The following is a 72,089-nucleotide window of genomic DNA, read 5'->3' as shown; positions in this document are numbered from 1 at the left end:
ACTTCTTAATATAACAAAGCCATCGCGTTTCATGCATATGTTGTTATTGTATCTCAACTATCTTGGTTACTCTAGTGATATATGTATTGTTTTCTCACGCATGAATGTATGGACTCTTTCTATATAAGTATGTATGAATCTTACTGAGATGTGTTGTTAGTTTAACCATCACCTTGGATTGTTAGCTAACTTTCTTTCTAGTTTGTGATGCATTTTTGCTCGTATGTTCCCTTCCAAGCCGCGTGATTTCACAGGTTTCCAAGGGGCGCACTCATCCCACTTTTTGTGTGTTAGAACCATTCATGCACCTTCCTTGGCTTGCTGCACATGTCACACCCTTTCTACCAACAAGGAAATATTACTTGCCTCTGCGTGCAACCGCGATCAAGGCGATATTGTATGACCCACTAGTGGGACTCCTACACTAAACGGTCTGAGGTCTAGTTGGGACTTCTTACCGGGGAGATCCCTTGACATGTTCCTGGGTCCAACACCGTCAACATTTCTAGCACTAGAAGGAGGGCCAAAAGACAAGTTGTGTCCTCTCGTCTTGTTTTGAACCTTTGCATATTTATCATGGATTCTGTCACACTCATCCCTTCGCAATGTTTTTCGCATGTTGAACCTCTCAACATCACAAGGGAGTCTTCCGATCTCTTGTATGAATTCATGTATGATGGTGAAGGCGAAGTAGCTTGGCCTGAGTACTTAGAAGACTTCTATGCATTCCTTGATGATGCAGAAATTTTTTATGCAGAAGAGGTAAGTCTACTTCTTTCATACACACTTCACGAATCCCCACCACGATGGTGCTGGAGTCTGCCTCCCGACAATGTATAGTCACTTGAGTAGTTATGTGATCTCATTGAATCTACCTTCCATCATTTTGATCTAGAACCTATTGACAAAAAATGGTTACAACAACGGAAGGCCCCACATGAATTGCCTATGGAATTTTGGGACCGCTTCTGTATGTTGCAGTTTCAAGCTCCAAAAATTCAGATGAAACTGCAGTATCTCATGGACAAATTTGAGTGTTGTCTTACCAAATATGTTAATCCTAAAAGTAATTTCAAGCCCAAGCCCCACTCAACATACTTCGGTGATGGAGCTGCACAATCGTAGACGGACACGGTCATTGTCACAAGTGACTGTTCATCATCCCCTCATCAAACAACCCCACCACTGCAGAGTGATGTGGGAGAACATCCACAAACATGCATTCAACTGTCACATCCTCCCAACATCACTTCTATCAATTTTTGCACAGATTTGGTTGTGAAGCCCATGGGTTGTCATATGTATGTCTTACCTCAACCTCCATCTTCGTGTTCTACTGGTCCTCCGAATTGCATTGTCTTGTGTTCTTCCATTCAAGACTCTACACTTGTTGTGATCGAGGAGCCATCTATCGATGGAGTTGATGTTTCACAACAAACCTGTGTTGTCATTCGTGAAGAGTATGACTGGGAGCTTGAACATCAACCCTCAGTGAAGGATGACACCCTTCTATCTGAGCCTCCTCCATTCTTTCCTGATATCTTTGGTGATTCTTCCATCCTTGATCTCGCATGTGTATCTCCGTCTACTGATGCACCCATTATTGATCATTCACATAACACTTTGGATGTCAGTACATCATCTAAAAACCGAGAGGACAAATTATTCATTGAAGATCCACTTGATTTTTCATCTGCTTTTTCCGAAAACATAGAGGGTGAACTTTTTCACTTCTCATCTACCCCTCTATCTGATTCATCAAATCATGAGGATGTCGATGAAATCATTGATTTTTTTATCATAGTTGTCGTGACCTATTTACCCCTATATTCAATCACGATGATGATTGTATCGCAATTGATTTTTCCAAGCCACATGTTTATGATGATCTATCTGTCGATGAAGTCGAAACCCCCCAAATTGTTGAGGTACTTCAACCCGAGCTGATGGTTATGTCAGGCCCTCGCTATCCTGAGGTCGGTTTCACTTCTGATCAAGAAATTGTTGAATCACCCGACGCTCCTCATCACTCATCTATATGCATTGAAGATCAATCTCACACACAGATTATGCTTCCTCCACTTGAACTACACGATCCCATTGCTCATGCATTGGAGGAATCTTACATAGCAAGAACACATGCACGACGCAATTTGTCTTTGTTTCTTTCGTTTGCTTGCATGTCACAGTCAAGAGTATGCGCATGCTTAATAACTACACGCAGTGTCACACAACACCATGGTAAGTCCATGGATTGCATGTCACGCACTTGCACTCACTTATGTTCTATGGATGCTTTTAAACTCAGAGTGTGTTTGTCTTCATTGTTATATCTTTCACGTTTGCTGGTTTGCATAGTTGTGTTGTTCACGAACCATGCCTTCACCAACATGGGTCGACCAATGTGTTGATGGCTACATTGGAAGTATCACTTCATGTGAGAAAATACATGCACTGTTAGCTTAGGAGTAGGAGTAGTGTTTTCTTGCATGAACATTTGCTTCTTACTTTGCATGTTTGTTTTTTTTCTTGCTTGTTTTCTTACTCATTCTGCTTACACATTTACTTCTTCTTTTGTTTTGTTTTGTTTTTTTTTCTTGTTTATGCTCGTAGGTTAGTTTCACATGGAACTGTGTGAGAGTCTTGAAACAAGTTGGGTAAAGTACAAGAGGACTTGTGCAGTTATAAATACTTGGTTATCTATCGTCTTGCCTTTGTATGAAGAACTTGTTATCTTTAGTCCATGATACACCAATGGAAAATACGTATTGTTCGAAGTGAACCTTGGTGAAAAAACAATGCTTGCACACTAACTAGTATCACCCACTCTAGTCGGTTGTTTTTGGGTTAACCATTGTCAGCTGAGTCAAGTAGAGTAAGGTGAGGCGGAAAACCTTAAAAAACACGTGAAAAGTACATATAAGTTACTTCTATGAAGGAACAAACTCTTCTGCTCTCAATAAGTCGAGATCCTTCTTCCCCCTGTGAAATGAATAAGTGTTATGCATAATTATGGAAATGAAAAATGAAAAAAGAAAATGTGAAAATTTCGCAAAAATGAAAAATCAATAAGGTGAAAGAAGAGAAAGGCTTCCTACTTAGAGAAGTGATGCAAGTAACTCCGCCGGGGTACTGAACAGGCTCACTGGCGGCAAAGCGATGCTTGTGTTCCTGCGTGACTCCATTGGGCTACTATCCAGGCCTGTTGGTAGTAGAGTGTTGTTGGGAAAAGTATTCAATACGGAATGCCCCTATCCCACTCTAAGAGGTGATAGTGCCTTAGCAACAAACAAGGAAAGCTATCTGAGTATTCTTCTTTATGAGATGCAAATAGAGAAAGAATGATGAAACTAACCGGTGTCTTCCGCTAGTTCGTCGATCCAATCGCTCTCTCTCTTTCGTTCGCTTCCCGCTGCCTGCTCTTTCACTGGTCCAACTTCACACGGTTCCTGCAAGATCACAAGAGTAGAAGACTACACAAAAGATATAGATTCACATTCATAACTAGTTTAGGATCAGATATAAACTAAATATGCAAATATAACAAAACACCATTGAAATACAAGCATATAGGAGAAACTCAAGCAACTTTATTGATATGATAAACAAGGTTCAAGAGGAGATACAACCAAGTGAGCCCCGATCCAGCATCTACCTCCCAGCAAAAGAATCCCTTCCTCTCCTCCAACAAAGCATAAATCACCCAATGTACTAATCCCAATCTCAAACCAACAACAATTCTCTGCAAATACAAAATTCCATCCCCCTGAACCTCTGGGTGAGAGATCCATATATAGATGTGAGCAGAGAGGATGAGTCAGCTCATGTTTTGACTTGTGGCTTCTCTCTGTCAGTTCTTGTTTCCACTTGGAGGTTGAGAACCTCTTACTCATCACTAGTCGAATTCATTGAGGCAAGTGTCATTGAGGAAGATTCTGGAAGCTTCCAGGGTTTTTACACCTCGTTGAATGAACTTGCCATTTGTCAATTCCCACTCAGCGCACCCTGGTAGTGCTTCTACCTGCGTTGCAGTGCAGGTAGCCAGTGTAGACTTTGCATTTCAGCGCAAACAGCTAGTGGAGCTATTGAATTGATCCTGATTTGACCATTTCTGAGTGGTTTTTGGTGGAGAACTTCTGGGAGAAGCTGTCATTGGTTGACCTTGTTCCTCTAGGGGTAGGAACAACTCATTTAGGGACTTTGGATCCCTTGAATTATTGACATTTCATGCTCAATGCTGTAAGGCACAAAAATGTCTATAACAGTTGCCCCCTAAAGTATGAGGCCGTTTATCGGGTGAAATGCTTTATTAGGAGGATCCGAAGTTCTTCTAATGCTGGGAGGAGACCTGTAATAAGATACAATACAATACATTATTTTTCATACTGCTTTCATGATCTAGCTGAGGCGGGCATTCCCATGCTCAGCTTTATAAATTCATTTTTCTGTACATAGAACAGACAATCATCTGATGGTAGACTGATGATTTTGATGAAATCATCATCCTTTTTGGTAGGATGATTATCTGCTGCAATGATGTACATGTCAATGTCTTTATCTTTCCTGAATATATATCGCAGCCCGGATGGATGAAACTAGATCCGGGGTCTTCAATCTCATTCGATCTTCACTCTAAGTACAAGTCGATCCATGTGAGAAATGTTTCGAAGTCGAACATAGAAAGACATCGCTTCATTACCAGTCAATGATGTAAACTGTTAACAAGCGCGAGAGGAATCACCGATAATGATAATGACCCTCAAGGTACTGCAGTACAATTCACGTGGTGTGAATAAAGGACTTGGCGTCTAACACCACGCAAAATCTTTCGATCGAAGGTCATTGAGGTATACCTGTCGCCGGAAGTGAGAAACTTGCCATTGAGGGATGCAAGCTTCAAAGTACTGAAGGGGGTGTTCCTAGATCAACTTCTTGGATAATGAGCTGATGTCGACAAGAAGCGATCTGTCAAAGGAGGGCCTTAATGTATCCCACATCAGTGACACGGAACGGAGAAAATGATTTTGATGGAGGTGAAAACGATCTGATGATATATGGTTCAGGGTGGCGGTCATGAAAGGATGAAGGATAATGTATGGTAGTGGATGGGACACGGTTGACTTCTCTGGATGACTTCTCTTGAACATATCGGTGACACTTGTGTGATGGATTGGTAGCATTTACCCCAAAGATGGATGGTATTGGCGAGACCATGGCGATGTGACCGGTGAATGAAACAACCCAACCTGACTCAGGCACGGAGTGGAAGTGTCATGTTCAAGAGCGACTTTCTACCAATAAAAGTTCCTTGAGTTTCTTCCCAATTTTTCCCCAGTCATTTCTGACCAGTACCTCTTTATTTTTGTCAAGCTTGAGGAGGATAATGTATGCTTGTTCTATAATTTGCCCTTCGGGCAAACCCATTGCTATGTTTTAACGAGCCTAGCGATAGTGAAACTCGTTCTCGTCTAAAGACAAGTTTGTCGCTATTAATGCTTTTTAACGAGTCTAACGACAAAGATAACTCGGTCCTTTTCAATTTTAGAGAGTCTGAAAAGGTACGTAAAGGTAACTCCAAAGTTCCTTTTTCGTCATCTAATCCCTTAAGTCCGAAAAAGTATAAAACAATACAGAAGGGATGAGTTTTCGATAGTTTTAACGAGCCGAACAAAACAAGCGCTCGATCTTTTTGTGCAATAATCCCTCAGGTCCAAAAAGATTAAAATCTAGAGGAGGGATAGCACTTCCGGTCGCTTTAACGAGCTGGAAGGCCAAAACTCGGCAATCTTTTCATATTTTACGAGTCAGATGAAAAGAGCTTAAAGAAGACTCGTCTTTTGAGGAACGAGTGATGAAACGGGTTAGCAGCTGATTCCAGGTAAGCTTTGGAATTTTCCAATCACGGCAGTGTCACAAGGATGGCTAGGTGAAATCACTCTTCGCAGCTGTTCCTCAAAATGGGTAAACAATCAAATGGAGGTGAATGATCGGCCAATGGAAAAGTGGAGGTGATGGTGCAAACACGACCAAGGCTTTAATGGCTGATAATTTACGTTCGCAGTGGCTATTTACGGGGTAGTTCATTTTTTAACAAGCTTAAACGCGGATTGAAACACTTGCTCGATCTTATGTTTATTTTTTAACGAGCATGAACTATGTGCTAAAACTGCTCGATTTTATGTTTATTTTTTAACGAGCATGAACTATACGATAAAACTGCTCGATGATAAGTTTGCATGCCCCCAGCATAATACCGCAAATCGAGGTGCATGCCCCCCAAGCTTCATTGCATTCAACTAGGTGGTTGGAATGAAGGCTTACCTTTGAGATTTGAAAAGGGGATTTGTTTCATTTTTTAATGAGGTTGACACAATAAAAGAACTATCCTCATGACTCCTTGTTTCATTTTTTAACGAGGTTGACACGAGATAAGAACCGTCCTCGGAGCCCACTGTATTTACAGTATTTGATAGAAAATCGAAAACTGAAGGATGATAAAGGTCATCTTGAGTATCTTCTCTACAATCTGGGAGAAGGGAACGATGGTGGGAATCATTCCATGGTGCCCCGTCAATTACTATTGATTGGACAATTCCTTCGTCGGTTCCATGCACTCGCGACCAAGGATCTGAAGGGGTACCGTATTCTCTAGACTTATCTATCCAAACGCTTGATGAGCGTTGATTTGGGGTTGCCCCCCAGGCCAAGAAAATTTATTGCTACAATATTTCTAAAATGGCGATGATCCATGTTGACAAAATGTTCAGGAATCTTTGGAATCCATTAGATATAGAAGATTTCGTATTGTAGGTTTCCACTGTGGCCACTTCCGCCGGATTACTCGGAGGCGGTAGGGCAAAAGTACCCATTAAGGCAGGGTCTTTTAGGAGACCTACTCCAATATTTTGAAGCGAATGATTGCTTCCATGGATCATTGGAATGCTTCCTATAACTTGTGAACTGTCGGGGAGGAAAGTTTGTTGGTCGACGACTGTAATTCCTCCTTGAAAGGGAAATGCAATCTTTCTAAAATAGGTCGACACAACAGCTGCCATGGCATATATCCACGGTCTTCCTAGCAAGATATTGTAATCAAGATTTCCATCGATGACTTCAACATCTATTTCTACTGTTTTTCCCCCTAGTTCAACCTTCAAGTTATTTAGGATACCATATGGGGTATATGTCCTCCCGTCGAATGCTTTTAATGTCGTCGAAGATCTCGACAAGGTTGGAGATCCTAAAGTTTTCCAGCAACTCATCGACATAATACATATAGATGCCCCCTCATCAATAATTGTTCGGTGAACAGTTTTGTTGAGGGCTTTCACTTGGATAAGGAAAGCTAGTTGAGCTGGTAACTGAGGATCGTATCCTTTGTGGTCGAAGGATACAAGATTGGAATCCTTAGGATCAACCCCACCAATGGCTGATAACAAAGCCTGCCTTTGGGATGGACAATTTTGTAGTACTTCAAGAGTCGACATAGCAGATGGCGATTGGGCCAAATCTTCCACTATGTTATAATGTTGCGCTGCTCTGGCGCGAGGATTAAATGTCGACTTGTGTACTACTCCCTTTGGCGGTTTTATTGTTAATTCAGGAATGATGGGTGGTACAACTTCTGTCGAAGTTGTTGTCGAACTACTTGGTTGATCTTTACCTTTGTCGTTCGACAGCTGCGGATTCCCGTAATCTTTGTTCCTTGTCGAAATCAAAGCATCATTTTGTTGCTTGGAAATCGACAACATTAGCACTTGCAACGGGGAAGCATTTCCACTATCAACCAGATTTGTACCTGGATTTGGAAACAGATCAGTTAACACAGCTGAGGTTTGCGAACTCTTAAAAAATCTTTTAAGCTCAGCTTTGTATGGACATTGCGAGGTCCAATGATCCTCATCACATATCTGACACCCTGAGGGGGGTGGTTTCCTATTTCCAGGAGGTTTTGAAGAAGTTTTGTCAGGAGACAACTCACCCTGTTTCTTCTTCTTCCCTTTGTTTTGCTTCTTCTTTCTTCCTGGTTGTTTGGTTTCTTTGCCTTTATCTGCTGATACGTCATTTACTTCTGAAGCAAGAATTTCGTCTTTTGCATTTTGATCTGAAATCTTACGGGCTTTCTTTGACGAAGCCTTTGTCGATTTCGCGTTTGTCGTTCCAATCACGCCATCGCCGGCATGAGAGTCATTATTTGATTTAGGAGGAGGAGGAATTGAGAATTCTGGTCTAGGGGCGTCAGGTATTTTGTCGTAGAGCGTACCAGACTGAGTATAGACCAAGTCTAGATATTGCGCACGAGCAATAACTTGCTCTTCCGTTACGACTCACCCCTTCGCCACATCTTCCGTTATGGCAGGAAGTAACGACTTTATAAACCATTCAGCTAATAGTTGATCGGGAACGTACATTTTCACCATCCTATGACGACGTCGCCACTCATGTATATGATCAGATATGTGAGTGACCGTTGTCTGTTTGAAGTTGGTTAAGATTTCCGTTCCCGTTTCATACCTTATCGGTAATTGAAAATGAGTTAAGAAAGTCATGGCTAAGGTGCTGAAATTGTCGAACGAAGCTCTAGGTAATTCAATATACCATTTTTCCGCTGGACACGTTAACGTCCTATGAAAAAGGCGAAGCCTTATCAAATCATCGTTTAGGGTGTTTGATGAACACCACAGATGAAATGTCATCACGTGATTCGATGGGTCTTCACCTGGATTTCCATTAAATTTAGGAATGTCCGATGGAAGTTTGTGAGGAATCGCTGGCCACCAAGGGGCGTAAGCAATTGGATCGTTTGTTAACCGGTGTAAATCGGGTAACTCTAAAGTTGCCACGAATGGTAACTGTTGATTCAGGTTAGGTGAAGCATACCCAGGGTACGATGGAATTGCCTGAGCAGTTGACCTTTGCATACCAGCATAATGTAATTGATGTTGGTATGACTGATACGGTTGGTGGACTTGACCACCGTAAAGTGGTTGATTTTGACTGTTTTGAATGTACGGTTGTCCACTGTTCGCAAAGATCTGCTGCTCAGAACCTTGGTACACCTGTTGGAATTGTGGTTGTTGGTATTGCACCAGCCACGGTTGTGAAGCCATGTTCTGTTGTGCTATACTAACCGTCGGACCAAGATGTGGGGTAATTGTACCCGTTTGGACCTGTGCCGCCCCACCAGTTGGCGATTGTGGTTGAGTCACAGGGTCAAGGGGCTGTTGCATTACAACCTGAGAAATTTGAGTTTGACATACAACAGGCATCGTTTGAACTTGTGACACTGTTATAATAGCTGGTGTTGTCGGGATGTTCGACATAGGTACACATTGTTGCATAGAATACACAACTCTTGGTTGTTGGGGTAGTACAGGTACCCAACCACTCGTCGTAACTCCAGTATAACCTGAATACTGTTGAGAACTCCCGGAGGGGGTAATGAAAGGGCATACTGCCCCCCATACGGTGGTAATCCGAAACTCAAGGGGATTGTTTGCCCTTGGGGACTGGATGGCCCAAATTGACCTCCAAATGGATCAATTTGTCGAGTCTCAACATAAGAGTTGCCGGATATTATTCCGGAGGAACAAACTGGAATGGACCACACTGTCGAAATAGTCCCTGGATGGACTCCTTCTAGCGGTTGTGAGCTAGTCGAGACAGATGGTATGCCGGCAAACATTGTCGGAGTGACGACAGGAAGTTCTGCTGTCGCTGTGTCATTCAACACAGTCCTAGATGTTGACGGTTGTTCAGACATTTTGAGTCTATCCAATAGATTGCCTAGCGATTCTACAGGAACTTCCACTGGTGGTAGACTAACTTCTGATGTCGAAGGAAATAGAGTGACCCCGACTCCAAAATGTGTTGGAGTACTTGCTTGCGGATCTTCTACAATTTCCTCTATCGCAATCAAACCAGGTGGAAGGGGAAGACCGTCAGGTCCGTAAAATATTTCTGGTGCCGAAGAAGGGGTTGAATCGACAGCGACAATTGTTTGAGGAGCAAGACTCTCTGAACCGGTTGCAGATGGAACTGGTTCAGTAACGCAAGTGTTTGCTCTCAGACTAGGATCAGTATCACTGTCCCTCTGTGGCTGTTGAACTTCTTCTATAGAGGCAGGGTTTCCAGAAATGTTTGGAGTAACCGGAATCTCGGATGTTGTTGGAACACTTGTTCTAACTTTGATAGGAGATTTCAAACTGGTTAAACGAGTTTGCTTTGTCCGTACTGCTTTCGATTTCGGAGACAAAGACGGTTGACTCGTAAGCCTCCGCGAACGACGGGGTTTCAATTGACTTTCTTCCACGATTGCGGATTACTCGATCAACCAAAATACAAAAGGGGAAAAATGTGTTTCCGAATTAAATGAATTTTTAGACGCTTTAGACACAACTTGCTTTTTCACTTTTAAAGAGTCGAGAAAAAGCTAAAGATGACTCTAGTCTCCTTCGATGTTTTAACGAGCCCGAAGTGACAAATGCTCGGATGGAATTTTTTTGTTATAGAGTCTGAAAAAGGCCAAAAGGAACTGCTATGGAGTTCTAGGCAGAGGGTGTGCCAAACTTTTCACAAAACCGCAGAATACTTTTTAGGGTACGTGCGGTCGATCTTCCTGAATGCTGTGAGTGCATTGCGATCAGTAGGGCGTCCGACACAGCTTCCTATGGATAAAGGTTATATTCCTATAGGGGTCTCCCAATATATACGCGACGGTACGTGGGAGCACAATCTGTACTGGTACTAATCGTCCCTCAGGAGGAATCACCCAACCATCAGCGAGGCGACCAGTGACCAGGTTTTACGACGCCGGAACACGTCTCTAGCCTAGACCTCTATGTTGTGCGTTATGTTGCAAAGCGTTGTTAAGTTCATTCAATTTATTTTAGGTTGATCTTTTTAGAAGTTTGCCTTTCTGGATCACCACGAGATGTATGATACAATTCCTAAATGCAGTCTAAAGATGATAAGCAAGCTTTATATCTTTTCAACAATGAAAATCCTAGCTACAAGAGGAAAAGAAAGACACCATCTTTTCTCAAAGAGCATAGAGCACACAGTAATGCACTTTTTCCTAAATCAACATACAAACTGTCAAATGCAAATGCACATATGCATGTATTTGTTTTCGCTTTCTTAATATTGATGCCTAAAAAGAAAGCTGCTATATAAATTTGAATTCGATTTCAAGTGAAAACACAAACAAGTTCCTTTTTAAAAATCAAAAAGACGATTACGACACTTTATGATTTACTTGTTTCGACACTTTGAAATGAATAAATTCAAACCAAAAGACAAAAGTAAAAGCTAAATCAACTGTGAACAACAAACAAACTCACTCCTAAGATCGAAACGACACTTACGACAGGTCTAGATCTAGGGGCGACAGTATGACTAGTTTACTTTCGTAATGGGAAACTGCAAATGATGTAACAAATACACAAAGAACAAATACAGTTTCTTTATATAACCGAGGCAGAATTGAGGCAAAGAAAAGGGGTTTGAGATAGGTACACTGACTGATAACAGGCTGCAAAAACAGAGATGAAAACTGAGCAAAAGGAAGCAGGGAACCACAGCTGCACAAGGCAAAGACTGATCAGTGCACTCCTAACACAGAGGTTTTGACATTCAGCGCAGGTAGCCTTCACGGGACCTGCGTTGAAATGCAGAACCTCTTCACAGAGTCTACGCTGAAGCAGAAACGAGAGTTGTTTCTGGGTTCTGGGTTACGGTTTGCAAGTTTTTCTACAGTTTTTGGCCAGATAAAAGCTATCAATTAGGTACAATTAGGAGGATGATTTATAGGAGGACTAAGATATATCACAAAGGGCTGTTAGAGCACTTGTGAATCAGCTTCTCAGATCATAAACAGGCCCAGTGAGAGGGCTAGAGTAGCTGATCTCTACTTTGCATTTGTAAATAGCAAATGCAGTTCGATTCGGCACTCTTGAGTTTATGGAATGAATAGAAATAGAAACACAAGTAAACCAACAAGATACTCTCCCCAGCGGAGTCGCCAATTTGTTTTTGGGAAAAGTTTCCAATACGGAATGCCCCTATCCCACTCTAAGAGGTGATAGTGCCTTAGCAACAAACAAGGAAAGCTATCTGAGTATTCTTCTTTATGAGATGCAAATAGAGAAAGAAGGATGAAACTAACCGGTGTCTTCCGCTAGTTCGTCAATCCAATCGCTCTCTCTCTTTCGTTCGCTTCCCGCTGCCTGCTCTTTCACTGGTCCAGCTTCACACGGTTCCTGCAAGATCACAAGAGCAGAAGACTACACAAAAGATATAGATTCACATTCATAACTAGTTTAGGATCAGATATAAACTAAATATGCAAATATAACAAAACACCATTGAAATACAAGCATATAGGAGAAACTCAAGCAGCTTTATTGATATGATAAACAAGGTTCAAGAGGAGATACAACCAAGTGAGTCCCGATCCAGCATCTACCTCCCAGCAAAAGAATCCCTTCCTCTCCTCCAACAAAGCATAAATCACCCAATGTACTAATCCCAATCTCAAACCAACAGCAATTCTCTGTAAATACAAAATTCCAGCCCCCTGAACCTCTGGGTGAGAGATCCATATATAGATGTGAGCAGAGAGGATGAGTCAGCTCATGTTTTGACTTGTGGCTTCTCTCTATCAGTTCTTGTTTCCACTTGGAGGTTGAGAACCTCTTACTCATCACTAGTCGAATTCATTGAGGCAAGTGTCATTGAGGAAGATTCTAGAAGCTTCCAGGGTTTTTACACCTCGTTGAATGAACTTGCCATTTGTCAATTCCCGCTCAGCGCACCCTGGTAGTGCTTCTACCTGCGTTGCAGTGCAGGTAGCCAGTGTAGACTTTGCATTTCAGCGCAGAAAGCTAGTGGAGCTATTGAATTGATCCTGATTTGACCATTTCTGAGTGGTTTTTGGTGGAGAACTTCTGGGAGAAGTTGTCATTGGTTGACCTTGTTCCTCTAGGGGTAGGAACAACTCATTTAGGGACTTTGGATCCCTTGAATTATTGACATTTCATGCTCAATGCTGTAAGGCACAAAAGTGTCTATAACACAGAGGAACATCAGAGATGAAACTAAAACTTTGACGACTATAAAGCTTGTGCACCAATATACTCCTCACCCCAATCAAAACAACTGTGTTGGCCTAGCTTGGAATGTGTGTCTACCGACTAAGAGCTTGGTAGATGCTACATCTTACAATCAAGCAAGTGTGGAAACCAATATGAATAGAGAATTGAATAATACTTCCGGAGGTGTTAGACTTGATTTTCACGAACAAGGTCCACTTAGAGAGATGGAGTTCTACCAGTGTGTCGCCAAGTGCTGTAGCAGCTACAACCACCCTCCAAATTTTTTCCTTAGCTCTGTTTTGGAGTATCCCTACCAACCATCCTAGGAGCATGTCTTGCATAGTCAAGTGCATAGGATTCATTGGTTTTTCAGCAGCTTTCTATCCTATGGATGATAGTTTGTTTCACTCCCCTCACAAGCTACCTTTCCAGACTTGGACCAGCTGCTGGCTGAGCAACTCCCTCAGAAAATTGTGCAATTCTGGAGGGGAACCAACCTTCCCTCCAGAAATTTCACAAATCTACTAGGCAGCTTGTTGGGCCTAGAAATTATGAAGTAGAGTCAAATAGCCTTCCTTAATAAAATTACGCAATTTTTCCCAGCAGTGTAGCTCAACCTGTAAATTACGCAATTCTAGGCAGCAATCAACTGCTCCTCCTAGAAATTACGCAATCCCTCTGGACAACCAACCCAGCTCCTACTAGAAATTATGCAAAAATTCCCATTAGTCAAGCAGGTTGTTGCATGTGCCTTCAGGTTGACCTATTCAACCCGGGACCCAACAACTTGACTTGCATGAATGGGTTGATTTTTACTGAAATAGAGAAAAGCAACATGCAAAAAGAATCCCTAGATTTTAGGGATCTATTTTTAGAAGCTAGAGGTTAGATGCAAATATCGTTTTAGAAACTTTCCTCTAAGTTTCTCTTTTTCCTAGATTTGTGGCATGCACGTCATGAGCCTCAAACTTATTTATTCGACTCTTCAGATCTCATTCTTCACATTGATATTGGAGATTTGGCATACCACAACACATCCAGGAGTCTTCGGCACATCTAGCTCGACTATTTCCTGTTAATTCCACTTTACTTGTATTTTGCAGCATTTCTGTCGCTTTTTTGTGTTTTATCTTGTGTGAGTGTTGTCTGTTTGAACTCTATGAATGCTTGTTGTCATTTGCATGCATGTTAGCCTGTACAAGCACCGTTTTAGTTTTCATTTTCATCTCACTGCGATCGCATGCATGACACTATTTTGCACGAACGGTCACCGATTTGGCGACTCATTTCACACACATGCATGTTGTTCCATTTTCTGAATCTTGCATTAACTGTATGCAAGCATGATCATTCACTCCTTCTTACACTCAGTATTTCCATGCATTCACATCTTCATATGCTTTCAGTTGCCCGTCGATGGGTCTAGGAAACCAAGGCCAAGACTCCGCCTTGCCTGGACAACATTGTGCCATTTTGAGAGGGAAGGCTCTACCTTCCTCCTAGAAGATGCACAAATTTGACCAGACAATGTCCTCCAGTATTTCTTTGCACAATTATGAGAGGTAGTGTCCATTGGCCAGAAAATTGTGCAATGCAGTCACCGGGCCTGCATCACTTGCCAACTGAAATTGTGCATTGCGCAATATAAACACCCATTAGGTCAGTCTGGAATGCACATTGTGAAATTCCAACAGTCAACCAACCTCCCAATAGTCTAGACTACCTTTTGCACAGTTACAGTAGTCAGTCCCCGGGCCTCCCAGTGAAAATTGTGCAATCCTTGCCAACAGTTCTCCTGGTATGTTGCATGTCAATCCTCAAGTTTGCTTTGGTTTTAACTGACAATTTTTTTTCCATGCATGTCACCATGTCTCCAGATATAGTAAGTGTTCGTTCATCTCTCAGCAGTTCAGGATCAATGGCCTCCAAGAGAGCAGGGTCAAAGGACATCGACGGAAGTGCAACTGGAGCAGTAGTTGAGTGAGTGTCTATGAGTTTGCAGAATTACGAAGACACCAAGCTAATCGTAGACAAAGACATCAAGATGAAATGGCAATAGGTCAATGATGCATTCTCAAGCACATTTGGGGAAGGTCTTGAAGACTGTTAAGTCTATGTGAACATTCACAAGTCCGGCTTGTACTGGATTTCATGCAGATACCCCGCGTTCCCATGTGCAGAAATGATATATTGGATCATCACGCACACTGATATCGAAACAATGGAATTGAGAAGTGTCGGCGGGACAAATATTTCTACCTTCAAGGAACATGATTGTCAGTAGATATACCACTTGTCGAAGCCAGTGATCACCATGGAGACACCTTTCAGCATACCTAGCAACAATACCAACTCTAGGGATATCTTGCAGAACTAGGTGAAGAAGCTAACCAAATTCAGGATGACAACCAACGAGGTTTACAAGATGAAGATACTATGGAAGGTGTATCAGTACTTGGTCATATTTGCATGTCGCTTGTATGGAAAAGAGAGCACGAAGACCTTCCCGTAGAGTTGGGTGGTCGCGTTGGACCAAAGGTCAGCAAGTAGAAATCTATTTGTCCGCTTACATTTTGGATGAAATGTATGCCTGACAACAGTTCTCGGGTTTGAAGTGGGCATGGACATCAGCAGAAACCTCTGTGAACACTTATTGTAACTGATTTCGAATGCAACTTTCGAGGGGTCATCACATAGTTGTCAGACCATTTTGTCACCCTGGTGTACAAGATGCTATTTGAGAAATATCCACCTTACATGTCGAAGGCAGCAATGGAGGCACTGATCGACATAGAGAATTGGTATGCCTCACCTCTTTGCACCTTCATACAAATGTACAGTGCGGAGAAACCTCCGCATGTTTTTCTGAAGTTTTCCATGAACAAGCTCATCATGCAAGAAGTGTCATACCACATCTAAGTAGGACTGTCAGCTAGGCTACACCAGAAGAAGAAGGCACCTTGGCCCACTCTTCCATTGCAAATCTGGTTGTACAAGATATAGAATCTCAAGCATGCGGGTGCTGAGACAAAATAGTTCAAGAAATTTAATTTCGGCACATGAAGCTTCAATCCGTATGACCCGCATTGTTTTGTGAAGGATCACTATGTGAGATTACAGTTTTTGTGGATCCATGAGGCATGTCATTAGGCTGAGGAAGACCCATGGTGTTTCCGGGAAAACTAGTGTCCATTTAGAGCTGCTAGTCCCACTAAGACGGGTAGCTATCTTAGAAACAAACAATTCAAAGTAACTTGTGTTTTCCTTTATGAGAGATAGATGAGAGAGAAGCAGAGAGTACCAACCTCAGCCTTTTGCTTGGCTCCTTGCTTGTTTCCTCTCTCCTTTGATAGAGCTTCGCCACTCCTTTCTCACTTGTCCCGCTTCAAAGAACACCTATAGAGTCAAAGAAGAAAAATACCATCAAAGCATAGAGATATATAACCATAAATAATGTAGAATCAGATGTACATTAACCATACAAATGCATACACAAATACAAGATTCAGAAATATTTAAATATATGGAGGAAAACTCAAATAGCTTTATTGATAGAAGTAGTAGAAGAGAGGATTACAACTGAGCTATCTGATCCAATGCCATCCTCCCAGCATGAAAGCCCTCTTCACCTCATGAAAATCTAGATCACCCAACAATACAATGTCTCAAAGAGAAACCAACAACGCTTCCTTACAAATTACAAAATTCCAGCCTCTGGATCTCTAGGATGAGGGATCCATATATAGATGTTTGCAGGGGAGTGAGTTAGCTTCTAGGATTTTGATTAGTGTCATTTCACTGATAGTTCTTGGTTCCACTTGGAGATTTCATGATCTCTTACTCATCCTTGGGCGAATTCAAAGAGGCAAGTGTCATATGAGCAGTTTCTAGAAGATTCTCTGAGTTTCCACCTAGCAAACTGCCTCTGCCATTTGTCTTCTCTCGCTCATCACACCCTACAGAAGGGATTTTTAGTATGCATCACACCCTTTGTGTGTAGCAAGTGAGATGCATCGCACCCTCAGCATGGAGCAGTCTGTATGGTCCAGTTTTGACCAGTTTTGAGCAGTTTTTCAAGGAGAACTTTTGGGAAATGATTAGTTGACCTTGATCCTTTAGGGTATGAAACAGAACTTTTAGGGGTTTGAGAGCCCTTGGTTTATTGACATATGTGATTCGGGTTGCAGTGCCCAAATATGTCTATAACAGTTGCCCCCTAAAGCATGAGGTCGTAAATCTTCTGATGTCGGGTGAAATGATTTATCATGAGGATATGAGGTTTTTAGAACTGGAATATGACCTATATAAAATACAATACAATACATTATCTTGATATTATTTTCATGATCTAGCTGAGGCGGGCATTCCCATGCTCAACTTTATAAATTCATTTTCATGTACATAGGACAGACAATCGTCTGTGTGGCAGACTGATGATTCTGGTAGAGCTATCATCCATTAGCTTAGATGATTATCTATGCAGCCATGGATTAAATTTGATGTTTTTATTTTCCCGAATGTATCGCAACCCGGATGGATGAAACTAGATTCGGGGTCTTCAAACTCATTCAATCTTCGCTTGATGTACAAGTTGATTATGTGAAAAGATGTTTTGGTGTCGAACATGGAAAGACATCTCCTGATTACCATCCAATGATGTAAGCTGTTAACAGGCGCGAGAGGAATCACTAATAATGATAATGACCCTCAAGGTACTGCAGTACAATTCACATGGTGTGAATACACGAGTCGATGTCAAACACCACGTAAAATCTTTCGGTCGAAGGCCATTGATGTAAACCTGTCATTGGAAGTGAGAAACTTACCATTAAGGCATGCAAGCTTCAAAGTACTGAAAGGGTTGTTCCTAAGTCGACTTCTTGGATAATGAGTTGATGTTGACAAGAAGTGACCCGTCATAGGAGGGCCTTAATGAATCCCACATCTACGACACGGAACGGAGAAAATTATTTTGTGTAGGTGAAAATGATTTGATGACACAAGGTTTAGGGTGGCAGTCATGAAAAATGGAGCGCGAAGGTATTGCAACGGACGAGGTGTTAGCTGGGTTGGTGAATTCTCTGAGCGGCTTCTCTTGAACATATCGGTGACACTGGAATGGATTGGTAGCGTTAACCCCAAAATGGATGGCATGGAAGACCAATGGTGATATGACCGGTGAACGGAATAACCCAACCCGACTCAATCATGGTGATGGAGTGAAAGTGTCATGTTCAAGAGCGACCTACTACCAATGAAGTTTTTCAAGTTTTCTTCCCTTTTTCCCAGTCATTGCTGACCAGTACCTCTTTATTTTTGTCAAGCTTGAGGAGGATAACATATGCTTGTTCTATAATTTTCCCTTTGGGCAAGCCTGATACTATGTTTTAGCGAGCCTAGCGACAGTGAAACTCGCTCTTGTCCATATGGACAAGTTTGTCGCTACTGTTTTAACAAGTTTAACGACAAAGATAGCTCAGTCCTTTTCAGTTTTAGAGAGTCTGAAAAGAGACGGAATGGAAACTCCAGTAGTCCTCTTTCGTAGTATAATCCCTTAAGTCTGAAAAAGTATAAAATAATACGAAATGGATGACTTTTCCGATCACTTTAGTGAGCTGAAAAAGACAAGCACTCGATATTTTTGCGCAATGATCCCTCAGGTCCAAAAAGATTAAAATATAGAGGAGGGATGGCACTTCCAATCACTTTAACAAGCTGGAGAGGCCAATTGCTTGGCAATATTTTCATATTTTACGCGTCTAAAAAGAGCTTAAAGGAGACTCGTTTTTGAGGAACGAGTGATGTTTTCGGATAGCAACTAGTTCCAGGAAGTTTGGAACTTTTCAATCATGGCAGTGTAAAGAAGGTGGCTATAGAATCGCTCATCGTAGTTGTTCCTCAAAAGGGTAAACAATCAAGTGGAGGTGTATGATCAGCTAAAAAAGGTGGAGGTGATGGTAAGAACACGACCAAGGCTCAAAAGCTGATAGCAATGCAATCACAAAGGTTATTTACCGAAGGTGGGTTCATTTTTTAATGAGCTTGAACTCTGAGGGAACATATGCTCATTGCTGGGTTTATTTTTAATGAGCTTGAACTTTGCGGAAACATTTCTCATGCCAGTCATTTATTAAGGATGTCTCTCATCAGTAGGTTCATTTTTTAGGGAGCTTGCCCCATGCGAAACTTTGCTCTGAGCCTTTTTTATGCAAGCTAAGAACGACCAACTACTGTCCTAAGGGTTAAAGAACTACTAAGGTTAGGTAGGATAGTTTCTCGCCAGGAAAAATTTCCTTTTCTTTGTCGTCGTCGCGGTCCTAACAAAGGTGAATGGTGGATTAGACCAATCACTTAACTTAAGCAGTTGATGTTAGTAAAAATTATAGGGTTAGAGTTACGCTAGTCGCTTTTCACTTGCGTAAAAAATGATTGCATGCCCCCAGGTATAAAGAGAAGTAGAGTTTCTAGGTTACCATATGGAAGTTCTTGCATTAAAGCAAGGTTGTTTCGTCCACATTGCAGACAAAAAACTTCCTTGGCTCTATCCATCGAAATAGACAAAGGTGAAAGGTGTGGATCCACTGCCAATCACATAACCTTCGACAAGGAAATATTTTTCTAGACTGATCCTGTTTTCCTAAATGGACGGGTGTGTCAGATTGGTCATATATCCTACAAGGAAACCTACCTTATATCTAGGGTTTTCCTACTAAAGAAGACTAGGGTGCATGCCCCCTGGGTTTAGTCACATTCACCGAATCACTCGAAATCATCAGGTGGACAGAATGGAGGTTGATGAGACATTCCTTGTGCAAAGAGACCATTTAGGGATGGCATTTGACTAGTACCTGTGTTTGAACTGGGGAATGAAAGATGGTTAATGAGCTAGACCATTCTACCTTCATACGGGAAACACATCACCCAGAAGAGTGAGGAAACAATAGCTCCCATGCTATAAATGTAGTCACGTCCAAGGAGTAGATTGTAATCTAGTGGCCCTTGGACTACCATCACGTTTAGATGAACGATTTTCCTTCTCAAAGTTATAGGCAAATTTGGAAGGATCCCTAACAATCAACTGGTTCCTTTATTGAAGCCTGACAAATTTCGAATCTCAGGCAGAAGCGATGGTGAACCAAGCGCTTTCCAAGCAGTTGAGGAAAGGATAGTCATGGAAGCCCCTTCATCTATGATAGTACTAGCCATGATCATTCTGTAAGCTTGTACTATGATTCAGAATGGTACATTAGATGGTAGGCGGGGTCTCGCTAGTAGATTCCAATCAAAGGAAACAACTAGATTGCTTGGAGGAGGGACCGAATAAACGTCCGGATGAATCTCTGGAACTGAGGAACTTCCCTCCTGTGGTAGAGGAATGGGTAGATTGCCCCTCATCGGATTTTGTGTTAACAAAAATAATTTGAACTGTGTTGCTCTCATTCTCTTTGGAGACTGTAGCAACTGAAGGTGGACCTTCTGAAGACAAAAGTGGGTCGACTGCCGTCTCGACTTGTTGACTTTGGTCCAGTGTGGACTCAGAGGGATTATGTTCAATGGTAGGTGTTTCGACCGACAACAGAGGTGTGTCAGTTGAATTTTCAACTAGTGATGGACTTGGCAAGAGTTTCTTGTATCCAGGAGGAAGTCACAGCGGTGAAGCAAGACGGTTATCCAAGACTCTTTTAGCTTCATCCAGGAAAGGGCAACGTTGGAGGGCATGATCGCCTTCACACAACCTAAAAGGAAACTTATATATACCTTTTTTCCTATTCACTTCATTTTCACTAGTTGATGGTGTACTCTCAACATGATCAATAGAGGTTGAAGACACTGAATTGTGCAAGCGGGGACACCAGTCTCTCAAGATCTGCTGGATGTAGGGACAATCTCAATGATAGTGGTCTCCTTTGCAAATGACACACAGAGATTTGGATTTGGATGGTGCAGTGGGTGGATTTTCGCCAGATGATGCATGGTTGCCCCCTTTCGTCGTTGGCTTCTTATTCTTCTTCTCCTTCCCTTTCTTCTTCTTCTCAGTTACTTGGTTTTTAGTGTTACTAGTTTCACCAAGCGAAGAAGAAGAAGGAGAAGGAGAAACAAACGAAGTGGAAGGTGGGGGAGCAACTTCAGTATCATCTGGTTTCTGATTTGATTGTTGAGGAATTACGGTGTTTTGAACGACAGAGGTTGAGAATAATCATACTGGCAGGCCAATTGTGAGTCCTGGAAGGACAATGTAGCCATTTGTGGAGCACCAATATCTCTCAAAGAGGAGAAAGGACTAGGATTCCCCCCAAGGGGAAATCCTTGATTGGTGGACTCCATTTTCTCAACCTAAGACCAACGAGGGAACAATAATTTTATTCTGAATAAAATAAATTTTATGAAGCTTTGACACAACTTGCTTTTTCAATTTTTAAGAGTCGAGAAAAAGCTAAAGATGACTCTAGTCGCCTTCGATTTTTAATGAGCCTGAAGTGACAAGTGCTTAGATGGACCTTTTCATTTAAGGAGTCTGAAAAGGAATGAAAGTGACTACTTTGGAAAGCTAGACAGAGGGATTACCAAACCAATCGCAAAACTGCAATATACACTTCGGTGGTAAATTATAGAGAAATTATCGAGGACTTTACGTATGACAGTGAATCTTCCCAAATGTGTGTTTAGTGTATTGCGATCAATAGGGTGGTAGACATGGCTTCCTAAGGATAAAGGATATCAGCCTATTGTGGTCTCCCAATATATACTCGACGGTACGTGGGAGCACAAGTCCATACTGGCACTTGTCGTATCAAAGAGGAGGAATCACCCAACCTATGATGAAAATGATAGTTACCAGGCTTTACGACGCCGGAATACGTCTCTAGCCTAGACTTCTAGACGTTGTGCGTTAGGTTCCAAAGCATTTTTATGTTCATTGAGGTTTATTTTATAGTTTATATTTCTTAAGAAGTTTTCCTTTCAAGGTTCATCGCGTGATGTAGATGTACAACTCCTAAATATGCAACCTAAAATGATAAACAATCGTTTATTTTCTTTTAGCAATGAAAATCCTAGCTACTAACGAAAGAAAAATATGATTCTTTCAACATAGAGCAGAGAGCACACACTAAATGCACTTTTCCTAAATCAATTTCCGCATGCAGTCTAATTGAAAATGCACATGCATGTATTTGTTTTTCAATTCCCTTAATGTGAGAATGACAAAAAGAAAACTAAGTACAAATCTGAACTACTTTTCCTCGAAGTGACACTTTAACAATTTCTTTTCAAAAAACGAAAGGAAGACTAAGATGACACTTTCTCTTTCGAATGGAAAACTGTTTTCGACACTTCAGAATTGATAATTCAAATCAAATATAATGACAAAAGTGTAATCGACTATCTAAAAGAGGAAGACTTTAGAAAACTCTTTTTCTTGACTGAAAAAGACAGTTGCGACACTTTTGAATCAAAAGACAATAGTTCGATTAAGCTACTGTTTGCAAAGGAGGACTGTAAATGATGAAAAATACATAAAAAAACATTCACAATTCCTTATCAATGGAGGCTGAATAATGTGAAGGAAGAAGGTTTCAACAGTGATATATTGATCATAGACAACAAACTACTAAATAAAGCTTAAAACAATGAAGAAAAAATGAAAATCTGGAGGCAGAAACAGTCTCATTCAATCATCGCACCTGTCCTTAAGGAAAATAGGGATGCATCTCACCTTCAGCACACAGGAGGTGCGATGCATCCAGACTGCCAATGAGAGACAGTGCGATGGTCCAGGGATGAGACTGAGCTTGGTTTTCACCCACAGTTTGCAGCTAAGTTCAGGGATTTAGGCTGAGCTTATGATAGACAGTAAACACAAAGTATAGGGGCTGATCTAATGAGGTTATTGAGCTACCACCAAGGCACTTAGGAGGTTTGCAAGTCAGATGTTCAGTTCATAAACTAACCCGGAGATTGACTGAAGCAGTGTTAATCTACTTTGAAAAAGCAGTTCGAAGGCTAGCTGGATTAACTTTAGGCTCTGTCTGTAGTTTATAAAGCAAACAACGATAACAAACAAACAAAGTATTCGTTCCCCAACGGAGTCGCCATTTTGTTTCTTTGAAAACTAGTGTCCATTCAGAGCTGATAGTCCCACTAAGACGGGTAGCTATCTTAGAAACAAACAATTCAAAGTAACTTGTGTTTTCCTTTATGAGAGATAGATGAGAGAGAAGCACAGAGTACCAACCTAAGTCTTTCACTTGGCTCCTTGATTGTTTCCTCTCTCCTTTGATAGAGCTTCACCACTCCTTTCTCACTTGTCCCGCTTCAAAGAACACCTGTAGAGTCAAAGCAGCAAAATACCATCAAAGCATAGAGATATATAACCATAAATAATGTAGAATCGGATGTACATTAACCATACAAATGCATACACAAATACAAGATTCAGAAATATACAAATATATGGAGGAAAACTCAAATATCTTTATGATAGAAGTAGTAGAAGAGAATATTACAACCCAGTTGTCTGATCCAGCGCCCTCCTCCAAGCATGAAAGACCTATTCACCTCATGAAAAGCTATATCACCCAACAATATAATGTCTCAAAGAGAAACCAACAGCACTTCCTTACAAATTACAAAATTCCAGCCTCTGGATCTCTAGGATGAGGGATCCATATATGGATGTTTGCAGGGGAGTGAGTCAACTTCTGGGATTTTGATTAGTGTCATTTCACTAATAGTTCTTGGTTCCACTTGGAGATTTCATGATCTCTTACTCATCCCCGAGCAAATTCAGAGAGGCAAGTGTCATATGAGTAGTTTCTAAAAGATTCTTTGAGTTTACACCTAGCAAACTGCCTCTGCCATTTGTCTTCTCTCACTCATCACACCCTACAGAAGGGCATTTTAGTATGCATCATACCATTTGTGTGTAGCAGGTGAGATGCATCACACCCTCAACATGGAGCAGTCTGTATGGTCCAGTTTTGACCAGTTCTGAGTAGTTTTTCAGGGAGAACTTCTAGGAAATGATGTAATCAGTTGACCTTGATCCTTTAGGGTATCAGACAAAACTTTTAGGGGTTTGAGAGCCCTTGGTTTATTGACATATGTGATTGGTTGCAGTGCCCAAATATGTCTATAACACATGGAGATATTGTCACATCTTCTCCGGGCCCAATGAACCGGTCAACATTGCTGTGGAATAGTTAGCAATGCAGCGCGAAGCAACATCAGGGAGGGCAAAAACAGCAGAAACAACAGAGGTAAACATACCGGTGCGTGACAAAGGCAAGAGAAATATTTTCGACAACGTAGAGGTAGAACAAAGCTGCAAGTTCAAAGCAGACCCACTTATGCAGAAATCAGCTTTGGCAGTAGAGGCGAAGAGGCAACAATGTGACAGGAGGACCACGCAGAGGTAGAGAGAAAAATAGAGGATGGAGGAAATAGGGAAGAAGTTGCATGAGTTGAAGGAGCAATTCCCGAAGTGTCACACGGAATAAGTCAATCTTGCGAACAAGATAGACCTTCCTATAATCTTAAGAAGACCTAATGACAAGCAAACCAACCAGACACTATCTTTCTCTAAATATGCTTTTATAAACAATGGCAAATAAGTGTTTTTAGGGCCTACCTTAGGTCCAACGCAAGTTTGTGGATTCCCTCACTCCTTCGATCCAAATGAGCTCCTTTGTCGCGAATCTGAAAACACAAACATGGCAAACAAATTAAATGACACCTGAAAAGCCAATATCATAAAACATATTTAACATGAAAGTCAAGGAGTCCATGAAACAAATAACATGAGATACTTGTTGAGAAAAATGAGTTTGATTGTATTAATTCAAAAGAAGAAGAACTTTACAACCTGTGCCTTGACGCTGTACAAGCTCCTCCCAAGGTCCAGCAAGAAGTCTCCTCTACTTTGACAAGTTTCACTCACTCCCCAATGAAGCCAAAAAGGTATGTGATCTCTTCTCTTAAGCTCAACTAGGAAGTCTTGATTTCACCAGCATTTACCCTAAAAAATGTTCAGCTTCTAACCTCTCTAGCAACCAGCCCAATGCCTGAATTTATAGTGCAATGGAGGGAGGTTACTAGGTCCTCCTTCAAAGGGATAAAGCCCTCCTTCAAAGGGATAGCTCCTCTCATCAAGGGATTAGCTCCTTCTCTTTTGGGATGCATGAACCACCTCAGAGCGAACAATCCACGTCAAAATTCCTTCTAGAATCCTCTAGAATTAACCCAAAGTGAGCTTTTTAAGATAAAACTTGCGCCTTTTGACTTTCACAGGGGTCCGCACCCACACCTTTAGGGACAGAGCGGGCAGGTCCGCAGTTTTTGTAAACAGAAGGTGCGGGACCACAGGTCACAGTGAGAGAAAGTGCGAAACTAGAGTTTCATTGATTTTTAATGTCTTTCTTCCATTTTCAAAGCTTGACTTGAAGAGCTGAGGTCTGAGACTTGCTTAGGAGGACAGTACAAGTGATGATAGACTCATACTGACTGCGAATAATCACGGTGACAATATTTTTGTGTAACAGATTGCCCCCTAAAGTGCGAAGTCTGTAGTAGATGAGGATTTCATTTATCATTTAGGAAGAGTGAAGTACTTTATCATTTCGAGGATCATCTTGTGGAGAGCTCGGTTGGAACCTGTAAAAACATTCAATGCAAGATATATATATGAGATCATATCATCGCTGAGGTAGGCATTCCCATACTCAGATCAACTCTGACTAGAAAACTAACTACTGATCTAATACAGGAATGATCTTGTAAAACATCACAAGTATAGTCTCATGTGGACACAGAATGGACGCAGCCGTCTGTTTATGAATAGTCCATTATATAATGAATACAAAATTCCTCGCAGCTTGGATTGTGGAAACTAGATCCAGGGTCTTCATTTCTACTTCTCGAAACACTACGATTCTATCCATGCGAATGAATGTGTTGATGTCGAACATGGTAGAAACCACTTGATTACCAGTCAATGATGTAAACTGTTAACAAGTGTGAGAGAAACCACCAGTGATGTCAATGGCTCTCAAAGTACCCAGTACAATCCATGAGATGCGAATAAATGTGTTGATGTCGAACATGTCACGGAATCCTTTGATCAAAGGTCAATGATGCAACCTGCCGTCAAAGGCGAGAAACCTACCATTGAGGCATGCAGACTGATGATTTCTAGATCATCTTTCTAGATAATGAGCTGAAGTCGATAGAAAGCGATCCGTCGTAGGCAAGCCCACAACACGAAATCATAGATCAAGTTGAAGAAATTTAGTTGCAAGGACTGACTCAGGGATGGTCAAGATGGATGACAGATATTTTGTAGATGAATGGCTTATTGGCAGAGACCTCTTGAACACATAACGACACGACAGATGGTTTGGTGACAATTGACCCAAAGTTAATACCCAGAAACCGGCTGAAGACATTCAAAGTGGTTTGATCAACTGTTAGGCAAAGGATTTCCCAACCCAGGTGAATGAAAGTGTCGTGTTAAAGAGCGGTTACCAAGTATGACAAACAGGCTCATTTTTCTCCCTTTTACCCAACCATTTCTGGCAAGTACCTCTTTATTTTTGACAAGCTTGAGGAGGAAAACATTTGCTTGATTATAAGCTCATCCTTCGGATGAGTCCAACTTAGTTTAAATTCGAACCCTAAGAAGGAGTGGTTCGTTCCTGTTTGTAATTGAACAGGTCCTTTACTGTGAAATTTTAACGAGTCCAGTATAGGAGAAACTCAACGTTTTTCAATTTTAGAGAGTCTAAAAAAACTTAAGAAGACTCCAGGGTTGACCTTTTTCGTAAATTTGTGTCTCCCAAGCCCGAAAAAGTATAAAATAATACTTGAGAGAACCGCTTGATCTTTTACGACCAAGGAGTACTTTTCGTCATTAGTGCCCTTGATCTGAAAAAGTAAAAAAGCGATCAATGACACGTCGTTTTATAACCAATATCGAATTTGAAACGATAAAAATCCGGCAATCTTTTCATGTTTTTACGGTCGGAAAAGAGCTGTAAGTGGACTGTCTTTTAATTCTATTTTAACGAGTTTAAAAGAAAAACTCGGCAATCTTTTCATATTTTAGGAGTCAGAAAAGGGCTTAAAGATGACTCTAAATGTTGTTTCGTCGAAAACGATAGATTTCGCCTGAATAATCCGTTATCCTGCACAAAAACACAAATATTACTCATATCTGTTTGAAATGGATAAAAATGTCGCAAAAATACCTTTTCAAAGTGAAACATAAACAAATTTGCAATTTATTTACTCAAAAAACTTATAAAAAGGGCCTTCGTCAATTCATTTTTACCGTTTGAGTTTTGGGTGAGAAAATAGTGCTTTTGCTCAGAAAACTTCCCGTGAAGATTGCGGAAAATCCAACCGTCAGAATCGAACGCCGTCTTCTCTAGGTCATCCACATCATCCTACTCTTCATTTTTAACCGTTTCAATTTTTGTTTTAGTCATTTATTTCATTTTTTGGGAGGGTTTTTAGGCTTAAAACCTGCGCGCGGGGGCCCGCAGGTTTACCACTGCTGGCCTGCGGGCCCCGACTTTTTCTCCATTGGGAAAAAGCCAGGGGTCCGCACCTTTCATGTAGACAAAGTGCGGTCCCACGCACTGTGTCTAACGCGGAGGGTGCGGTCCCCGTCGCAAGGGTTTTTTACCCAAAAATTCTCAAAAATGGACCAAATAAAATAATTTCTAGCAATTTAATTTATCCTTATACTTGATGCAGAGAGTACATCATGCTAGATTGGCACGAATGAGAGCATGAGTACGTAGATGCTGCCGCATGGAATCATCAGCCTTCACTTGATGCTTTGAGGGCGTGCGGCTTGTACAAATTCTGGGCCATTCCTGGCATGAGGGCTATGGTGGATTTCTTACAGTGGTTGGTTGACAGATGGAGCATACAGGACCCACGCTTCTTCATTGGTGGCCACCAGCTCGAAATCGAGCCGGCGGACATATATTTCTTGACTGGTTTTCCTAAGAGAGATGAAGACTTGACTCTGTTTGGGGCTAGGCTAGGTGGCCAGTCTGTCGATAGCCTCTGGCTAGAGTACTGCAACAGCCAGGCTACAGACAAAGGGATAGACATAAAGACCATATCCCGTCCTGAACTCATGGTGATTGCGTTTACTGTCACCAGACTTTGCGGGGCTGCCGCATTACATATTGCCACCGGATCCCAGATGCGTATGGCAGTTGATTGCTTTCGAGGCACCATCTTCAACTGGTGCGATGCCGTGTTGGCCAATCTGAAAGGCCAACTAACCAGGGTCAAAAACTGACAACTAAAGACCTTTGGTTATGGGGCTTTGGTTGTGAGTTTTGGCCTGGAGAGGGTTCCCATGTTGATCTCGCAGCATCTTACTGTTGGAGCTGGGCTTCCTCGAGAGCCCAAACTGATGCGATGGGTCGCAGTTATGGCCCGTCACCCGGACGAGAGGACAAAGGCTGCTCAATTTAAACCTGAGTATTTCCAATGGTTGGAAAACCAAGTCTTTTCTATTCAGGACTTCCCTTATGTTGGGGTAGATTTTCGTGGTGACCCAGACATGGTTCTTCCACCAGGAGAGCAGTGGGATGATTCAGGTAAAATCATTTTCAACATTTTTCCTATTTTAATTAATTTTTTTATTATTTTTCCATCATCTCAAAACTGATAGTAAAAATTTCAAATGCAGATGTGGGTCCACAGCGACCAGCCGCTCTCCGGCCTTACGAGAGGAAACAACCAGTTGTACCTGCGCCAGCCCCACAGGACGAATCAGCAGAGGTTTTGGCCGAGTTGGAGGGTCATCTCGAGCGCTTGACAGGAGATATTCTGGAGACCACTATAGATGACATTCCTCGTCGACTTCAGCGCTATGTGATTGGGGTCCCCGGACCTTTTAGGAGGTTCCTTTGCAAGGTGGCCCGCGCAGTGGTTTCTTATAGAGATCATCACCAGTGATAGGATGATCACCTATTATGGGCACATATGACATTTTTGTTTTTTGTACTTATCATTTTTGCCGATCATAAGGTGTTTTTCAACCTATGATCGAGGAAGATGTAATTTTTTGACACACTCCTATATATATATATATATATATATATATATATATATATATATATATATATATATATATATATATATCACTATTACCGGCTTACCTTGTAAATCATGTTATGGAATGGTTTTAAATTTACATGTATGATTATTGCAAATGTATATTTATCATTTGAGAAGCAATTGCATCTGCTAATGTATTTAAAGATCTTGGAATATGCTGATATTCAATATAATCAAATTCACGTTCCAAGAGATGCACTCTCAAAAATAATCTTAATAACACTGGATTTCTAATGGCATACACTCTATTAAGTTGTAATACAACGAGTTCAAAATCTAACCTCACTATCAAACTCCGAATCCCAAATGAAATAGATTCAAATAATAACTCAATCACTGCACTATACTCGGCAATGTTTTTCGTTGTTTGACCGAGGCTTACCCCATGCATAGATACTAACTCGTCAGAGGGTGAATAGATAACCCAAGCTGCGGAAGAAATGTTCCGTGTATTACGACAAGCACCATCAGCGAAACCAATGTATGTTTGGAGAGGCATCGACATCTGCAATATCAAGAGTAAAACCAAGATAAGCAGGAATAATGACGGAAAAAACACTCTCTAAGCTAAGCACACTATTTAAACTAAAACACACCAGCTAGAAAGAAAAACTATCCTAACTAAAAATCTCCATACCCATTCTTTAAGCATAATAAAACCGTTTCTGGGTTTACCCAAAGAGTCCCCGTCAAAGTCTACCAATTCATAGGCCCCTTTTCCTAGATTTCGCTTGACAACATAGGGACCATGTCACATAGGAACACATTTTCCAGCGCCTAATTTATCATTAGCTTGATCGTAAACTAAGACTAGATCTCCTTCCAAAAAATTTCGAGGGGTCACATTTCGATCATACTGAGCTTTCATGTGTTTTGCGTGAGTCTCGATTGCCAATGCAGCATCACGTCGATTCTCATCTAATTGAGCCAAGTATAACAAACTCTTTTCCTCTTCGGAAGTGGCAGGAAGTAACTCAATGGCCATTTGCAGTGACAGGATTTCGCATTCAATGGGTAACACAGCTTCCAAACCATAGACTAGTTGGAAAGGAGTGAACCCTGTTGATGTTTTTACTGAAGTTCAGTACACCCAAAGCGCTGAAAATAGCATGTTGTGGAAATTCCAATGATTCTTCAAATCATGATAACTAAAACTTTGTTGATGGATTCAACCAGACCATTAGCTTGTGGATAATAAGGGGTTGAACTATCGTGACGTAAACCAAGCTGGCCTGTAAGTTCGGTCATCATAACGTTTCGAAAATGACGCCCATGATTAGTGATTATCGCTTGTGGGACACCAAACCTAGCAATTATATGATTGAACACTAAAATTGCAGCTGTCTTGCCGTCTGCCTCAAATGTAGGCATCGCCTCGGCCCACTTGGTAAAATAATCTACCGCAAGGATGATATACGCATGCCCCCCGGCCGAGTGAGGGCTACATGTAATAAAATCGACACCCCATTTGGAAAAAGGACCAACGGCAATTATATGGTGGAGAGGAGCAGGTGGAGCATACATCTTTCGATAAAAAATTTGGCAGTTGTGGCATTTTCGGACCGCCGTAATACAATCTTTAAATAAAGACATCCAGAAGTAGCCAGCGCGCAATATCTTTTGGGCTATGGCATACCCAGACATATGACCACCACATGCTCCAGAGTGACAGTCATTTAGAACCCTTTCAGCTTCATCATGAGTTAAGCAACGTCGAAAAATAGAGTCCACCCCATGGCGATAAAGAGTATCTCCAATAATCCTGAATTGTTGGGACTGGAATCGTATTTTCCGACGTTCTGTCCTTGAAATTTCTAGCCAAAAGGATTGGGTCTGGAGATAAACAATGATATCCCCATACCACGGATCTAAAGTGTTTATTAGAAATAAGGATTCGTCCGCAATGGGATTGTCATGCGGAAAGAGTCGATAGTGCGGACACAACCAACCTCCCCAGAAGCTTAAGGCTTTCTAGTGACAAACAAGACAATTAAGAGCAATCCTTCTCTAAATATGCATTTATCATACAAGAAATCAAGTGTTTAGATCCTACCTGTAACCCAACGCTGTTGTAGTATTCCAGCCTCGTCGATCCGGATGAGCTCCTCCTTCTCTTCGAAACCTGCATTCACTAACAATCAAACGATTAAATAGCACCTGAATATCTCATAAAACAAAACATATTTAACATACAAACCAAGGAGTATATGAAACAACTCATAAATAACAAATTGTTGAGAAGAATGGACTTATTTGTATTAATAGGAAACAAAAGAAACCATTACAACCTGAGCCTTGGTGTTGTGCAAGTTCCTCCCAGGGTCCAGAAAGAGTTTTCCTTTACTTTGATCAGCTCACCCACTTCCAAATGAAACAAGAAAGGATGACAATCTCTCCTCACAAGCTTCTACAAGGAAGTCCTAATCTCAGCAGCATCTACCCTTAGGAATTTTCAGCTTTCAACCTCCCCTCCCTCTGGCCCAATGCCTGTATTTATAGTGCTGTAGAGGAAGTTAATCAGGTCCACCATCAATGGGATAAGCCCCTCTTTTGGGTGGGTTAGCTCCCCTATTGATGGGAGAAGCTCCTCTTCTATAGGGATACATGAACCATCTGGAGGCGCTCCATACACGTCAAACAAGCTTCTAGAATGCTCTAGAAATAACCACAAGTAACTTTTTTGGAGTGAAACTTGCGCTTATTGACCTTTACAGGAGTACGCACCCATTGCTTTATAGACAGAGCGTACAAGTACGCAGGTATTGTGAACTTGGATTGCGTACCCGCAGGTAAGGCTGAGAGAAACTGCGTACCAGAGATAACTTGACTTTAAATGACTTTTCTCTCTTTCTTTGAGTTTGACATGGAAAGCAGAGGCATGAGACTTGCCAAGGAGGATAGTATGACAGTTGATGGAGCCATACTAACTGCAAATAGTCATGGTGACATTTTTTAGTGTAACAGATTGCCCCCTAAAGTGCGAAGCCTGAAGTAGATTTAGGGTTTCAAATCATCTAGGAAGGGTGAAGTACTTTATCATTTCAAGGATTATCTTGCGGAGAGCCTGGTCAGAACCTGCAAATATTCAACACAAAATACATATATAAGATGATATCATCACTGAGGTAGGCATTCCCATACTCAGATTGAAAACTTTAACTAACAATCTAACTACTGCTCTGTTACAGGAATGGTTTCGCAATTCATCATAATCATAGACTCTTGTAGACACAGTATGGATGCAGCCATCTGTTTATAGTTAGTCTACTTATATAATGAATACAAAACTCCTCGCAGCCTGGATGGTGAAAACTAGATCCAGGGTCTTCATTTCCACTTCCCGAATTGGTACGATTCTATCCATGCGAATAAATGAGTTGATGTCGAACATGGTAGAAACCACTTGATTACCAGTCAATGATGTAAACCGTTAACAAGTGTGAGAGAGACCACCAGTGATGTCAATGGTTCTCAAAGTACCCAGTACAATCCATGAGATGTGAATGAATGAGTCGATGTCGAACAGGTCATGGAATCCTTCGATCGAAAGTCAATGATGTAAACTGTCGTCAAAGGCGAGAAACCTGCCATTGATGCATGCAGACTTCAAGGTACTGACGATTTCTAAGTCATCTCTCTAGATAATGTGCTGATGTCGATAGAAAGCGACCCGTTGCAGGCAAGCCCACAACACGAAATCATAGCTCAAGTTGAAGAAATGTTGCTGTAAGGACTGACTCAGGGATGGTCAAAATGGATGACAAGTGTTTTGCATATGAATGGTTTATTTGCAGAGACCTCTTGAACACATAACGACACGACAGATGGCTTGGCGACGATTGACCCAAAGTTAATACCCAGAAACGGTTGAAGACTTTCAAAGTGGTTTTAATCAACTTTAAGACAAAGGATTTCCCAACCCAGGTGAATGAAAAGTGTCGTGTTCAAGAGTGGTAATAAGGTTCTTCTGTGACAAAGGATAACAAATAGGTTCATTCTTCTCTCTTTTCCCCCACCATTTCTGACAAGTACCTCTTTATTTTTTACAAGATTGAGGAGGATAACATATGCTTGATTATAAGCTCATCCTTCGGATGAGTCCAACTTAGTTTAAATTTGAACCCTAAGAAGGAGTGGTTCGTTCCTGTTTGTAATCGAATAGGTCCTTTACTGTGAAATTTTAACGAGTCCAGTATAGGAGAAACTCGGCGTTTTTCAATTTTAGAGAGTCTGAAAAAACTAAAGAAGACTCCAGGGTTGACCTTTTTCGTAAATTTGTGTCTCCCAAGCCCGAAAAAGTATAAAATAATACTTGAGAGAACCGCTTGATCTTGCGACCAAGGAGTACTTTCATGATTAGTGCCTCTGACCTAAAAAGTAAAAAGCGATCAAGGACACGTCGTTTTATTTCCAGTATCGAGTTTGAAACGACAAAAACCCGGCAATCTTTTCCTGTTTTCTACGGTCAGAAAAAGGGCTATAAGGGGACCGTCTTTTAATTCCTTTTTAATGAGTGTAAAAGAAATGCTCGGCAATATTTTCATGTTTTAGGAGTCAGAAAAGGGCTTAAAAGATGACTATGATGTTTTGGTTCGTGAAAAATGATAATTTTCTCTGAAAGTCCTTGTCCTTTTGTCCTGCACAAAAACAACACATTACTCATACATGTTTAAGATAGGCAAAAATGCATTGAAAAATATCTCTCTATGGTGAAAAATAAACAAACCTAGCATTCATTTATCCAAAAAACCTATAAAAAGACTTTTTACCATGTCATTTTTACCATTTTACTGTTGAGGGAGAGAAAAGGGCTTTTGGCAAGAAACTTCCCGTGGACTTTGCGGAGAATCCGACCGTCGGAATCGAGCGCCGTCTCTTTCAGGCATTTCACAACATCCTCCTCTTCAATTTCATCTGTTTAGAATTTCATTTTAGGCTTTAGTTTGATTTTTTAGAGGGTTTGGGGTTTTAGGGTGCGCTTTTCGGGGTACGCAGGTGCCCCATGGGTGACCTGCGTACCCCAAATTTTTCGTATATGGGAAAAAGGTCGGGGTACGCAACCCACCTTCAGAACAGCTGCGTACCGCCAATCTGTTTCTGAACGCGGGGTGCGTACTCCGCGCAAAGCGGATTTTCAAAACCCAAACTCAAAACCTAACCATCAAAATTTGATTTAATGAATTCTAATCAATGTCTTTTGATGTGTAGATTGCCCACCATGCTAGATTGGCGTGAAAGAGAACACGAAGATGTCGATTTGGCCACAATTGATCATCAACCCTCCATTGATGCTTTGAAGGCATGTAGTCTCTACAAGTACTGGGCCATACCTGGCATGAGGGCCCAGGTGCCATTCTTGGAGTGGTTGGTTGAAAGGTGGAATGTCCAGGAACAATGCTTTTATATCGGAGGGCACCAGCTCGAGATAGAGCCCTCTGACATATATTTTCTCACTGGTTTGCCTAATAGGGGCAAGCAACTGTCTCTGTTCGGGACTAGGCCGGGTGGCCAATCCCTTGCTAGTCTCCGACTAGAGTGGTGCAACAATCAGAACCAGGAGAAAGGGAAAGAAATCAAGTATATATCCCTGCCTGAACTTATGGTAATTGCCTTTACAGTTACCAGACTCTGCGGCGCAGCGGCCTTGCATATTGCCACCGGGTCCCAAATGCGGATGGCGATAGATTGCTACCGAGGCACCATTTTCAACTGGTGCGATGCTGTGTTGGCCAACATGAAGGGCCAACTAACTAGGGCAAAGAACGGACAATTAAAGACCTTTGGATATGGGCCTTTAGTTGTGAGCTTTGCCCTAGAGAGAGTTCCGATGCTTATCCCTCAGCATCTCACTGTCGCAGTTGGGCCACCTCGGGAGCCCAAGTTGATACGATGGGTTACGGTGATGGACCGGCATCCTGATGAGGGAGCGGGAGTTGTTCGATTTCCTGCGGGTTACTTTCACTTGGTTGGAGAACCAGGTCTTTGCCATCCAGGACTTTCCTTATGCCGGAGTAGATTTTCGCGGTGATCCGGACATGGTTCTTCCACAGGGAGAACAATGGGACGACAGAGGTATTTCATTTTCCACAAGTTTCTAAATTATTTACTTTTTATTTTTTTTTATATCGTCTCAAAACTGACAGTGACAATTTTCAAAATGCAGATGTAGGTCCACAGCGTCCGGCCAATCTCCGGCCATTCGAGAGAAGAGTACCAGTTGCACCAGCACCGGCCCCACAGGATGCGGCCGCAGAGACCTTAGCCGAGCTGGAACAGGACCTAGAGCGTCTCACGGCGGACATACCAGAGACGACTATAGACGATATTCCTATTCGGCTTCAGCGCTATGTGGTCGCAGTCCCAGGACCTATCAGGGGGTTCCTGTGTAGGGTAGCGCGGGCAGTGGTCTCGTATAGAGAGCACCACCAGTGATTGGCTAGTCACTTTTTGTAGACACATATGACATTTTTGGTTTTTTGTACTTATCATTTTTGCCGATCATAAGGTGTTTTTCAACCTATGATCGAAGACGATGTATATTTTTTGACACACTCCTATCTATATATATCATTATTACCGGCTTATCTTGTTAAACATGTGTGATTAAATGTTAATGTTTTTAAATTTACATGTATGATTATCGCAAATGTCTGTCTAACATTCGAGAAGCAATTGCATCTGCTAATGTATTAAAAGACCTTGGAATATGTTGATATTCGATGTAATCAAATTCACGTTCCAAAAGACGCACTCTCAAAAATAACCTTAATAACACTGGATTTCTAATGGCATAAACTCTATTAAGCTGTAATACAATGAGTTCAGAATCTAACCTCACTATCAAACTTCGAATCCCAAATGAAATAGATTCAGATAATAACTCAACCACTGTACTGTATTCTGCAATGTTGTTTGTTGTTGGACCGAGGCTCACCCCATGCATAGAAACTAACTCGTCAGAGGGCGAATAGATAACCCAAGCTGCGGAAGAGATATTCCGTGTACTACGACAAGCACCATTAGCAAAACCAATGTACGTTTGGAGAGGCATCGACATCTGCAAACATCAAAGGTAAAACCAAGATAAGCAGAATAACGATGAAAAACACACTTTCTAAACTAAGCACACTGTCTATTCTAACAAACACACTAGCTAGAAAGAGAAAATTAACCTAACTATCCTAACAAAAAATCTTCACACCCACCATTTAAGCATAGTACCTCTTTAGGTAAAGTCCATTTCTGGGTTTACCCAAAGAGTCCCCATCAAAGTCAACCAGCTCATAGGCCCCTTTTGCTAGCTTTCGCTTAACAATGTAGGGTCCATGCCACATAGGAACGAATTTTCCAGCACCTAATTTATCGTTAGCTTGATCATACAATAGCACTAGGTCTCCTTCCGAAAAATTTCGAGGGGTCACATTTCGATCATATTGAGCTTTCATTCATTTTGCATGAGTTTCGATTGCCAGTGCAGCATCGCGTCGAGTCTCATCTAATTGAGCTAAGTATAATAAACGCTTCTCCTCTTCGGAAGTAGCTGGAAGTAATTCGACAGCCATTTGAAGTGATGGGATTTCGCATTCAATGGGCAGCACAGCTTCCAAACCATAAACTAGTTGGAAGGGAGTGAACCCTGTTGATGTTTTCACCGAAGTTCGATATGCCCAAAGCGCGGAAAATAACATGTTGTGCCAATTCGACCGATGAATGCCAATGATTCTTCGGATCATGATGACCAAAACTTTGTTGATGGACTCAACCAGACCGTTGGCTTGTGGATAATAAGGAGTTGAGCTATCGTGGCGCAAACCAAGCTGGCCTGTAAGTTCTGTCATCATAATGTTTCGAAAATGGCGCCCATGGTCAGTGATTATCGCTTGTGGGACACCAAACCTAGCACTAATGTGATTGAATATGAAAATCGCATCTGTCTTGCCATCTGCCTCAAATGTAGGCATCGCCTCGGCCCACTTAGTAAAATAATCAACCGCAAGGATGATATACGCATGCCCCCCGGCTGAGTGAGGGTTACATGTAATAAATTCGATACCCCATTTAGCAAAAGGACCAACGACAATTATAGGGTGGAGAGGAGCTGGTGGTGCGCGCATCTTGCGATCAAACACTTGACAGTTGTGGCATTTTCGGACCGCAATGATACAATCTTTAAACATGGACGGCCAGAAATAGCCAGCACGCAACACCTTCTGAGCTGTGGCATACCCAGACATATGACCGCCACACGCTCCAGAGTGACAGTCATTCAAAACCCTTTCTGCCTCTTCGTGAGTTAAGCAACGTCGGAAAACCAAGTCCGCCCCACGGCGGTAAAGAGTATCTCCAATAATTTTATACTGCTGGGACTGGAATCGAATTTTCCGACGTTCCGTCTTAGAAGCATCGGGCCGAAAGGATTGGGTTTGGAGATAGATGATTATATCTCCATACCACGGATCTAAAGTGCTGATGAGAAACAAAGATTCGTCCGCAATGGGTTCCTCTGCCACAGTTTCCGTGTTAGCACGCGGGAAGTCACACATCAACTCGGCAAAAACTAAAGATTTCTTAGACTTAGATTTTTCAAACTCTAAGTCGAACTCTTGCAGGATAACGATCCATTTAGAGTACTTGCCCCCTAGCAATTGTTTAGTCAAAATGTAGATCATAGGGTTGCAATCCGAAAGAACTATAGTTTTACGGAGAAGAATGTAATGACGAAAACGTTGGACAGCCTGAACGGCTGCCAGGGCCAATTTCTCCACATGCGAATATTTTAGCTCAGTGGGATTTAACGTCCTACTAAGATAATATATCACATGTTCTGTTGCGAATTCGTCTTCCTAAACTAATACCATCCCAATCGTGGAATGAGAGGCAGCGAGGTACAAAAAGTAATCTTGGTTATAGTTGGGAGGATGCAACAACGGTGCATGGGTCAACGCGTGTTTAAGTGCATCAAAAGATTGCTGAGCTATCTCATCCCAAGCGAATTGAGAATTTTGTTTCAACAACCGTGTGAAACCTTTTGTAACCTCGGCGTAGTTAGGAATGAATCGGCGTAGAAAGTTTGCTTTCCCTTGCAAACTTTGGAGTTGGCGAAGACTCGAAGGAGGAGGCAATTTGATGATAGCTTCGACCTTCGAGGGATCGACGCGAATGCCAGCTTTTGAAACTACAAATCCAAGAATTGTTCCCACTTCTATACAGAAGACACATTTGTGTGGGTTCAAACGTATACGATAATGCCTACACCTCATGAAAATTGCTCGTAAATGGACAAGGTGATCAGCTCGATGTAAGGAATGAGCAGGCAAATCATCGAGGTACGGTTGCACAATGTGTTTGATGTCGTGAAACGCGTAAGACATTGCCCTTTGAAAAGTGGCTCCGGCATTCTTAAGCCCAAAAGGTAATTTGCAATAAGCAAATGTCCCCCAAGGACAAATGAAAGCCGTTTTTGGTTGATCGTCAAGTAGAATATTGATTTGATTGTAACCGGAAAAACCATCCATAAAGGAAAATATTTCACTGCCGGCACAATCATCAATTATTTGATCGATATAGGGCGTGTGATAGTTGTCTTTTGGACAAGCACGATTAATATCCCTATAGTCGATGCATATTCTTATTGTTCCTTGCTTCTTGTTAACTGGAACAATATTCGATACCCAATCCGTTAACGGGATCAGATAAATGAAACCTGCCTTCAACAGCTTCTCAACTTCTGCTTTAATTGCAGCCGCTTTCCTAGGGTGTATCTGACGCAGACGTTGCCGAACGGGTTTAGCGTCCGGGTAAGTCTTGATCTCATGAACAACAATGGAGGGATCAATTCCTGGCATTTCCTCATAGGACCAGGCAAACACGTCACAGAATTCTTGAAATAGGGCCTTGTATGTTTGAATCTCGTCATCTGTACATGAGGCACCTATATGAATGTTCTCAACAATTCCAGTTTTGACTGAAATGTCAATGGCAATAGTTTGGGAAATGTTTCCCAAATTCAACTCTGAATCAGGATGTTTCATGGGATTCTGAGCGTCCTTGACATATTCAGCCGTAAAGATTGATGAAAAATCATTTTCAAAGCCATCATCCTCAGGTAAAAACGAAGATCTATGATGAAGATCTTCCCATGGTAGATCGTCTACACTTAGGATTTCGCGAAGTTGCTCGTCAGATGACACAACTTCGGGAAACGCTATCCGTTCTGAGGTTGATGTGAAAAGTGATTCCTCACCGACCACATTCATTTGGTCAATTTGGGTTGAACGCGAGTCGGTAAAAGACTGCACTGCTTCATAAGCAATTTCATATGGACTCAAAGGCATAGCATCACCGAATGAGTCTATCTCAGATTCAGATGGGACAATCCATGGATCATCGTAAATAATAGTATCTGATGTAATCATATGAATGGAAGCGAATGAAGGGTCTGCGTTGATTAGAGGAAAAGGAAAAGTTCCTAGTAAACCAGAATCTTTAACTAATCCTACGCCAACATCCTTATAAGGGATAGTCGTTTTACCGACATGCTGGATACTTTCTGAAGAGGCTGGGTCGGATGAAAAGAAAGCCAGCTAGTCTATTGTCACGATCTTGCCATTATGTGGAAACTTTATAACTCTGAAGACCGATGAGACGACCGTTGTCATAGCATAAGACCAACTTCGACCCAAGAGAAGGTTGTAGTCTAGAGGGGAATCAACCACCTCCACATCCAGACTAACGGTTTTTCCTTCAACCCCTATAGGCAAATCCTGTAGAATGCCAAACGGATGGAACCCATAGCCATCAAAGGCCTTAAGAATTGTCGGGGATTGGTTCCGCGAAGGAGAGCCAAGTGATCTCCAACACTGAATCGACATAATACACGTGGAAGCTCCTTCATCAATTACAGTCCGATGAATAGGCCTGTTTTTGACTATCACTGGAATCTGGAAAGCCATCTGATGAGGGAGACGTGGTGTACTATTTTCTAGATCAAAGATTATCAGGTTCGGGTCCTGAACGTCAACAACTCCTATAGCCGACAAAAGTAATTTTCGTTGTGCTGGGCATGATTGCAGCACTTCTAAAGCCGACATCGCTGAGGGTGAAACAACTAAATCCTCAACAATGTTGTAATTCTGGGCCGCTCTCGCATGTGGATTGAAAGAAGACCTTCGAAGTACACCCTTGGCGGGCGGTTTGATTACTAAGTCAGGGTTAGGTTTCTCGATCTGTAGTGGATCGGAACCGGGAGCTGAGGTTGATGGATTTGACTGAGAAGATTCTGCTTCTTTCGATCCATCAACAGGACTTTTACTACCATAATCGTGTGATCGAGTCGCAATCCGTACATGAGACATCATCAATATGGGTTCTTCACTGGCATTCGAGGAAGAACCTATCATCTTACTCTCCTGCTTTGGAAATGGATCCTTCAAAACAGCAGGAGTTGGGGAACCCTTGACGATTTTCACAACCTCGGCCCGATGAGGGCAATCTCTTGTAAAATGATCCTCTTCACAAATAAGACAAGGATATCGAGGTTTGCGTTTTTCGTCATTGGTTTCCGACTTTTCTTTTTTCTCCTTTGGAGCCTTGTCTGCTTTATCCTTCTTCTTACCTTTCTTTTTCCCACCGTTTTTTGATTTGGCCGTAGATGACTCTACGGCGTGAATATCAGCGGAAATTTCAGGAGAAGATTCTCCTGTCGGGGAGTCGGGTAAGGTGATAATGGGCGAAGAATTCTTTGAAGACTTCTTCTTGCTTTTAGTATTCACCGTACCAATCATGCCATCAGCAGCATGAGATCCCAAAGCAGCAACAACGATTTGATTCGACTTTGGAAGATCTGGGATCTTTTCGTGTAACGTACCCGACTGAGTATAAACTAAGTCAAGGTACTGCACTTGAGCAATGACTTGCTCTTCAGTAACTACTCCGGCCTTAGCTACATCTTCAATAATCTTCGGTAATAATGATTTAACAAACCATTCAGCTAAGATTTGGTCCGGGATAAAAACTTTCACTAAACGCCTTCGACGTCGCCATTCATGAATATGGTCAGAAATATAAGTGGACGTCGACTGTTTTAATGAAGTTAATAACTCGGTGCCATTATCATATCTGACCGGCAACTGAAAATGTGTTAAGAACGAGGTAGCTAACTGACTAAAGTTATAAAAAGAGGCCTGTGGTAACTCAATGTACCACTTGGCCGCGAGACCAATGAGCGTACTCTGAAAAAGATGTAAACGGATTGAATCATCCGAGATAGAATTTGAAGCACACCAGAGGTGGTAAGTCATCATGTGATTTGATGGATCCTCTCCACACTTACCTTCGAACTTGGGTATGTCACTGGGCAACTTATTTGGCATTGGCGGCCAGAACGGAAGATAATTTATTGGATCGTTCGTTAGGCGCGTCAAGTCTGGTAAATCCAAAGTTGCGATAAACGGCAATTGCCGGTTAGGATCCCTAAAACTCTGGGTCACAAGACCAGTCCCAGGAGGAGGATATCCAGGATAACTTGGAACAGGAATCGCATTCGGGATATTGTATCCTCCCGGAAAACCAGGATTAACCGGACCGTACTGGGGTTGCTGTGGCTGTTGATAAGTGTACCCAGGATACGGTTGATACTGGTAAACCGATTGTTGGACAGCAGGCCCGTATTGGTACTGTCCCTGGTACGGTTGATAAACAAATTGTGGTTGAGAAGTAACAACTGTACTTAAACCTAGCTGCCCCACAGGCATTTGAACCGTAGTTTGAATCGTAGACCCAAAAAATGGTAAAGATGTCTGCGAAGTAGTGGCAGAGACAGTAGAAACCGGAGCTGTCGATACTCCGGAAGTAGGTGTGGGGGAAGGAACAGATGTTGCGGTAGTTGCAGTAGTCGTTTGAGATGGAGTACTAGGTGCAATTGGCGACTGAGTAACTACCGAAGGTACAAAAGTTTGAACACTGGACTGGACTGGTTGCTGGGGTGGACCAGAAACCACAGGTTGTCCAGTTTGAGTTGACAACTGTACGCTTGGCTGCAACACTTGTTGAACTTGCGATGGATCCCACACTACATTTACTCCGGGGTATTGACCCATGACAGGTTGAGGATATTGAGATCCCTAACCGAATTGAGGGTAGGATTGATAATTGATAGGTACATTTCCCATACCTTGAATGTAAGTTTGACCTTGAGGCGGTTGATAACCTTGACTCGAGTACTGACCTTGGGGTAGATACCCTTGGGGTAAGTACTGATACTGGGTTGACCTTGAGGCATATATTGGTACTGAGGTTGACCCTGGGGTACATATTGAGGCTGGGGTTGACCTTGAGGAATGTATTGTACCATGGGTACATACTGTCCTTGAGGTTGCCCCCCAGACGCAAATTGTGTACCTTGAGGTTGCCCCCCAGGCGCTAATTGAGGCTGCCCCCCAGGCGGTAATTGACCACCTTGAGGTTGAGAACCGGGAATTGAACCTGACATCATATAAATGTCTCCTACACCCAACGTTTTATTACCATTGCTTCCAGCTAATGACCCATGTCCAATGGGTTGAGGAGATGCTCCTGGAAAGGTACCAGAAAGTGATTGATACCCAGTAGGAACAGAAGGACCACCATACAAGAAAGATTCAGGGGGTTGAGTAAACACGGACGACTGACTAGACATATTTACAGGAGTATAAATACCTCCGGGTGGATAAGGAGTACGAGGTGGAGAAAAACCTATCCCTGAGTTGTCTAAGTAATTAGTTAACGAAAGGTACCAAGTAGTACTTCTAGGTGGACTGTAAAAGATAGATTCACGCTCTCTTAGATCAAGAGTAGGTTGATCTTCAAGAATAGGGCCTACTTCTTCTTCTGGAGCAAGTTCTTCAATAGCTATCAAACCAGAAGGAAGATTTTCGGTTATGACTCTTTCTACCCTAGGTGAATCAGGAACACTAGAAGTTGGAGTAACAGGTTCAGATATTTCAGGTTCTTCGCCTATATCACTAGTAGACGAAAAACTACCAGCAAGCTCAGAAACTGTAACAGCTTCAGGATTATAACCTGTTTCTAGACTTTGGTAATCTGGATGGACCACCAACGAAGATTCTCCTTCTTCAGGTGAACCTACTTTACTGCCACTAGGAGAAGTTACAGGGACTTTCAAACCTTCGTAATGACTCGGGTCGTCTCGAGGAGGTTCACCCCGAAGTCTACGAGATCTCCTCAACAATTCGGCCACGGAGATAAGCTCAGGAGATTGGCCCCGAAGTCTACGGGACTATCTCGGTAATTCCGCCACAGTTAAAAACTTTTAACTACCGCACACGCAAACAAAGTAAAAATCTCAAAACAAACCACCTAAAGTCTCTAAAGAACCAAACAAATTTGAATCACACGCCTAAAGAATCTAGGGCGTCAAACCATGCACAAACAGTAGCCTTTCAGACCGAAAACACTAGTTGGTGATGAAGCCCAACATCGCCGAATTCAGTACAGAAGTGGTGGGTAGAACAGTTACCACGGCAACCTGCTTAATGAATAGACCGGCACAAGTTCCTCCACTTTAACCGTCTCGAGTGAAGTGAACCCCCCGGAAAATCCAAGTGAGTCTAGACGACGTCTGCTCCAGGTACAGTGGGATCTTCCCTCCACCGTCACCTCGGGTAGAATCCTAAAGATAATGGTCACTAAGGTTACCAACAGCAACAAATACACCTGGGGGAACAGTCTACACTCCGACAACACGCAAGGGCAGAGTATCAAGCTCAATCCCCTTGCCGGCTCCTTGACAATAATCCAAGGTTTACCGACAAGTGACCCCTGGCTCCTCGATAATGGTTAATTCGAGGTTTACTGTTTGTAATACGTGCGTGTCTGGCGTCGTTCCCAACGAGGGAGGATTGATCCCCTCACTGGTTCGGACACGAGCTCGTGCTTCTCCTCTAAGAGGAGCTTTCCCAGAGTATAAATGCAACAGTTGGATTTATCCTACCACAAGATAAGCTACTTGTTTGGTTTTGCTGTCTTGGAGAGTTAATTACTCTCCTACTCCAAGACACTAGCCTGATCTATATTGGTGTTTCAGAGCCCTAGTAAATAAAAATTTACTAAGTTGATTTTACTTTAAGCGTTAATTTTTATGGCTTTTCTTTAAGACAAAAGGTAGCAGAGATGAAACTGATGGTGTGTAGACTCGACTCAAACCACTACAAAGATGCACTTAGGATGATTTATGCTACTTTTCTTTTTCAATGAATTCCCTAGCTAAGAGAGTTGGAAAATGCAAAATTGATAAAAGCAACTTTCTTAACAGACAATCAAAGAAACAATTTCTTTATCTCTTTCAAAACATGCAACTCATGACCACTAATTATTTTGCGAAAATGCCCTTTTCATTCAAAGACTCAAATGCCACTAAGCAAACTTTTCTTTCAAAGGAAATTTTGGATTTTTCCCTACTTAACAAAGCATTTAAAAATAAAAAAACAAACTTTTACAAATCTATGACAATTAAATCAAAGCTACTTAAAAGCAAATCAAACGAAAATTCATAACAAGCAAACCTAATGAGGCAAAAGCCTACTAAAGATGATTCCTGGATGTTTTACTTAGTCAAAATGCAACTAAGGACTAGTTAATGCAGAACCAAAAACCAGTCAAAAACAAAAATCAAAATCTTTTGTTCTTTTTCTCAAAAATAAAATTCAAAGTTCAATCAACAAACTTTTTCGAGATTTGCAAAGAGAAGACACAAAGGTAGGTCTCTCACAAGGGTGAATTCTATGACAGGCCCGACTCCTAAGAGGGTTGAACAAAACCAGGGAGATCCAAAGTTTGACAACCTCTAACGCCAAAGTCACTACAGGACCAGTTAAAAATCAAACCCTAAGGAAAAATCTCTATGAATTCCACTAAAACACTTGACACTGACGAAACAAGTTCAGATGAAGATCTCTGGTAGGAAACCAGTGGATCTGGGTGGAAAAAACAAATTAAAAGAAAAATCTAATAGGCAAAAAGGAGAAAATTGAAATTTTCTCAATTTTGACAGGGTACGCAGGCAACCTGTTTACATAGGTGCGGGTACGCTCTGTGCACACAGTCGCAGTGCGTACAAGTACGCACTGTGCTGAACTCAGAGGCTGCGTACTTCTAGCAAAACTAAGAAAAACTAAAAACTAATTTAACCCTAAGCTAGCCCACCCAAACACACAGTCAGACAACCAAAAACCAGAAAGAAAAAGACTTTTCTCAGATCAAAGTTTTAGACAAAGGAAAAAACATTCACATCAATGGATTCCCCAGCGGAGTCGCCATTTTGTCATGCGGAAAGAGTCGATAGTGCGGACACAACCAACCTCCCTAGAAGCTTAAGGCTTTCTAGTGACAAACAAGACAATTAAGAGCAATCCTTCTCTAAATATGCATTTATCATACAAGAAATCAAGTGTTTAGATCCTACCTGTAACCCAACGTTGTTGTAGTAGTCCAGCCTCGTCGATCCAGATGAGCTCCTCCTTCTCTTCGAAACCTGCATTCACTAACAATCAAACGATTAAATAGCACCTGAATATCTCATAAAACAAAACATATTTAACATACAAACTAAGGAGTATATGAAACAACTCATAAATAACAAATTGTTGAGAAGAATGGACTTATTTGTATTAATAGGAAATGAAAGAAACCATTACAACCTGAGCCTTGGTGTTGTGCAAGTTCCTCCCAGGGTCCAGCAAGAGTTTTCCTTTACTTTGATCAGCTCACCCACTTCCAAATGAAACAAGAAAGGATGACAATCTCTCCTCACAAGCTTCTACAAGGAAGTCCTAATCTCAGCAGCATCTACCCTTAAGAAATTTCAGCTTTCAACCTCCCCTCCCTCTGGCCCAATGCCTGTATTTATAGTGCTGTAGAGGAAGTTAATCAGGTCCACCATCAATGGGATAAGCCCCTCTTTTGGGTGGGTTAGCTCCCCTCTTGATGGGATAAGTTCCTCTTCTATAGGGATACATGAACCATCTGGAGGCGCTCCATACACGTCAAACAAGCTTCTAGAATGCTCTATAAATAACCACAAGTAACTTTTTTGGAGTGAAACTTGCGCTTATTGACCTTTACAGGAGTACGCACCCATTTCTTTACAAACAAAGCGTACAAGTACGCAGGTATTGTGAACTTGGATTGCGTACCCGCAGGTAAGGCTGAGAGAAACTGTGTACCAGAGATAACTTGACTTTAAATGACTCTTCTCTCTTTCTTTGAGTTTGACATGGAAAGCAGAGGCATGAGACTTGCCAAGGAGGATAGTATGACAGTTGATGGAGCCATACTAACTGCAAATAGTCATGGTGACATTTTTTAGTGTAACAGGGATCTTCCTCCACAGTTTCCGTGTCAGCACGCGGGAAGTCACACATTAACTCCGCAAAAACTAAAGTTTTCTTAGTCTTAGATTTCTCAAATTCCGAGTCAAACTCCTGCAGGATAACAATCCATTTAGAGTACTTACCCCCTAGCAATTTCTTGGTCAAAATGTAGATCATAGGGTTGCAATCGGAAATTACTGTAGTTTTACGTAGTAAAATGTAGTGACGAAAGCGTTGGACAGCTTGACCAGCTTCCAATGCCAATTTCTCCACATGTGAGTATTTTAGCTTAGTTGGATTTAAAGTTTGACTAAGGTAATATATCACATGTTCAGTTCCGAATTCATCTTCCTGAACTAAGACCATTCCAATAGTGGAATGAGAGGCGGCGAGATACAAGAAGTAATCCTAGTTGTAGTTGGGAGGATGCAATAATGGTGCATGGGTCAATGCGTGTTTAAGTGCATCAAAAGATTTTTGAGCTATCTCATCCCAATAGAATGGAGTATTCTATTTCAACAGGGTAAAACCCTTTGTAACCTCAGCGTAGTTAGGAATGAATCGTCATAAAAAGTTTGCTTTCCCTTGCAAACTTTGGAGTTGGCGAAGACTCGAAGGAGGAGGTAATTTGATGATAGCTTCGACCTTCGAGGGATTGACGCGAATGCCGGCTTTCGAAACTACAAACCTCAGTAATCGACCCGTTTCTATACAGAAAACACATTTGTGTGGGTTCAACCGAATCCGATAATGCCTACACCTCATAAAGATTGCTCGTAAATGGACGAGGTGATCAGCTCGATGTAATGAATGAGCAGGCAAGTCATCGAGATACGGTTGCACAATGTGTTTGATGTCATGAAACGCATAAGACATGGCCCTTTGAAAAGTTGCTCCGACATTCTTGAGCCCAAAAGGTAACTTGCAATAAGAAAATGTCCCCCATGGACAAATGAAAGCTGTTTTTGGTTGATCGGCAGGTAGAATATTGATTTGATTGTATCCAGAAAAACCATCCATGAAGGAGAATATTTCGCTGCTGGCACAATCATCAATGATTTGATCGATATAGGGATTTAGATAATTTTCCTTTGGATAGGCTCGATTCATGTCCCTATAATCAATGCATATTCTTATTTTTCCCTGCTTTTTGTTAACCAGAACAATATTCGATACCCAATCCGTTAACGAGATCGGATAAATGGAACCTGCTTTGAGTAATTTTTCAAATTCTACTTTAATTGCAGCAGATTTTCTTGGGTGAATCTGACGCAAACGTTGCCGGACGGGTTTAGCGTCCGGGTAAGTCTTGATCTCATGAACAACAATCGTGGGATCAATTCCTGGCATTTCCTCATAGGACCAGGCAAACATGTTGCGGAATTCTTGAAATAGGGCCTTATATAGTTGGATTTCATCATCTATACACGAGGCACCTATATGAATGTTCTCAACAATTCCGGGCTTAAATGAAATGTCAATAGGAATAGTTCGAGAGATGTTTCCCAAATTTAACTCCGAATCAGGATGTTTCATTGGATTCTGAGGTTCCTTGACATATTCAGTAGTAAAAATTGATGAGAAATCATTTTCAAAACGATCATTCTCGGGTAAAAACGAAGATCTGTGATGGAGATCTTCCCATGGGAAATCATCTACACATAGGATTTCACGAATTTGCTCATCAGAGTGAACAAGTTCAGAAAACGTAATTAAATCCGAGCTTGATGTGAAAAGTGATTCCTCATGGACCACATTCATGAAGTCATTTTCGGTTGAAGATGGGTCGGCAAACGATTGCACGGCCTCATATGCAATTTCATATGGACTCAAAGGCATGACACCACCAAATGAGTCTATCTCAGATTCAGAAGGAATGATCCAAGGATCATCATAAACAATGTTGTCTGATGTAATCATATGAATGGTTGAAAATGAAGACAATGCATTGATCAGAGGAAAAGGAAAAGTTCCCAGTAAACCGACATCTTTAACTAGTCCTACTCCAACATCCTTGTATGGGATAGTCATTTTACCGACATGCTGAATACTCTCAGAAGAGGCTGGGTCAGATGAAAAGTAAGCAAGCTGGTCTATTGTTACGATATTTCCATTATGTGGAAACTTTATTACTCGAAAGACCGATGAAACGACCGCTGTCATAGCGTAAGACCAACTTCGACCCAAGAGAAGGTTTTAATCTAGAGGGGCATCAACCACCTCCACATCTAGACTAACGGTTTTTCCTTCAACCCCTATAGGCAAATCTTGTAGAATGCCAAAAGGATGAAACCCATGGCCATCAAAGGCCTTTAGAATCGTCGGGGATTGATTTAGCGAAGGAGAACCAAGCGATCTCCAACACTGTATCGACATAATACACGTTGAGGCTCCCTCATCAATTACAGTCCGATGAGGCAAATCAATCACTGGAATCTGGAAAGCCATTTGATGAGGCAAACGCGGTGTACTATTTTCGAGATCGAAAATTATTAGGTTCGAGTCCTGAACGTTAACAGCTCCTATAGCCGACAAAAGTAATTTACGCTGTGCTGGACATGATTGCAGCACTTCCAAAGCCGACATTGCTGAGGGTGAAACAACTAAATCCTCAACAATGTTATAATTCTGAGCCACTCTCGAATGTGGATTGAAATTTGACTTTTGAAGTATACCCTTGGCGGGCGGTTTGATTACCAAGTCTGGATTAGGTTTCTTGATCTGTAGTGGATCGGAACCGGGAGATGAGGTTGATGGATTAGAATGAGAAGATTCTGCTTATTTACCATCAACAGGACTTTTACTACCATAATCTTGCGATCGAGTCGCAATCCTAACATGGGACATAATCAGTATGGGTTCTTCATTGGCACTCGAGGACGAACCTATCATCTTACTGTCTTGAGCTGGAAAAGGATCCTTCAAAACAGCAGGAGTTTGGGAACCTTTGACAATATTCGCAACCTCTGCACGATGAGGGTAGTCTCTTGTAAAATGCTCATCGTCACAAATGAGACAAGGATAACGATGTTTGCGCTTTTCATCATTGGATTCCGATTTTTCAGGTTTCTCCTTTGAATTTTTGTCCGTTTTATTCTTCTTCTTTCCTTTCTTCTTCCCACCGGATTTTGATTTGGCTGTAGATGACTCTACAACATGAATATCGGCGAAAATCTCTGCAGAAGAATCTCCTGTTGGGGAATCAGGCAAGGTTATGATCGGAGAAGAATTCTTGGAAGACTTCTTCTTACTTTTAGTGTTAATCGTACCAATCATATCATCGGCGGCATGAGATCCCAAAGGAGCTGCAGCGATTTGATTTTGCTTGGGAAGATCCGGGATTTTCTCGTGTAACGTACCTGACTGAGTATAGAACAAGTCAAGGTACTGTGCTTGAGCAATCACTTGCTCCTTAGTAACAACTCCGGCTTTAGCTACATCTTCAGTGATCTTTGGCAACAAAGATTTTACAAACCACTCGGCCAAGATCTGATCTGGAATAAACACCTTCACTAAACGCCGTCGACGTCTCCACTCATGAATATGATCTGAAATGTAAGTGGATGTCGATTGTTTTAACGAAGTTAAAAATTCCGTGCCATTGTCATACCAGACTGGCAACTGAAAATGAGTTAAAAACGAGGTAGCTAACTGACTAAAGTTATAAAAAGTGCCTCGTGGTAAATCAATGTACCACTTGGCCGCGAGACCAATTAGAGTGCGCTGGAAAAGTCTAAGACAGATTGAATCATCTGAAATGGAGTTAGACGCACACCAGAGGTGGTAAGTCATCACATGGTTCGACGGGTCCTTTCCTGATTTACCTTCGAACTTAGGAATGTCACTGGGCAAATTATTCGGCATTGGCGGCCAAAACGGAAGATAATTAATGGGATCGTTCATTAGGCGCGACAAGTTAGGTAAGTCCAAAGTTGCGATAAATGGTAACTGCCGATTAGGATCCCTAAAACTCTGGGTCATGAGACCAGCCCCAGGAGGAGGATATCCAGGATAACTAGGAATATGAATTGCGTTTGGGATATTGTATCCTCCCAGAACACCAGGATTAACTGGACCATACTAGGGTTGTTGAGGTTGTTGATAAGTGTACCCAGGGTACGGTTGATACTGATAGACTGGTTGCTGCACAGCAGGACCGAATTGGTACTATCCCTGGTACGATTGATAAGTAAATTGTGGTTGACTTGTGACAACCGTACTTGAACCAGGTTGTCCTACAGGCATCTGAACCGAAGTTTGAATCGTAGATCTAGATGGTGGTAAAGATGTCTGAGGAGTAGATATAGGAACAGTAGAAACTGGAGTTGTCGATACTCCAGAAGTAGGTGGGATAGATTGAACATATGTTGTGGCAGTTGTAGCAGTCGTTTGAGGCGGAGTACGAGGTGTACTAGGCCCAGGCTGAGAAACTACCAAAGCTACAAAAGTTTGAATGTTAAACTAGACTGGTTGCTGGGGTGTACCAGAAACTAAGGGTTGTCCAGTTTGAGATGACCACTGTACATTTGGCTGCAATACCGTTGAGTTTGCGATGGATCCCACACTATATTCATTCCAGGGTACTGACCCATAACATGTTGAGAATAGTGACGACCATAACCGAGTTGAGGGTAGGATTGATAATTGAAAGGTACATTTCCCGTTCCTTGAACATACGTTTGACCGGAGGGTGGTTGGAAACCTTGGTTCGAGTACTGACATTGGGGTTGATACCCTTGAGGCACGTACTGATACTGGGGTTGACCTTGAGGTATAAATTGATACTGGGGTTGACCTTGGGGTACATATTGAGTCTGGGGTTGACCTTAAGGAACGTACTGTCCCGTAGGTATGTATTGTCCTTAAGGTTGCCCCCGAGATGCAAATTGGGTACCTTGAGGTTGCCCCCCCAGGCGGTAATTGGCCACCTTGAGGTTGAGGATTGGGAATAGAACCTGACATCATGAGAATGTCTTCTACGCTCAACGGCTTAGTACCATTGTTTCCAGTTAATAACCCTTGCTTAATGGGTTGAGGAGACGCTCCCGAAAAAGTACCAGAAAGTGACTGAGGAGGGAATAGAAGGACCGCCGTACAAAAAGGATTCGGGCGATTGAGTAAACATGGACGACTGTCCTGACATATTTAACTGAGGATAATAACCTCTAGATGTTGGGTGATAAGGAGCACGAGGTGGTGAAAAACTTAACCCTGGGTTTTCTAAGAAATTAGTCAAAGAAAGATACCAAGTACTGCTCCTAGGTGGACTGTAAAAAATTGATTCACGCTCCCTTAGCTCAATAACAGGTTGATTTTCAGGGATAGGGATGCCTACTTCTTCGTCCGGAGTAGCAAGTTCTTCAATAGCAATAAGTCCAAAAGGAAGATCTTGGGTGATTACTCTTTCTACCCTAGGTGAACCAGGACCACTAGAAGCTGGAGAAACAAACTCCGATGTCGGAGTAGTAGCAAATTCACTTTCAGGCTCGGATATTTCAGGTTCCTCACCTATATCACTAGTAGATCAAAGGCTACCAGTAACTTCGGAAACAGACACTGACTGTGGATTATGATCTGCCACTAACGTTTGAAAATCAGGGTGTACTATCAAAGAAGATTCTCCTTCTTCAGGTGACCCAACTCTACTGTCTCTAGGAGTTACGAGGACTTTCAAGCCTTCAAGCTGGCTCGAGACTTCCTCAGGAGGTTGGCTCCGAAGTCTACGGGACTTCCTCAATAATTCAGCCACGTTTACAAACTCAGGAGGTTGGCCCCGAAGTCTACAGGACTGCCTTGGTAATTCAGCCACGGTTAAAAAACTTTTAACTACTTCACACGCAAACAAAGTAAAATCTCAATGAAAACCACCTAAAGCCTCTAAAGAACCAAACAAATTTGAATCACACGCCTAAAGAATCTAGGAGATCAAACACACACAAACAGTAACTTTCCGTACTGAAAACACTAGTTGGTGATGAAATCCAACGTCGCAGAGTTCAATACAGAAATGGCGGTTGGAATAGTTACCCCGGAAACCTGCTTAATGAATAGACTGGCACAAGTTCCTCCACTTAACCGTCTCGAGTGAAGAGAACCCCCCAGAAAATCCAAGTGAGTCTAGCCGATGTCTGCTCCAGGTACAGTGGGATCTTCCCACCACTATCACCTCAGGAAGAATCCTAAAGAATATGACCACTAAGGTTAGCAACTGAAACAAATACACTTGGGGGAACAGTCTACGATCCGATACGCACGCAAGAGCAGAGTAGCAAGCTCAATCCCCTTGAAGGCTCCTTGACATAATCCAAGGTTTACCAACAAGTGACCCTAGGCTCCTCGACAATGGTTAATCCGAGGTTTACCGTTTTTAATACGTGAATATCTGGCGTCGTTCCCAATGAGGAAGGATTGATTCCCACACTAGTTCGGACACGATCTCGTGCTTCTCCTTTAAGAGGAGCTTTCCTAGAGCATAAATGCAACAATTGGATTTCTTCCCTACCACAAGATACAACTACTTGTTTGTTTTTACTGTCTTGGAGAGTTAATTACTCTCCTACTCCAAGACACTAGCCTAAGCTAAGTTGGTGTATCAGAGCCCTAGAAATAAAAATGTTACTAGATGAATTTTACTTTAAGTGTTATTTTTATTGGTTTTTGTTTAAGTCAAAAGGTGCGGAGATGAAACTCGTGGTATGAAGACTCGACTCAAAATCACTAAAAATGCACCTAAGATGATTTAAACAATCTTTTTCTCTTCGATGAACTTCTAACTAAGAAAGAGTTTGAGAATGCAAATACTTTGTAAACACAAATCTTTCTCAATCAAACAAATTAAAAGAAGAGCTTTTGCCTTTTCCAATGCACTCAAAACGAGACAACTAGTTATTTCACAAAAATTTCCCTTTTTCGTTTCAAAGCACTCAACCACTACAAAACAAACTTTTTTCAAAAGAGATTTTTTATTTTTTTTTATAAAACACTCAAAACTATGGAAATGACTAACTTTGAGATCTATAAATTATAAAAACCTATTTGAAGTCAAAGCCTACTAGATGTCTTTTTTAAGGATGTTTTACTTAGCTAGATGTAAGCTAAGGACTAATTTATGCAGAATCACAAATAAGTCAAGAACAACCAATCTTGTTTTCTTTTTGAAAATGAAAATCCAGACTTCTAAACACAAGATTTTCGAAGTTTTTTAAAGAGAAAACTCAAAGAGGATTCCTCAACAAGGGGAGATTTCATAAATGGTCAAACTCATAAGAAGGCTGGTAGACACTAAGGTGATCTAAAGTTCCTACAGCTTCTAAGCTCAGAGCCACTACACAACCAAGATGAAAAACAAACCCAACAAGCAAAACTCCTAGGAATTTCACCTAAAATCCTAACACTAATGAAATCAACCTAAGGAAAGCTTCTAAAACTTTATATGCATGTCTGGGCAGTGGATAACAATTTCTAAATAAAAACTAAGCTGACTAACAGAGGAAATCTTAGGTTTTTTAAAATTTTGACAGGGTCCGCAGGCCCACAATTGACACAGGTGCGGTCCCCCTCTGTGCTAAAAGCAAAGGTGCGGATAGGTACGCACTGTGTCAAAGGGTTAGGGTGCGGTCCTCTCCCAAAGATATGAAAAACAAAAAATAACCCTGGATCTACAAACTCTACCCAATTTTACACACAACAAGCAAAAAACAGAAACAAAAACACAGTTTCTCAGGTCAAAGTAAAAACAAGGAAAACAATCAAGTCCCCAGTGGAGTCGCCATTTTGTCACACGGAATAAGTCGATCTTGCGGACAAGATAAACCTTCCTAGAATCTTAAGAAGACCTAATGACAAGCAAACCAACCAGACACTATCTTTCTCTAAATATGCTTTAATAAACAATCGCAAACAAGTTTTTTTAGGGCCTACCTTAGGTCCAACGCAAGTTTGTGGATTCCCTCGCTCCTTCGATCCAAATGAGTTCCTTTGTCGTGAATCTGCAAACACAAACAAGGCAAACAAATTAAATAGCACCTGAAAAGCCAATATCATAAAACATATTTAACATGAAAGTCAAGGAGTCCATGAAACAAATAACATGAGATACTTGTTGAGAAAAATGAGTTTGATTGTATTAATTCAAAAGAATAAGAACTTTACAACCTGTGCTTTGATGCTGTACAAGTTCCTCCCAGGGTCCAGCAAGAAGTCTCCTCTACTTTGACAAGTTTCACTCACTCCCCAATGAAGCCAAAAAGGTATGTGATCTCTCCTCTTAATCTCAACTAGGAAGTCTTGATTTCACCAGCATTTACCCTAAAAAATGTGTAGCTTCTAACCTCCCCAGCAACCAGCCCAATGCCTGAATTTATAGTGCAATGGAGGGAGGTTAATAGGTCTTCCTTCAAAGGGATAAAGCCCTCCTTCAAAGGGATAGCTCCTCTCATCAAGGGATTAGCTCCTTCTCTTTTGGGATGCATGAACCACTTCAGAGCGAACAATCCATGTCAAAATTCCTTCTAGAATCCTCTAGAATTAACCCAAAGTGAGTTTTTTAAGATAAAACTTGTGCCTTTTGACTTTCACAGGGGTCCACACCCACACCTTTAGGGACAGAGCGGGCAGGTCCGCAGTTTTTGTAAACAGAAGGTGCGGGACCGCAGGTGACAGTGAGAGAAAGTGCAGAACCAGAGTTTCATTGTTTTTTAATGTCTTTCTCCCATTTTCAAAGCTTGACTTGAAGAGATGAGGTCTAAGACTTTCTTAGGAGGATAGTACAAGTGATGATAGACTCATACTAACTGCGAATAATCATGGTGACGATATTTTTATGTAACACGAAGGAAAAGGAGCTACACAGAGAAGAGAAGGAAGTGCAGTAAGGATAGACACAACAGGGGGCACAACATGCATAGATAGATGAAATTGCACCCGTATAGGTGGTAGACTCATCCGAGCAGCTAGCACAAAGAAGACAGGGTGAGCAGTCGCAGGAACACGACTTCACTCAAGAGATTGAACGAGTACTTGAGCAGATGGATATGAAGATGGAGCAACCAGAGTTAGAGAAAGACATCGACCTCATGCCTTACCACCAAGAGGTCGACCCACTGACTTCACCAAATCTGGAAGCAGAGCAAGTCCTGAGCGACCAAGGGGACACTGAGATCCTTGGAGACAATCCAGAAGAAGAGATGCACAACATATCATTTGACGAGTCATAGCATAGAGTTGTGCAATCGTGTAGAGTGTCTACTCCAGATGTCCACACATCTCTTGTGCAGTTTGAGGAATGAGTGATCATATCTGATGTACGCAAGCAGCAGCGTTGGTTGACGCTACCATAGCATATGCCGAAGCCACTAGCTCGAGTGTTCACTTCTTGATAGTAGAGAATGAGTGAATGGATAAGGAGTTATAGACAACCAAGAAGGGAGGAGAATTGGTTACAGCATCCGCCCAAGAAGAGTTGAAGAAGGCGATACTGGATGAAATATCGTCCCTTGAGACAATCATGCGAGTGTTGTATTCCAGATTTGGTACCGTGCATAAGGCAGTTTTCCATCTCAACAGTTGGCAACAACAATGTGCTAGGAGAACATGTATCTTGTCAAACGTTCATACTGCAGTTGACCACATGCAAAAATGGACAATGAGATACAAGGGATCCCCATTACAATTTCCCAAGATGATGAATCCCAGAGTGGTTGAGTTGAAGGCATGTATCTAGATTCAGATCCAGAACTATAAAGAACTCCCACAACTCATCACTAGTTTGCAAGATTCCCACACGCGGGTGTTCAGAAGCATAGATGTTGTTGTGCGTGCACATGCGATCCCATCTATTGGGGCACTGACTGAGGCAAAGACAAAGGCACAAGTTCGACTGGAGCTAGACTTGTACATTGATGAGTTGATGCGCATAGCCACTAGTGTAGATTTGGCGATCAGTGCAGACACTATGCATCAGTATGTCGTTGGTTCAACTGCACTCAAGACAATGATGCACATGTTATCAGATGAGTTGGACAAAGTATCCAAAGCAGTGTACCCAGATGCAATAGAGGAAAGAGTTCATTTCCAAAAAGTTGTCACCATAGAGTACATGGACACCATCACGGACTATCAAGCTTGTTATCAGTTTTCCACCATCAACCATTGTGAGGATGTCGAAGAGTTGGTCTTCCCATAGTTTTCCAAGTCATAGTGATGTCGTGTATGGCTTACTCAAGCCTATTTTGTCTCACGTGGGTACATGTGTAGATTGTATGTAACATCTTGTCAAGTGGAAGTTCAAGTTTTGGTAGCTAAATGTAATAGTCATAGAGTAGTTGAAGGGTCATGAGGGTAGATGAATAGCTAGAAAGGGTAATGTCAAGGGTCACCCTGTCGAAATTCCCACTGTAGATCACCTGATAATGCAATATACTAAAACAAAATACATGATCTACTTCTACAAACAAACTTGTGGAAGCTTAATCGATTTTGAGCAAGATCAAATAGAACACATATAACAGAGAATGAGAAATCAATCACACATGAACATAGAAGAATACTCAGGGGAAAACCTCAGCTAAAAACCTCGATCTCTATATTATTATACAAGTGGAAATATGTCCGGATTACACAAAGCTTTAGCTCAGAAGCTATCCAGCTCTCAGTACAATCCCTCAATGCTGATCATAGACTAAATAGACACAACATATGCCTTCCCTCAGTCCTCCAAGCCTCCTATTTCCTTGCACAGTTTCTCCTGGGTCCTTTGGCTGCCACCTGTGTGAATTGACCTCTCACACAACTCTCCAAACTCAGAAGTAACTGCGCAATTTCCAAGGAATGAATTCCTTCTACATGCAAGAGATATCCTCAATGGAATTCCTGCAACTGATAGTACACTGTCCCATCATCTAATCTCAACAATCTCTGACTGAACTGACATGCATGAGTTATTTATGAGAGAATATTAATTATATGAAGTGCAGTAGTTACATGCATGCACGCATTAACTAACTGAACTCACAGTCAGTTCAAAAAACTATTGGAAATAATCCAACTGGACTTAACTCAGTTAACTGAGCTAACTAATTACAACTCAAAATACAACTCATCCTAATCTCCTTAATCAAGGGATAACTTCCTTAATCAAAGGGAAACTGTTGCATGTCTTCACATAAACTTCATGTTTGATTTTCTCCAACTAATTAACTCAAGATGAATTAATTAATTATTTTTCAAACAACTGCTAAGATCAAATTCGAATTTTAATTCTCAATTCTAGTTCAGGGACTAACTAAAATTGGAATGTATCCCGAAATTTTATTTATAGCAATTCTATTTTTAGCACTTCTATATTAGCATTTCTTGTTGCTATTTTCAACACTCCCTCTCAACAAGAAAGGGATTATCCGTCACTCCAATCCTGTCTCTATGGAACTCGAACTTTCATTTTGACAATGCCTTAGTCAAAATATCTACATCCTGTTCCTCGGTCGAAATGTACAGCAATAGCATGATACTCTTCACCACACAGTCTCAAAGATGATGATACTGGATATCGATGTGCTTGGACCTATCATGAAATACTGGATTCTCAGAGATTTTGATACAACTCTGATTATCACAATAGATCACAGTTGGATCCCTCTGACCAAACAATCTAAATAGAATTTTCCGCATCCAAATGGCCTCACATGCTACCTAACTAGCAGCCATGTATTCAACCTCTGCTGAGCTAAGTGCAATTGACCTTTGTTTCTTGCTGTACCAAGAAACTGCAGTTGAACCAAGGTTGAAAATTCCTCCTGAAGTGCTCTTCCAGTCTGATGGACTCCCTGCTCAATCTACATCTGTGAAGCCCTGAAGCTTCACTCCCTCTATCTTTCTGTACCACAATCCATACTGAGATGTGCCTCTGAGGTATCTCAACACATGCTTCGCTACCTTCTAGAATAGCTTGGTAGGCTAAACCATATCTTGATTCAGCTGGTTCACCGCAAAGCACAAATCTAGTCATGTGTTCACTAGATACATCAATTAACCCACAAGCTGCCGATAAGCAGTAGCAGCTACTACCTCACTTGAAGTAGCATCCTCCTTCCTCCAGTTACCAGCTAGAGGAGTCTGCATGGGCTTTCACTTCTCCATGTGGAATCACTTGAGTATCTCATTGGCATACTTGCCTTGAGACACAAACACTTCCCCATCCTTCTGCCACACTTCCATGCCTAGAAAGTAGTGCATATGACCCATTTCTTTCATCTCGAACTCTCTTGAAAGGTCCTCCTCGCGAGACTTGATCAACTGATCATCACCTGTCAATATCAGATCATCAACATAAAGAAAAATGATCAATGGCTTACCTTCTACCATCAAGTGGTAAAGGTTCGCATCTGCTTCACTCTTGGTGAAGCCCAACCTAGTGAAATAGCTGTCGATCTTGGTGTACCAAGCACGAGGTGCTTGCTTCAGCCCGTACAAAGCTCTCTTGAGTCGACACACATGCGACTCATGATCGAAGGTCTCAAATCCTTCTGGCTGCTCAATGTACACCTCTTCCTCAATCTTGCCATTGAGGAACACAATCTTCACATCCATCTGATGGATCTTCCAACCCATCTGAGCTGATAGTGCCAACATCAATCTAATAGATGAGTACCTTGCTACAGGAGAAAAAGTCTCATCGTAGTTGATCCCCTCGACCTGTGAGAAACCACGGGCAACAAACCTTGCCTTATGTTTCTCAACACTCCCATCAGCTACTTGCTTTACCTTGTAAAGCCATCGGGAACTCACTATTGACTTGTCCTCTGGTCTTGGGACAACATCCCAAACACTGTTCCGAATGATGGAGTTGTACTCCTCCACCATAGCATCAACCCAGACTGGCTGTTGCACTGCTTCCTCAAAGGAAGAAGGTTCAGTCTCTACACACTCCCCAACTAGGGCCATGTAACCAGTGTACCATTCGAGTGACCTCCTCTGTCTGTGCTAAGAAGATGGATGTCTCACATTCTCTCTCGCATCCATCACCAATCTATCAGCTTCTCTTGAGCGTTTCTGCCCATCTATGGAAGACTCTGCATGAGTGGATGTCTCCACTCCCGAATCCTCTGCATGTAGCTGCTCCACATTAGTCTGAGGCTCCTCCTCCTTAGGTGTTATGCGAATAAGTACCCTAGGGCTTTGAGTTAGAACCCCAATAGAGCAGAAGAAGACTACAACAAGAAACACTCATACAACTTAGGCAAAATGATTATATAAACAAACTATCCAAGAGAAACCATACCCGGATTTCCTTCGTTCGAGTAGGTCCCGCAGGGTTCAGACCCTCTGCAACTCCCGATGTTCTTCAGACTTGAAAATCATTCAATTCAAACATACATAGCAGTATAGAGGTAAAGCATATTCACAAAATTTAACTTTATATCATATAAACTAATGATCAGTTATACATCAAAATAACATTCATACATGAATTACAACACGATTTGATGCATAAACAAAGTTATTTTTGGAAACAAGACAACATTTCTTTTATTGCAGTAAGCTATAAATAACATGGAGAGAATTCACCTGAGTCTTCTTCTTCTGGCTCCAAGCGGAACCGTCCTCTGGATTCGTCCTATCCCAGCCTTCAACAATCTTCTTCCATAACCAACACCATGATATCTCAAGCAAGAAGGAGAATATCTATAATCAAGGAAACAAGGGTTTCTTGAAGCTTGGGGAAGTGCATGAGGCACAGGGATACATTAGACTCAGTCAGGGATAATCTCAATATGATAACTCTATCTCTTCTTCCTCTTAAGGCCTTCCCATAAAAGTCTATTTATACTTCTCCCAATTAGTTTTTTAGTTGGGAAACAGTTGGGCCACGAGCAATAGGAGGTAATCAACAGGTAAAAACCGTGAACTCCGCCCATAATTAAGTAAATTTTTTTTTTAAATGTTTTAACACATATACATGGGTTGGGTATTGACTAACCCGCGTGTACATGCTTTTATCTTAGGGAAAAGTAGCCTACAGGGAATAAAACATTGTTTTTTTTTTAACATTTGGACCAAGTCTGGAAGGAGAGGTTTCCCTAAGCCATAAACCAAGAATCACAAATACCAAGGGTGATAAATGGTGCTATAATAGATGCCCCCTAATATATGAGGTCATAAGGGGTACATGATGGCCGAAATGTATTAAGTGTATGGAAAGAATCTTTTCGAAACTGAGAAGGACTTCACCAGAATTCAGCTTGCCAAGCCATCAAAAAGAGATCAGAAAGAAAATGTTGTCTAAGGCGGGCATACCCATGCTTAGAGAAAGTAAAGGATGTCCGCATATCAAGTACAAGTGGATCCAATATGTATACAAGTACAAAGAACTGAAAGTACATAATGGATCATCTGATCGTGATAGAAAAAGTACATCTTAATATCACATATAAGAAGACGGTCAATGAAGCTGATCACAGATGTCAAAAACTGATCCCAATAGTACCAAATGAACATGATGGAATAAAATGATACTACATCGCAACTCAAATGCCAGCATATAAGATGTCACTGTGAAGAACTGCAACATATACGGTGGATGGTGTCAACTAGAAACAACAGGAGCAACTGACAAGTGAACCAAGACATGCTGAAACAACCCGAGGTCTTCACCAACCACCATGGTACATTTCTAAACAATGGAAATAAATGATCTGAGGTCAACCACATGAGAAATTGTTTGATTACCAGCCATTGATGTATACCATTAAAAAACGCGAGACTACTCACCGATAATGAAAATGAGAGTTAAGGTACCTAGTGCAATCCAACAAGTGCGAATAAATGAGCTAAAGTCGAACACTTGGAAGAATCTATCAATCAGGGGACAATGATGGTTTCCCACTGTTGATAGCGAAGGAATCTACCACTGATTACTGCAAACCCCAAGGTACTGCCAAATGGACTCTAGATCTTTGTTCCAGAGCAAATGAGATGTAGTCAATAGGAAAATATCCGCTAGAAGGAAGGCATTGAGGCATCCTTCATCAATCTAGTGCAAGTGTAACCTCTAGGCCGATAATGTGGAAGGAATCGAATGGAAAAGATGTATTAACCCAACGAAGCTAGCGCACGATAGAAACTCTCTGAACTAACCAATAATGAAAGCTGACACAAAGGGGAGGAATCCACCAATAGGGTCAAATGGAAACCAAGGCACTGAACGAATCCCATTGTGTGATAATGAAAGTTGATGTCGAACACAAGGGAAAACACTCATCAAAGACCCATGATACTGATCAATGTTGGGCACAAGGTGACCTATCAATAATGAAAATAGGGCCAGGGTGCGGCTCTAGGCCTGCCCTCATAAGAATATGTCGTCGTCAATAACGACAAGACCCGCCAACAAGAAGTCAATGGAAACCTTCTCAAACTGGCACGAGCAAAGGACCAATATAACTGATGTGATGAAAAAAATGACGCTGACAACCAGGGATGAGCGACCGAAAAATAGGTCAAGAGACACCATAGAGAGGCCGACTTAGGCTTACTTCCCTTGAACAAAAGCACGACTCAATGATGACTATATGGCATCATATGATAACTCTATATAAGTTTGTCATGCAGGAGGCACGAGCAAAATCTCCATATGATTGGAAGAGGTAACCAATCGGAGGAGTAATGATTCAATAACAAGGATAAGGCATACCTAAGTCAAACTAAATCCTGCCCAAAAATGGGGGAGAGATTTTCTTTTGAGTGCTTTGTTCAAGGGCGACACCACTGACTCTAGTTGCTAACTAAATATGGAAATGTTGTCCCGTTCCCGCTCTTTTTGGAATATATAATTTTTTGTCTTTTTATTTAAACTGGAAAAAGAATAAAAGAATGCTATAGTACAGTGGAATGAATGAGTTTCAGAGAAACAGATGATCTAGTTCTTGGGATGGGAACAATCCTATGCCTAATGCAGGGAGGCGAAACTAGTCAAGGACACTCAAAGGGATGTTCTTTCCACGGGTCAAAGGATGAGTCAAGTTGCAGAAGCTTGGTGATTGCATGGTTTATTTTGCAAAAGACATGGTCAAATAAGTGGCTTAAGCACGAGTCTAAGTGAAGCCAGCTCAAGGCCAAAAGGTGTAAATAGTCAAAATGCAATGCAGTAGTACAACTCAACACAAAGGAGCCTCTAGGGTATAAGGTCAGAAATCAGCACAAAAGAAAAGAGAATGTGTCTTCAATGCACAAGTCATGGCGGGACTAAAGAGGACTCCCGAGCCTACTCAATATAGCAGCATGGGCAACCAATGTCAGTGAGGTTCTAACTAATATTCCCATGTAAAGGATGGTTCTACCATCGCATCATGATTTAAAAATCAGCGAGTGAACATGGTTTGCTAACCAAGATATGATGGGGTCGACCCTGTGGCTAATGTATCACTGAATAGAGGCTAATATGCAAGATGTAATGGAAAAAATGGCTTTCCCTAACCTATATGCCAGTGAGTGAATGATACCTGCCATGACGGGTTAGCGGTCATGGGACCGAAATAACATCTCGAAGAAGTCTCCAAAATATCCTGAAAAATAACCCATTCTCGACAATCCAAGCCCACAGGTCAAAAAATCCATGAGACAAAAATCAAATTTTGAAAAAATATTTTGCAATTTCAAAGTTATATAATGACTTTTGGACTCAATTTTTTTTTATTTCTGTTTGGAGAAAAGAGCTGTGGATCAAAAAGGAGCAAACTTTCCTCTGAACAATTGGACCATTCAAATCGCACCAAAGTTATCAGGTAACCCTCAAATCATGCTTGCAATGTTTTGTGATAGTTTTTAGAAGTTTTCATAAAGATTTGACCATGGGAATTTATACCCAAAAATCCAACTCTGCATACATGCAGGTTGGATGTGATCAACCCGCGTATACGACAGCCCTACACACGACTGTGTGTAAAGGGAACCTGTGTGTATGTGAGTTAAAGTTTAAACACAAAATCTAACAGTTGAAACTCAAATTTTTTTTGGATGACCATCACATGGAAAGAAAGAGAGAATACAACAATTGACAATGAAGTAATGAATGACCAAAATGCACTAGGTGCATTGAGAGGCTGTGGCTTATTGAAATTCTTAAAAATGCCAAACATGAAATCCAACACACGCCTGCTTGAACTGTTGATCCACTACTAGAGTGAAGAGGATGATGCCTTCATGATAGATGAGATGCCCCTATGGATTGAGGTTGAAGACATATACTTTATTACAGGTCTCTCCCGATGAGGGGAGGTCGTGCATTCGACTGGAAAGATAAGAAGTAGTCTTTCATTGAAAGGCTATGTACATATATACTATCTTGGACACTCGGAGAAGATTGGAAGTCAGATTCCAACCAAACATGTGGAAAGTTTATCTCTGAGGATTATTTTATTTACCATTTCAAGGGTAAATGGATTAGCTTCACTGCACCAGGTTTCATGAGTGTCCATAAGCCTGGCAGTGGAATGCCTTACCACAATTTTCGACTGGTGCACGCCTCTTCTGACCAACATGGAGAGCCAATTGACCTCTATTCAGAAGGGCTAGACAAAGAACTTTGGATATGGGACTATCTTATGCTCATTCTTCTTTGAGAAGGTACCTGGGCTACGTCCCAAAGTATCTGTCTCCATCAGTAGCCCTTGAGATCCTTGGATGGGTAGATGGGATGACTTGATGAAATGCCTTGGAGGCGGGGATGTGCTTAGGACGACTTTCGATGATGAGTTTTTTTCCTGGTGGGACCAACAGATCATCGCAGTCGACGACTACCCATATGCTGGTATGGATTTATGAGGAGATCCAGACTTGGTGTTGCCACCAAACGCAACATGGGGAGACATAGGTAACAATTTTTTAAGTTTTTGTAAATTTTAAAGATTTTTTTTTGTCCTTTTTTAAATATGAAATGAACTTAGAAATATTTTTGATGGGACAAAATACTGACAAAATGACCATGTTCCAGATGTGGGTCCAGTGAGACCAGATGGATTTCCGAGGCACAGGTGTCGTGGAAGAGGTGCTGAAGAGGCAACAGCTGAGACAGAGAGAGTCCTATATGTAATTTAGAGAAACTTGGTGAGACTGACTCACCAGGTACCTATGATAGCCATAGAGGATCTACCTGAGGAGATGCAGCGCCGCGTGGTAGGGGTACCATGGGACTAGGTCCGCATACTTCGGTGTGTAGCCAATGCAGTAGTTAACTTTTTAGCCGCTCATCCTGAGCCGGGTCGATAGACAGACTAGACATGATTATGGGCATTTCGTCCCAATTTTGTATATTATTTTTTGAACACTTTATCTATACATAGGTGATTTTATGATATATATACAGATTCAATTTTTTTGATGTTTGTTTAATTTGATGAATGATTAATATGCCAATCTAATGCTTGATTAGCAATAGAATCTGCTAATGAATTCTCAGATCGTGGAATGTGAACATATGTAATATAAATAAATGATCGTTGCAACATTCTCACTCTAAAAAATTGGTGATATAAATAAGGATCACGAACCCGATAAATGTTATTTAATTATGACACCACCAGCTGTGAGTCTAAATAAACTACCAATGGATCAATCCCATAAGAAATTGCTTCGGATAGTAAATTAATAACGGTAGTATATTTGGCAATGTTATTTGAAGCAGGACCAATACATACTCCCCTTGACACCATCAACTAGCCAGATGGATAATAAATCACCCAAGCTGTGGAAGCAAGATTTTGAGTGTGCCGACTAGCACCATCGGCGAATCCGAAATATATCAAATCATCCATCAACACCTGCCAAAGCAGATAAAAAAATGTCGATATCACAAAATCCTAGACAAATATGTACAAAAATACATTATATACAAACAAGCAATTTCTCGGTCGGAACGTAAGAAAAATACTTTTTAAGGTAGAACCCATTTCGGGGCTTCGCCAGCTTGTTCCCTTCAAAATAAATCAACTCATAGGCCAATTTCCCCAAAACTCGCTTGACCACAAAAGGACCGTACCACATAGACTTGAATTTTCCTGCCCCCAAGGCATCTTTGTCTTAGTCATAGACTAACACAAGGTCGCCTAAAAAAAAACCCGAGGACGGACAGCTTTGTCATACTAAGTTTTAACCCTCTTCTTATGAACCTCGTTTATTATGGTGGCATCTTGACGCTGCTCATCGAGATGTTCCAAATGAACGAGGCGTTCTTCGAGACTAGACGTCTCTGGAAGAAGTTCTACAACTAGCTTAAGGGACGAAATTTCACATTCGATAGGAAAAATAGATTCCACCTTGTAAACTAATTGAAAAGGAGTAAAACTAGTGGCAGTCTTCACCGAGGTTTTGTGTGCTCAGAGTGCCGGGTACAACATGATGTGCCAATTTGAGCGATTTTTATCAATTTCCCTTTGTAGGATAGTCTTAGGGATTTATTCATCGCTTCGACTTTCCCATTGGCCTGAGGATAATATGGAGACGAATGCTCCTACCGGAAGCCCAACTTGAGAGCCAATTTAGTCATCAGAGTATTTTGAAAGTGACTGCCATGCCATGGTCAGTGACAATCTCTCTTGGGATACCAAATCGGGAAATAACCTGATTGAAGAGAAACAAGGCTACTATTTCACTATCGTTTTTGTAAGTAGGCATGGCCTCAGCCCACTTCGTAAAGTAGTCTATGGCCATAATGATGTACTTGTGATTCGCTGATCCAGGTGGATGTTGGTGGCCACCCACCTATCCCATTTGGACCCCCACAACTATCTCTTTTAGTCTTTTCAGTTTCCTAAGTTGTAGCACAATTTACTATTTTTAGCATTTTTTCAGGTCTTGAACTTTCGGAGCCGTTTTGAGGCCCTAAACGACGTTTTTTGGGAAATCTGGGGGCAACATGGGTCCATGGACCGATGTTGCCCTTCCCAAAGTGGTATTGCTTGGATAGATCTTTCTAACGAGCTATTGTACGCGTCAAACGAAGATCGTATGCCAAAGTTACGACCCCGGGAAGTTGATGTACCAATTTACGCAAACGGGGCCCACAGTTTGGCGTTTCATCTCCTAGGGTTAGGTTTTGGAATGTTAAGGGTTTTCCATTGTTTCTCAACAATAAATAGGAATTCGAGCCTCATTGTAACATGGTTCAGAACAGTTCAGAGGCATGTAGCCACCACATCTCTTCTCAGAGATAAGCTACGATCGCCCTAGCTAGTTTATTTACATTTATGGTTGTAAGCATATTTCAGTGTTTTCCATTAATGAAATGAAGTATTATTTCCGCTGCATATCTGTGTTTATGGTTATCTCTGTAATTTTTTGTGTTCTTGTTTAAATCCGGATTTAAACAGGAACGCAAAAAATTACAGAGATAACCATAAACACAGATATGCAGTGTAAATAATACTTCATTTCATTAATGGAAAACACTGAAATATGCTTAGAACCAGAAATGTAAATAAACCAGCTAGGGCGATGGTAGCTTATCTCTGAGAAGAGATGTGGTGGCTTCATGCCTCTGAACTGTTCTGAACCGTGTTACAATGAGGCTCGAAGGCCTATTTATTGTTGAGAAACAATGGAAAACCCTTCACATCCCAAAACCTAACCCTAGAAGATGAAACGCCAAATTGTGGGCCCCGTTTGGGTAAATTGGTACATCAATTTCCCAGGGTCATAACTTTGGCATACGATCTCCGTTTGACGCGTACAATAGCTCGTTAGAAAGATCTATCTGAGCACTACCGCTTTGGGAAGGGAAAATTGGTCCATGGCCCCATATTGCCTCCAGATTTCCCAAAAAACGCCGTTTAGGGCCTCAAAATGGCTCCGGAAGTTCAAGACCTGAAAAAACTGCTAAAAATAGTAAACTGTGCTACAACTTAGGAAACTGAAAAGACTGAAAGAGACAGTTGTGGGGGTCCAAATGGGATAGGTGGGTGGCCACCAACATCCACCTGGATCATTCCTCCCCCCTTAGGAAGCAATGGTTCCCATTGCATTGAGTTCCTCCCTGAGATGAGAAAGCTTTTGCTGAGCTGGGTCTCTGGTGAGCTGTTTTGCAATCTCCGATGTGTCCAGAAATGGTGGGAAGCATGGTCGACAATGGTCCACATTAAACACTCGGTGCAAGTGAAGAAATGGAGGAATGTTGTGTTTCAAAGCCTTGTTGCTTGTAGCCTTGGTACTTGTGTAAGGACCATGTCAGAGTCGCCTGAGTTTCTGATGGGTTCTCGTAAGGCGTTCTCTCTGCAGATGTAACCAAACTTTGTCACCCACCTGAAACTTGTGTAGTACCCCTGTGGGTGAGGAGAAGTTGTTCCTATGTCTTGTCATGACCGTATCCCTTTGCTGCTGCTGCTGCATAGAGGAACCCTTCGCGGGGGTCATGGATGTAGCAACGATCTTCCCCTTACTTTGGGAGCGAACTAGACAGAAAATAAATTTCCTAGTCTATGAGATGAGCTTGCTGCCTTTCTTAGCAGTGATCAAAGAGGTGGCGGTAGGTGGGGCTACCTCCAGTATCCTATATAATGAATCACCTAAAGAAATAATGACAATGCGAGGCCTTGACTCATACACAACATGTCGCCTCCACAAGTATGGCTGGCCTAATAGTACATCACAAACATCCAAAGGTGTAACATCACACAATACCTCATTTGTGAAGGGTTTGATGCTGTAGGGAAGGCGGCACTACTGGTGAACTTTGAGATCTCGTCCTTCATGAAGCCACCCGATACTATACGGCTGTGGGTGTGGTGTAGTCGGTAGGCCCAACTGCTTCACGACCTCTGCTGAAATGAGGTTCTTTTGGCTGCCACTGTCGACAATGAATTGCAGCGGCAAACCCTTCACCCACATCTATGAGTGGACAAGGCACTCCCCCTCCTCTGGGTCTTCTGGCTCATTCTTCTGGATCTTGGCAGTGGCAACAATGGCGCTGGGTTCCGCATCAATGATCTGCTTCCCTTTGCCATTCCCCTTATCGGATTCTGGCTCAGGGTCGGAACATACATCTGATTCGGAAGCCTTCAACTCAGCTACCAATGACTGCTTGGTCCGACACTCGTGTTATGAGTGGGACTCTTGTGGAAAATGTACTTGTTTAAGGGTGCAAGGTATCCATTTCCAATAATTTCAACTGTGAGCTAGACACTCCAAATGACCTCTAAAAATGTATAAACTTCTTATTTCCTATACAGAGATAGACTATAGGGGAATTCACCGGACATGTCACCTCTAAAAATAGGATGAGTTCCAGAGGCTACCTGGCCCTCTACAGGCTCTGCCTAAAGAAATAACAAAGTAAACACATAGAAGTCTTTGACATACACATACTTGAAGGTTAAGGTCTTGCGGAATAAGACAAGTAACTTTCTATAGCTGAATAAGTGATTATGTGTGTATGAAAGTTATATTTATTTGCTGTTTAATACTTTATATCAGTTTTGTTTAGCATATCATCTTCAGCAAATAAAGACATCAAAATGATAAAGCAGTTCACCCCCCCTCTGGGCTACATTTGCTGGACCAAACCTCTCCAACTAGGCTTGTCCTCTTGTATTAAAATTGCTACAAAGGCTAATACAAGAATATGGGTGTCTCAAAGGATAGATCTGACTGTACATACAAAATCAGAAGATAGGAATTAGCCAAACATGCTCTTTCCCAAACACTAAACAATGAATTTTGTACCTTATGCAATACTTTCCCCAATTGGCCCTGGTGGCCCTTTAAACTTGCATGGATAATTTCGAGGTGAAGATGACCTCAATTGGTTCTGAAACCTTTTCCATTAGACTCAAGAGGTCGAAAATAATAGACGTAGGCTTTTGAATCACCAAAAACCGATGAACAGAGCCCCCAAACAGCTCAATCCCTGAAATGGCCCTAGTGGCCCTGAAAGCTTCCCTGAAGCTAAACAGTGAGAAGAATGCGTCAAAAGGAAAAACGAGCTATAGAAATGGATTCATAAGGATGGAAAACTTTAGGAATGATCTTCGTTTCACATTCACTGGCTGCACAATTCCCAATGCAGCTCCCAAACTGATTTGGCCCTTGTGGCTCCTGGAACTTCCACGAAGCTAAAACACCTGCAAATGACATCAGATGGCTGTCAAAACTGTGCAAATGGCTTCAGAAGGTCGAAAATACCAAAAATCTTAAAAAAATTCGTCCAAAACCCTCTTTCCTAGCCAAAGTTATGGCCATTTAAAGTTTCTCCAGTTTTTCCCTAGAAAAACTCCAGCTAACTTTAGTTAACTCCATATAGCTCCGCCAATTATGGCGGGTCTGCCAAATTTGGCACTCCTGCCAAAATTCCGCCAACTTAACTGCAGTTACATTTAATGTTTAGTGGTTGCCTCGGATTTCGTGCTAGGCGGAATATTCCTTTTTTAATTTTTTTTTATGAAAAATTAAAATTTCTAGTGTTATGGACAAATTCTTCTTTTTGCCATAACTTCCTCATACGGTGACCGTTTTTCGAACCGTTTGCGGCACCAGAATCGGGAAGATGAGAACTTTCCAATCATTCAACTTTGAATCATTTTTAAGCACTTTAAATTTTGAGCATTTTACGACACTTAGGACATGAGCACCTGATCACACCTCCCAAATGAGAAGGCTTTTGGTCCCCAAAAGCTCACTGAATCTCTGAACTGAACTGTCCAGCACTTGAGGAACATAAATATCCTCTTCCATTCAGCCAAAAGAGCATACTGATGCCAAAATTCCCTGCCTTATCAGCTGTCGTCATGACGAATGTTGTTGCATAAACCAAGTACTCGTCAAATCCTGACCAAGCTTGTTCGCCAGACAAACTGAAAATTTTCAGAAACCAGCAATGAAACTTGCTGATATATGAGCTGAAATATTCCCCTGAATATCTGGGCTTGCCAGCTGTCACGATGTCCATCCATGGCACCTCCGCTCCAAAAGAAGAGCTGCCTCCCAAATGAGAAGGCTTTTACAAAGATGAAACACCTCATCATTTCTCCTCTTTACAATCTTGGAGATCAAATTATCTTTTTCCAAGTCAATATTACATTACATGCATGGTTAAAAATAAAGTAATCAACCCTTCAAGTTAATCACACATACATGTTTAAAATACAAGGAAATCATCATGATCCCTGTGCTCATGCATATCATTCTCATGCATGTAGTTTATCCTTCAATTTTTCCTTAAGTACAATCATAAGTAAAAGATCCTCGATCACATGTACATGTACTTTCAAAGGTGAAATGAATATAACTTCCGTTGCAATAGAGTGAGTCTCATACTCAGCTTTTCCTTCCTGCAACTTGAATTCCCTTAACAAAGAAATGCATTCAATCAAAGACATGCAACTTTATTTGGATAAGAATTCTAACCATTTCTTACCAATCCATTTCAAAGGCGCTTCCTTTAACTACACATCGATATCAACATGCGTATCATCCTGACACATCTCAATGATGGAAAATTCCTTCCCATTCTTGCCATACTCTTTCTCCCATTTCTTCAATTTTCATGGAAGCATTGTTGGATTCAGAGTCCAACACCTTTCAACATTATGTCCATGCTTATGGCAATAAGTGCAACACAGGTTCATCTTCTTAATAGCATGATTTGCATTGTTCAATGGAACTTCGGCTTCTTGCCTCCTTTCCTTCAAAAGTTTCCTGTATGTTGCCATTCTTTTCCAACATCTAGAAACACTATGGTTAAACAAACCACAAAAATAACATGCAATTCTTTTCCAATGCTTGTGTGGAAATTTTCCATGCTTTACATGATCAAAGGAACTACGATTGAAATCGGATTTATAACTTTGTCTTTCACCTTCATTACCTTCATGAGGAGATGAATCAAATGAAGAAGAAGCTCCTTTTGGAACACCATCCATCCCTTCAATGGTTTTAGAGCTTTCACCACTCCCTTGTTCAAGTGCATGCTTATGCACACCTTCTTCTTGCAAGGTATGTTTCAAACTATTGCATTCATCAAGAATACAACCTTGAGATAAAGAACCTGAAATGAAACTCCTTCTAGGAATTTGTTTCAATTGCCTTCATGGCTACTTTGGAACATTCTCCATAAGATTGTCCATAACCAAGACCCAAATTCTTAGGCCTTACCTCAACCATTATTGGCTCAACTATACCATTATTGGCTTCGTGGTGTTGTTCTTTTCTTGCAGCTTTGATGGGTTTTCTTGGGTCACCCCGCCTTGGCTTTGTCCTTTGGGCTTCGGATTTGCAGATCCAAAGTCTCGCTTCTTCTGTTTGAACTTTTGCTCAATTTTGACAGTGTATCGGTACACCATGCCAAGCGAGGAGATGTTCAAGAACTCCATCTCTTCTTGGATGTATGTGTAGGCAGCCGGTATTTGAGTACTAGATGCAATCAGAATCTTTGATACCCAACTGTGGCGTGGGTGATGAAAAAATGTTTGTGAATTCCAACACATCTTGGTCTCGTCCCCATTGTGTG

The sequence above is a fragment of the Pinus tabuliformis genome, chromosome 7 (genome assembly GCF_031772625.1).
Source record: "Pinus tabuliformis cultivar Carrire ecotype Pingquan chromosome 7, CPIR1, whole genome shotgun sequence".
Lineage (NCBI taxonomy): Eukaryota > Viridiplantae > Streptophyta > Pinopsida > Pinales > Pinaceae > Pinus > Pinus tabuliformis.
Note: the sequence above shows the minus strand (reverse complement) of the source record.